Source organism: Vulpes vulpes, chromosome 8, assembly GCF_048418805.1.
Source record: "Vulpes vulpes isolate BD-2025 chromosome 8, VulVul3, whole genome shotgun sequence".
Classification (NCBI taxonomy): Eukaryota; Metazoa; Chordata; class Mammalia; order Carnivora; family Canidae; genus Vulpes; species Vulpes vulpes.
In genome coordinates this window covers 40,002,534-40,073,932 of record NC_132787.1, presented here as the reverse complement: position 1 = coordinate 40,073,932, position 71,399 = coordinate 40,002,534, and the positions used below count along the sequence as shown (strand labels likewise).

Sequence of the window (71,399 nt, the reverse complement as noted above, 5' to 3'; positions counted from 1 at the left end):
ACTGTTTTGGTTATTCAGGATTCCTTGAGATTCCATATGAACTTTAGGATGGGTTTTTCTAGTTTCATCAATATATATATGTAGATCTATATCTATAGATCTATAGACATCTATATCTATCTATATCTAAATCTATCTATCTATCTATCTATCTATCTATCTATCTAGTCATTGGGGTTTTGTTAGTATTGTCATCTTAACAATATTAAATCTCCCAATCTGTAAGCATAGGATGTCTCTCTATTTATTTGTCTTCAATTTCTTTCAGCTAAGTTTTGTAGTTTTTCATGTACATTTTTTTGCCTCCTTGATTAAATCTATTTTGATTAAATCTATTTGTCTTTTTGATTCTATGGCAAATACAATTTTTCCTTAATTCCCTTTACAGATTGTTCAATAATATATAGGAACAAAACTGATTTTTGTGTGTTAATTTTATATCCTGTAACTTTACTAAATTTTTTTGCTTAACAGTTTTTGGTGGAATATTTATGGTTTTTTACATATAATATCATGTCACCTGTGAACAGAGATCAGTTCACTGCTTAATTTCTAATATGGTTCAATCCTAGAAGCTACAGGAAAACAATGACAGGAATCTTTGGCTGGCAGCACCCTGACCTATCAACAACATTCTTAGGGTTGTTCCTTCTCACAGCTGGGTCTCTCTACTCTGCCTGTCTCTGTCTTGCTGTCCTACTCTCTGCCCCAGCATCAGCCCCAGAAGATACAAAGGAAGAGCAAGGTGTACACAAGGTGAAAAAGCCTTGAGAGGGCATGAGGTGAGTTGCCACTGAAGTTCAGGGAAAGGTAAGGGGGGAGGACTTGGATTCTAGTTCCATCTCTCTCTTTAGCTAGTTCATGGTCCTAGAAAGATCACTTTACTGTTCTCGATTTCAGTTTTCTCATCTGAAAAGAGGGGAACTTATTAGTTAAGAGAGTGCTGGCTATTATAGCCGTGAGAGCCCCAAATCTCAGTGGCTTAAGACAAGAGAAGCTTCTGTTTCGCTTAAAGTCCACCTGATAATAGGGTGGGGTGCTACTCCACAATATCATTTAAGGACACAGGCTAAGAGAGGCTCTGCCATCTTCAACATGACATTCAAAGATGCCTGGCTATCAACATGCAGCTGCCAGACAGGGGAAGAGAAAGGTGAAATGAGGATTTCATGGGAGGTATCTATGGAGCAGGTCTGTAAATGGCATACATCATTTTGCATACATTCAATGCAGACATAGGTAGACTAGGAAATAGATGAGCCATGTTCTTAGGAGACACAAGAAGCAGACAAAGACCCTGCACTGATAAGGCTCACTTTCTAGGACCTTGCTGCTTAAGGTGTAGTCCATGGACTGCCAGCATCAGCATTTCCTGGGAATGAATCAGAAATGCAGAATCTCAGATCCTACCCTGATGCACTTGATCAGAACCCGCATTTTAATAAAAGCCATAGGTTGGGCACCTGAATGGCTCAATTGGTTAAGTGTCTGACTCTTGCTTTTGGCTCAGGTCATGATCTCAGAGTTGTATGGTTGAACTCTGTATTGGGCTCCATGCCCAGTGCAGAGCTTCCTTAAGATTCTCTTCCCTCTCCTTCTGTCCCTCTCCCCCTTCTAAAAAATATACATAAATAATAAGAGCCTTAGGTAGTTTGTGTGCACATTTCAGGTTTGAGGAAAGTACCTTAGTGAGGGGAAATGAAGACGCTGATCCAGTTTCCTGGTTATTTGGTTAACAAGGGCTGTGAGTCTTATGAGCCTGACTGAATCCTGTCTGACATAATCTTGGGCAAGTCACTTTAATCAAATTTTAGTTCCCCCAATGGTAGTAATAATGGTACTTACCTTACAGGGTCATTGGGATTATCAAGTGAGACACCCCATGTAAAATCCTCATCAGAGCCTGCAATATAATTTGTGCTCAGTAGAGGTTAACTATTATTAATCTTATTATGGCTGATACTTTTCCTAGAGTTGATCCCTTCAACTTCCCTAAACCAACTCCAGCACAAGTTTAATAAATACATGGCATGTATCTCACTACTTTGTTCTCCAGTGTCCAAGACAGACTTGCTAGTCATTCAAGACACTATTTCTCCCAGAGCCCACCCTGGTCTGAGAATCTGCCTCACACAAGGCTCAGGTAGCTGTTACTATTTCATTGAAGTAAGTATGAAAGATAAAAACTATTTGCTATCTGTGGTTGACTTGGGCATTCGCACTGACCATATCTCCCCTTTACTCTCAACTGTATCAGTATTCTTATTAATTTCCTGGCAAGGAAAGGGAGGAGGCCAAAGGCAAGCAGAGAATGTCCAGCCTGAGAGACTATGAGAATGATGAGGTCATTGCAAATGAGGGGATAGGAGAGGGAGTTGTTCTGAGGAAGGTGCTCAATGGGAGGCAGGTCATATTTGAGGTTTTTAAAACATCTACATGGAAATATCAGAAGGTATGAAAACACAAGACTGGATTTAGAAGAAACTTCTGGGTTGAAGACAAAGATTTGGTCACACCAGTGGCAGACACTGTTTATTATCCAACAATCATTTCCCCCGTCTTAGCTAACTGTGCCGTACTTTTGTTCACATGTAGAGTGGTCATTTTCCAGAGGATATTAGACCCCAACCCAGCCTCAGACCCTAGTACTGTGGGTGAATCTTGATTAGCCCAAAATAGTCACAGATAACTCCTTTCCTCTTACCATTGTTTGAACTTGGGTATGTCATACATTTCTCAATAATAAAAAATGTCTGCTAAGAGGATTCTAAACATTTCTAGGATTCATCTCTTTTTTTTTTTAAATGATGAAAAGAGAATCTTCCTTTTGTCTGCCTCTAGATGTGACTCTATGAGATGGACTGCCTGAAGCTACAGAAGCCACTTTGTGACCAGGAGGGGACAGGGCTGAGGGCAAAAACCAACATGCTAAGGATGGCAGAGCAGAAAGATGGAAAGAAATGAACTCTGGTGATACCATCAATCTACCAAACTATCCAATTCCAGAAATGACCTCAGGCTTCCTTGCTAGGTGATAATAAATGTACTTTTTTATTTAAGCCAGCAGTCAAGGTCTCTATTGCTTGCTGCCAAAAGAATTTCAACCAATATACCACCTCTGTAGAGAAATACCTATATGATAGAAGTGACCATGAAAGTCATGAGAGTGTTTGTAAAAATTACCAGAGTGTGCAGGGAGGAAGAAAGCAATGGGTGAAGGCCATTGATGTAATGAACGAAGGAAAAGAAAGAGCAAAGGAGGCAGAGAAGGAGCACCACTAGCAGCAGGAAGATAATTAGAACACCTTATGTCATACAAGTTAATGTAATGAGAGGTTCGAGAAAAAATAGAGACACAGTGGTACAGAAGCCAATGGGAAGGGAGAAAAGAATTATTTGTTGGTTGACTACCTGTATGTTTGATTGCTTGCTCTACAGCTTTGCTCCCTGCCTCACCAGCTACTTTGTGGTGGCTGGGATGACCCCAGTGGCTAGGACTTGGAAGCTCTGCCCATTTGGGTGAGAAAGAAGCATCCTTCTGCAGATATGAAAGCCACATGCCCGGGGCTTCCGGGACAGTGGGGCTTACAGAATGCTGCCCATTGTCAGACCATGAGTCCTGACACCTGATCCTGACCCTATCTTCTGTAGACAGAACATGAAACACAGAGTTTTGTTTATCAATTGTAACTTGAGGGAAATCACTTTGTTGCATTCTTGTTACCAGTACAGTGAACAGCTCCAGCTTCCTGATACTCTCCTCCCTCCTTCTTCCTTCCTCCTTGTTCCGTTAGCATACTCCGTGCTTCCTGCCTTTGATCATAGGGTTCCCTCTGCCATGAATATCCTTCTTCCTCATCCCATCTCTACTTGTTAAAGTCTCTTCCTGCCCTACAAGACTGACACCTCCTTCATGAAGCCCTCCCCATTCACCCACATGGAAATCATCTCTGGCACTTAAGTGATCCCATTCCACTTGGCTTGAGCCTCAGTCTCCCTAAGCACCAAGGAGCAGGGGGTAGGGAGGAGGTTTGGGGTACATGTGGTTTCCTAGGAGATAAGAAAGACACAGAAAGAAATTCACCTATACAAATAATGCAAGGTCTGCACAAAAAGTGTGCAGAGAGTGGGCAGAGGGGAAATAGAGGAGTGACTGGAATCTCTCCTCCCCCCTACAAAATAGTCCTTCTTCTCTTCCCTTCTCCAGATGACCTCTGGAGCAGAAAAACCTTGGCAAAGCAGGCTGGGTAAGTCCGCAGTCATCGGGAGGGCTGCTCCCAGGTCACCCTGTGCACTGCTGGCCTTCCCCACCATTCAGAGGATAAGTGGCCTCACAGGTCCCCAGATAAATGTCCACTTCCTCTTGGGCTAGCCTCACTCTGTGGGCCTCCCCTCTGCTTGGCCCTTCTCCACCTCTGCAGTCTTTTCTCCTGGGCTCCAAGCCCAATGTCTAGCCACTCTCTCCTTATCTCTCTCTCTTTTTTATCTGGCATTGTTTCTTTCTCTGTCTGCCCATCTCTCCCAGACACTGTCCTTGTCCTTCCTCACCTATTTTCTTCATGCCCTAGTCCTCCTGACTGAAATAAATATCCTCCAAAGAAAACAAATAGGCTTCTTGGGAACCAGGAGACATTGATCCGGGGAACTGGAAACCGATCCAAAGGAGGTGACACTTTTGGAGTGTCTGGTACCTGGCAGCAGAGAAACATACACATGTTATGCAGACTTGGTTGGACCTTGGAGTAAAGTCATGAATCATGGGAGGGGTTTGGTGGCTCAGTCAGTTAGACATCTGACTTTTGTCTCAGGTCATGATCTCAGGGTCCTGGGACTGAGCGCCGCACTGGGCTCTGTGCTCAGTGGGGAATCTGCTTGAGATTTTCTCTCTTCTTCTCCTTCAACCCCTCCTCCTGCTTGCTCTCTCCTCTCTCTCTCTGTCAAATAAATAAATAAATCTTAAAAAAAAAAAAATCCTAGGTCAGGATGCAGAAGGCATGAGTTAGAAATGCAACCCAGTCCCTTACCAGTATCTTAAACTGGCAGCCTAAACTTGTTTGATTATATGCCCCTATCAGTTTTTAAAAATATATTTTTTAATCCCTCAATATATGCACATCTATTTTTTAAGTCATAAGTGAAATAAAATTATCAATTGTGGCAAAGAATGCCAGCTGCCACCTATTATCCCTTTTCCTTTCTTCTACAGGATTAAACATGGCCATCCAAAATGAACCTACACTTCCCATTCCTGGAGCAGCTGGGTATAGCCATCTGGATCAAGTTCTGGCCAATGGGATTTTAGGGAAAGCAATGTGTAAATTCTGGAACCTGCCCCTTCCCTTCATCTCCCCCATGCTGCCCTCTAGAGCATGGGCTTGGTAGCAAACCATTGTGGACTCTATGGGTTAGGTTAAGATCTAGCAATGATGAGGAAAAAGAAGAGAAGGAGCCTGGGTCTCTGGACAGCCTGATAAAGAAGAGACTTCACCCCAACATTGGGGCCACCGGCCTCCAGATGCTTTTATGTAGTTGAGTCCCAGGATCCTGCAGCTGAACCTATGTTTTAACTAGGTTAAAATGGAAACATTGTGAATATCATAAAACATACATAAAATATGGACCATTTTACATGTAACTTTTTAAAAATAAACTTTTTTATTTGAGAAAAAGTTTAGATTTATAGAGAATTTGTAAAGATAGTTCAGAGAGCTCACCATATATACCCCATACCCAGTTTCCCCTATTATTAAGTCTTAATTTAGTATGGTAGATTTGTCCCACTTAATGAACCAATGCTGATACGTTATTACTGAAAATCCCTGCTTTATAATGGTATTTTTAAAACAAACATAAGTCTCCCATTTTCTTCCCACATATCATGCACACACTGCCAAATATGTGTACCCAGGAGGACACCATACTTATATCAGTTCCCTTGCTAGTCACATAGCACAGAATGAGACCAGTCAGGTGATGCCAAGTGAAAGAATGCTGAGTGTGAGTACTGAATAGGTACCGAGAAATCGGGTGAGTGGTACCACTGAGGATCAGTTCAGGAAACTTCTTGAAAGTCGGGTTTTGCTGGGAGATACAGGGATGGACAGAAAGGTCTGGCACTTCCAAGGGTGGTGACTAGGCCATGTGCAGACCCCAGGAGTGGGAAGGAGCAAAGGCAAAAAGGGAGTAGCAGTGAGGTAGAATTTGGTTTGCACGAGGAGTGAGGCCTGGGAAGCAGCAAACAGCCAGGCTGAGCCAGGGAGGCTGGGTGGGATTCTATCCTGGGTCTTGGGTACTTTCCTTATTACAGAGCCTGTCTGCATTTTTTTGAAGCCCAGGCACTGTCTGTTCTGCTGGTGTCTGTGTGTCCTGGCTCCTCATTAAAGCAGTGGGATTTTCCTTGACCCTTGGGAGTCCATGTATCTGGAAGGCAGCCATAATCTTCAAGAAAAATCACAGCAAGACTTCTCTTTTCAGGCCAAGCCAGGGGATAAGAGCTATAGGGGAATCAAGGCCTTCCCTGGCATGTGTATGGAATGCACTTGTATGCTGTAACCCCCTTACTGACAGTTTCTGTTCAAATTCTGATTCCCAGTGAGGAGCAAGAAGGTTCTTTGTGGCTGTGCAGGGAAGATGCTTATGGATTGAAGGAATTCAGAGAGTTAAGTCTCTGGAGTCGGGGATCCCTGGGTGGCTCAGCGGTTTAGCGCCTGCCTTTGGCCCAGGGCATGATCCTGCAGTCCCAGGATCGAGTCCCGTGTCGGGCTCCCAGCAGGGAGCCTGCTTCTCCCTCTGCCTGTGTCTCTGCCTCTCTCTCTCTATCATAAAATAAATAAGTAAATAAATCTTAAAAAAAAAAAAAAAATCTCTGGAGTCTTCTTCATTTTCTCTCACTTGGAGAGAAGAGAGCCCAGGGAGTTGTACCTGGTGGCCCAGCAACCTGGCCATCACGTAGGTTTGGTTTGTAGAAACAGAGGTACAGAACAAGGGGTCATGGCAGGCATAGGTGGAAGGAACCTAAGGACACTTATGACATTGTTTTGAAACAACCTATCTATCTGTCTACACCGTGGGCATCCCTGAGGATGGGAACTGGGTCTTGTTACTTTTGTATTTCCATGTTTCGCCAATACCTGGCATGCAGTTTGTGCTGAATACATGTCTGTGGAATGAATTCTCCATCTAAACATACTTACATCATTAGTGGCAGAACCAATAGGAGCCTGGGAATCCTGACCAGGAGTGTTGGATCCTGCTGTTCTTTTCACTACATTGAACTACTGATTCTGGGCCTTAGTCTGGCAGAGAAGAAATTGAGGGTACTTTCTGGTTCTGCCAGCCATCTTGCTCCTCCACTCCAAGAATATCTATGCCTGCCCCCAACTGGGCTCTTTAGAGCATGGGGCTAATGAAGACAGTTGTAGCCACAAGGTCATTGCTCACCTGGGCTGGTCAGCTTTGACCAGGCTGAGCTCCTGGCTCTAGGCAGTCTTCTTGTAGATTGGAAGGTATGAACAAGTGCAGACGGTTTCATTCAAATCCATGACACTCAGTGGGTCTATACGGCCCAGAGAATAAAATTCAAAATCTATATGGTGAAAGTAGGATCCTCCATACTTTGGCTGGGGTCTCCTTGCATCTCCAACAACATTTTCATACTCTCAGTTGGACCCTACCTCTAATCACCCACTCTCCTAAACCTCTGTGGTTTGGTTAAAAGTGCCATTCCTTACACACAATATTTCCTATATTCATCTCTTTGCTCAAATATTTCTATGCCTGGGAGTGCCATCCTCCATCTCTCTTTACCAAAATCCTACTGCCCTCTGAATTCTGAATCAAATTCTCTTCTGACCTTTCCTGATTCCTCTGGCCACCTGTTGGAAAGATGTGTGAAAATCCCCCCAACCTCTATATTCCAGGAGCCACATTTACTCCCCAGTATTATTGCTAGTTTTACAACTGTGTCTGACAAGAGAATATGAGCTATGGGGAGCATGGACACTTGCCCCTTTGTTTTCTGTCTTGCTTATCCTCATCTCCAGCCCTAAACCCAGAAAAGACTCCTAATACATCCTACACTGAGGGTGGGGGGCACTGGTCAGTAGCATCTTCTCTATGTTAGAAAAGTAGAGCTTTCTTCTTTGTCCACATTCTGGATCAGAGCATCCCAAATGGACTTTCCCTTAAGCTAGGTGAAGCCACTACTGTGTGAGGAGGTGTTATTAGATCTTGGCAACCACATGTTAAGCAAGGATCATATGAATTAGCCTGTTCAATGGCAGGAGCATCTAACCTCAGGAAGAGTCTGAGCTGGGAGAAACTGTCTGACCCTGTCGTTGGGAAAGGTTACCCAGCTCCCCAAATGGACAAAAGGACTGTGTTATGGAATCCCAGGAGGCTCCGTAGACCCAAAAGAGGCAAGGGAGCAAGTCCAACCATGGCCATGAACTCACCCAGGCCCTCTTCCTGCTCACTCCTCCCATTACCCATTGCTCTGCCTTCCCTAAGAGGAAGAAGGCACAGAAGCAGGAGAGACCGGGGGCATACACATGTTTCCTTTTGGGAATCTTTAACATCTTTGTAAAGATGGACTCCAAATTTACCACTCAAAATTTTATTTTTAATCCAGGACAAAACACATAAATTAGTATTCTTTGTGAACCATCTCCACCTGGCACAAATGAATGATTTTTTAAACTAATGTTTAAAACTATTTCCTCTATGGAAGGATCACCTGCAGCAGGCCATGAAGACTCTTGTTGCCTCAGCCATCCTGTTAGGTGGTGTTAGGGGCACAGGCCACGGTCATCACCTCCCACTTGTTTATCTCTTCCACCCTTAGAAGTCACTGCATCCAGAGCTTCAGCAGAGCTGGTTCCTACAGCAGCCTCTTCCCAGCAGCCTCTGGGCCACCCCTTCCCCCATGTCCTCTGCGCTTTTTCCCTCCAAGTGCTGCTGCGATCCTTCGATGGAAGGCACTTGGCAGCTCCATGGGTTTCCCAGGCAGCTGCTACTCCCCTAGACTCTGAGTACTGGTAACCTTTGCCCTGATGCAGCCATAGTTGGGCTTGGAACCAAATCATTAAATTCATCTCCCTCTTACTCTCCAAAGGGGGTGGGCTGGGCTGGCTTCTGGGAAGCAACCAGACTCCCCACCACCGTGTGTGATGCTCAACTTGTGATTCCAGGCAAGAGAGAGAAAACAGCCTGGGATTAAGCTCTCTACGCTTCTCTGAGAAAGGCCCACTCACCTGCCAATGAAACACACAGGCTTTTCTTCTATCACCTGTCAGACTACCCACATCTCTCAGATAAAAGTAGTGGATTATCCACACTGTCATAAAGAATTGGCTCAGATAATGCAAAATCACAAGGAACCTCAAACCAGTTCCGTTTGGCTTTGGAGAACTTCATGGGTTTTATTTCCCTTTCCTGCAGCCGACTTTCCAGACTATTGAATATTAAAATTCATGCAATTCCTGGACAAGGATGAAGGAAAGCTGATTCCTGATGAGATCTGGCCACAGACAAGTCTCAAAACAGACAACTGCAGAGAAATGTCTGAAAGGCTGTTCTCTGAGAAGTTTTTAAAAAGTCGCAGAAATTGCAGAGTCTAAGTGCTATCTGTATCTGTTTAATATTTCCCCAGCTTTGAAAACAAAACCAGAATCATAAAGTATCAATGGTGGAAGGGGACTTTGAGACCATTAAATCCAACCCCTCACTTTGTGCAGATGGAGAACCCAGAACCCATATGGTAGGTAGGCTGTGGCTTAACATGACAGCACATCTCTTTCTCTTCATCAGAATTTTGAGTCATATTCCCTTTTACCCAGAAACCATCCTACCTTCACACAATAGCTCCTCAACACAGAGATTTCTGCCCAGTTGCTATTTTATGCACCTGCCGGGCATGTCCTTTTTTATGTGTCATTATGTACATTTTAATGACTTATTTCCCCTATGAACCTATAAGCTAGAAAAAAAAGAGTCCTATGGGTTTCTTCTTGTAAACTCCATGCTAATGACTCATTACTTAATGACTTCTCACTAACTGCCTCCTGGCAGCCATCTAGGTCTTGTCCAGCAACTACCCAGAGCCCAAGTCCTGATGCTGCTACTTGCCACCCATGTGATCTTGGGCTAATGGCTTAACTTCCCTCTGGAGGTGGCACCAAGGGAAGCTTTAGTTCATATAACTGATAGCCGCCCCCCAGACATACAATGTGTAAAGTAAAAACAAGGCACAGGAAACCCAGCTTCCCAATGACTCCCCTGACACCCCCCACAACCTGATTATGACCTCCCTCCCTCTCAACTCGCTCATCTGGAAAAGGAGGGGAAATGATAACTTTGTGAGTTATAGGAAAGTTAAGTAAGGTAGTCCATGTAAAGTACTAAGTGTTTTGAAAAACTGTTCAATTCCTGTTAGCCCTGGCACTGGGGACTCGGGTGAGGGGTAGATGACAACTTATGCCTCATCCCACCCTGAAGTGCTCACAGGTCCCTAGAGGAGGCAGATCGGCCATTCCGTGGTGACTGCATGATAGGGTAGACTAACAGGAGGATGAAAAGTCAGTGTTCTCCAGAGGAAGGGACAACTTTCGGGAGATCTGGGAAGATTTCACAAAGGATGAAACTCTTGAGCAAGAATCTGACGCATGAATAGGAGTTCATGGGCAGACAATGTGGGTCTCGCACTAGCCAGAGGGAGCACCCTGTAGAAAAAAATCCAGAGGCTTCAAATGTAGCTCCTCCAAGGTGCAGGGATAATTAGGTGAAGGGAAGTGAGAAGTGGTGGGAATGAGGCAGGAGAAAGAGGGTGGAGGGGAGGAAAGGCACAAGCTTTGCGGTCACTAAGAATGGGTTCCCATCACTAGCTGCAGGAGCAAGTTTCTTTACCTCTCCACACTCAGTTTGCTCATCTGTAAAAAAAAAGCAGGCCAACAGGATGCGTACTACCAATAATCAACACTCGTTATTAGTAGACTGCATGTAAACAGTAGCCTGATGCAGGTCCCGTAGGCTTCAGCAGGCAGCCTAGGCTTCGTCTGTCTGTAAGGTGGTGGGGTTTCAGGCTGGGGGGACGTCGGTCTCAGAAGAACCAATAGGGTGGACATGGCAGCTGTGGAGAGGGGCACCCTTAGGCCGTTGCCATACTCTAGGAAAGCCGGGGTCCAGAGATTCAGGGGACTTGGAGGCAGGACTACCACTTTGGTAAAACTTTAAGGAGGTGAATGATACAGAACAGGAATTGAGAATGAAACCTTTACCAACTAAAATTTTACATTTTTTGGTGTGGATTAAAAGAAAAAAAGTGAAGGACACATGGTATCCTATATGTCATATAGCAGCCTACACATTATAACTAGTAATGTTAGCATAATCATTCCTCTTGTTATCACTGAGCTGTCCTTCTGGAGGGAAGCCTGACCCATTCTCCTCCTATCCAGGATGAAAATGCTGAGGCCCAGAGAAGCAAAGTCACTTTCCCAAGACCAGCAGTGGGGGTGGGGGTGGGGATGAAACAAATACTGGGACCAGTGACACCAGTGACATTGGTTCACTTGCCACATGTAGAAGTAACCATGCATTTTACTTTTTAAAACTGTTACATGCTGTTTAAGTGGGTCTTAAAATGTCATGTCCTGTAGAAGAGGACATGGACTCTTACGCAAGGCCAGTTCATGTCAGGGGCCAGGCTATAAAAACTGATACCTGCTGTCGTGAAGGACAACCAGTGCACAGAGTAACAGCAGTCACACCTCAGGCAGACTTTCCTCTCGATTCCATGTCACTGGCCATGAGCTGTGAGCCATCCTGCTCGGCTAGGTGGCCAGACAGAAGGGAGAATGGAGACATGGCGAACACACACGTGTTCCCATGGGAGCAAACAGGGATGTCACCTCCATTTGGGTGTCCTCCTGAGGGTGTAACTGTATGTGTGTATGTGTGTGTGTGAAGTGGGGAGTAGTATGTGTATGTGTGTTGGCAAAGAGGGGGGGATCCAGAGGGGAGGCATAGAAGGGTCTTTGTACACCAGGACTGACAAGTGAGCCCATGGTCTTTCACATGATTCTAGGCAAGCAAGAAGTCTCCTCTGGTGTAGGAAAAGCCAGACAGGGCCTGCCAGGCAGGACCCAATCCTCTTTCTGGTTTCGATGGGCAGTGTGCACCGTATGCCCTGCCTGCTGGCCCCAGATCTCTCCAGCATCCCACACACAGGCTCCCTGAGCCTCACCCTGCCCTCCCCCCCGAACCCTGGGCTCAGAGCCCCCATGCTTTGCCTCTGCTGTGAGCAGGCAGTGGTTGGCCTAGCCCGGGCTGGCAGGAGAAGGGCTCCCGCTGCCTCCAGCTTTCTACCCTACAGCTGTCACTCCACTCCTTGCCCACCATTTGGCAGAGTGAAGCCCCCACCACCGTCCCAGTCTGGTCCAGCAGGCACAGCTTAAGTTTCCAAAGAAACTCTGACTTTCCTGGGGTTTGGATCAGGCTGGGCAAGGAGGGAGGGGGGTGGTTCGGCCAGCCACAGTTCCAACTACTGCTGGCTTCTCTCCTCCCACAGCTCACAGCAGGGCATGGCCACTGCCACTACAGAGGCTTGGCAAATTCTGACAGAAGGGGTGGAGTGGCCTATCGTGGGTTCCTATTTCTCTGCTTCCTGAAATGCAGCAAACAAGAATCACTTAAATGTCCCTTCCCAAATTGTATTTCACTTGATCCTCATGGTTTCCCAAGCAGGATAACTCAGATTAACCCCTTTGGGCCAGAGGAGAAATAGAGACCAGAGAGAGAAAAATGACTGGTCCAAGGTTCCATTGCTAGTTAGCTGGCCTGGAACCCGTAGAACCTTCCCCATGCCACACCGTCACCACCACACCTTCTCTAAGGGGCACATCACACTCCCTGAGGTCACTATGAAAATGTCTTTGCTCCTTTCGTAGATTCCTCTCCCATAAAAGAGTCTAGAGGTGTCCCATTTAGGGGGCACATGGGGCTGCGGAGGGAAAGCAGTTCACTCTCAGGCAGCCTCACCACGCCTGGACTCTGGAACCTGCCCCCATCTCCCTGCAAGAACAAAGCCCTCCTAAGTTGGTTGGAGACATGTGATTTGTGATCAACTTTGTGTCCTGGGCAAATCTTTTTCTTTATCAACATGAATATCCCAGAAGGAAAGATGCTTTGTCTGTGTTTTTCAACGGGGGTAATAGGAAGCTTCAAAGTCTACAGGAAATTAGAAAAGATTGAGAAGTATGAGGGCACAAGAGGAAGAGGTGTGTACCATGTATGGCTGGAGACAGGAGTTTCTGGGCTTTCCCCCATTGGTGTCCACCTCCTGTCAGTTTCTTGCATGAACTTACCGATTTGGTCCCCTCCAGCTTGGGAAGAGAATGCCTCCTAAGGCAACCCATGACTACTCATTCCTGAATCCCCAGGACCAATACCATGGAGTTCACGTCCCTGTCCCTGTGCCAACTCATCCCTAAACTCCCCCAGATGATGAGTTTGAACCTAATCTTAGAGACTGCTGGAGAAGGAAATGCCTTGACGATCAACACCTGGGTCTCTAGGCTCACGTGGCTTTCATGTTCTTTGGTCTAGCCTAAATCCTTCTGGCCGCATTTTGAAAAGACCTCTTTGGATCTCTGTGGAGGAGAGTGGGCACCAGGCCAACAGGCAGGAAATGCAATCATGATGCTGGTCATTTGCCTCTTTTCTTTCCTCTCCTCCCCTCCCCTTTCATTCCCCCCATCATCCTCCGCCCCCACTCTTGGGACTGCTTGTCAGATGTTTTCACGGCGATGAGCAATGCCTGTATGTACAGTGCCTTTATGTGTTATAGATTTTTGCCATAAGCCTTCAGGCTTCTCCTCGCAGCCCTGACAAGGGAAATCCCATAATGAAGGATTTCACGGAGCTCCACGGGCTGGGAGAGGCTTTTCTTTTCCATCTGTCATTTTACTTCAAGCTAGACCTTTCTGTTCCCATGTAAAAAGCAGCACCAGGAAGAAACTTGGATTGGGGAGCAAATACATCTGAGCTGGGACCGTGGACTGGGCTGCGAGCAAACCAAAACAAGTATCCTTGGGTCTGGAGAGCCCTAAAATGGGGAATTGAGGAAGACACTTCAGAGGGTGTGGATGGGAAATGGGGATGGGGGTAAGAAGAATCTAAAAGATGGAAGAATTTTAGAATTTTTCAGTTTAGAATGAAGTCCCGAATATAAGTAGGGCAGCAGAACACTCTGGAAGACCCCCATCCAGTCATCCCTGGCCAGGCACACAGATATGTCATTTTTCTCAAAGAAAGGAAAGGCTTTGGAGTCCCAAAAATCTGGGTTCAAATACTAATTCTACCTCTCACTGGTGATGACCTTGGGCCAAGTGCTTAACTTCCTCAAGCCTCTGAGTCCACTTCTAAAAGTTAGGGGTGATACATCCAGACTCCATAGGATTGCTTTGCAGATGGAATAGGATAATGTCCAGTGCTCAGCCCAGCACCTGCAGATAGGTAGCTCGTAATCAAGAGTGGCTACCAAAAAATAAATAAATAAATAAATAAATAAATAAATAAATAAATAAGGTGGCTACCAGTACAGATCTTCCTCAACTTACAGTGGGGCTACATCCCAGTTCCCCAACGTCATAAGTTGAAAACATAAAAGTTGAAAATGCATTTAATACATCTGACCTCCCAAAGATCACGGCTTAGCCTAACCTACCTTAAATGTGCTCAGAACACTAACATTAGCTTACAGTTGAGCAAGGTCATCTAACACAAAGCCTTTTTAAACTCAAGTAATTGATTGAGAAATTGATTATCTCATGTAATTGATTGAAAGTGAAAATTAGAATAGCTGTCTGAATACAGAGTTGGTTGTAACTGTATCGGTTGTTGACACTAGGATCACATGGCTGCCTGGGAGCTGCTGCCCACTGTCACTGCCCAGCATCAGAGCCTTATGCTGCATATCTTGAGCCTGGGAAAAGATCATAATTCAAAATCTGAAGTACAGTTTCTACCAAATGGGTATGGCTTTCCATAATCATAAAGCTGAAAAATTGTTAAGTTGAACCATAGTTAAACTGGGGACAGTCTGTACCTTCAGATGAGGCTAGAGCCACAGCAGCACCTGGAAGATAACAGAAACCAGAAAAGCCCTGCCTTGCTCTCCTTGCTGACCACACTCCCTGAAGCCTCACTTGGAGACAAACAGCCGATGGGAAAGCAAGTTTGGGCTTTAAGGCCGGTGAAGGGCCATCTTCTGACTGACTTTCCCATGTCAGGTCGATGGGGAGACTGAAAAGAAAAAAATCCCAGTCTCCAAGACTCCACCACCAAATACCCGCCTGGCACTGCTCTGAAAGGGCAAAGCTTTTGAGATGCACAAGGATTGTGATTGTTTGAAATGTTGGTAACATTTCATCTTCCCAGAGACCTTGTTCATTTATCAGGGTTCTTAAAACCCTTTTGTTCATAAGCTTGTGGTGAGCACAGGAAACATTCTATCTAATATCAGAGCACAGCTGTTCTGCGACAGAGAGACTTAAGGAGAAAGCCCTTAAATAAAGGAAGGGGGGGGGGGTGGAATCCCACCAGAGATACAAACATGGGAAAAGCAACCGGGGGCAGAGAGTCGGCCCTGCAAGCTACAGCTGCCTAACAAGAATATGCTGTTTGTGGAAGTGTGAGAAAAAGAATCCCCACCCTGACAGCAGGCCTCTGGAGCTCTCAGTAAATACTGTGACCAAGGCAAGGCCCAAAGCTGGGCTCCTCCTCTCTGTAGGGTTCCTGGCAATCATGCAGGAGGCCCCAGCCAGGGCCCCTAAAAATGTTTGAAGTAGGTGTGGAACCTTGACTAACATCTTCTTAAGGGCCAGTGTGGCTGGAAAAAAAAAAAAAAAAGCCTAGTGGAAAACTCTGTCCACCCGAGGCCACAGAAGCCCAGGAAATATTTTCTAAAAAGGGCTTTGATTGCTCCTGAAAGCACAAGACAGAGTGAGCAGGGCCAGGCCAAGGCGGGGACTGTGTGTCGCTAGCCATTGGCTGTGCGAGGTTGGGGCAGACAGGTCCGGAGCCTAGGATTTATTTTCAGTTCTTAATTATTTAGTCAGGAGTCATGTAGTGCTTCAGATAAAGGAAAATCACATCCACATTTATTTAATGTCTGAAAAGCAGATATTGTTTTGAACGTAATTTTATTTCCTAATCAAGGCCAAATTAGGAAAGGGAAGAAAGATGAAGTCAATAGGTTAATTTTCAACACTGAAAACTACAGTTGCCTTGCAACGCAATACTGGTATGTTACAGAAATTCTGAGCTTGAGCTCTGGAATCGGAAAGACCTGGGTGGAAATGACGGTGCTGGGTGACCTTGAGAAAATGTTTCAGCCCCTCTGTGCCTGGGATTCTTCATCTGCAGAATGAGAATAAAGGTGCCTATTTCCTAAGGTTGCTGGGAAGGTTAATGAGCATCTATGGTTATAATGTTACTTTGCTGCAGTGAGAAGAGCCTAGTCAGGCAACTTGGGTGGTCTCGGCTTGATCATTAATTGGATCCTGTACAAACCCCTGGCCTCAGTTTCCTCTGTCTGAGACAAGTAATACCTGTCTACCCTATCTGACAAGAATGCCCTGGCTCAAAGCAGTTTATGAAGTGTAAAGGCATATAGAAATGTGATCCATGATTATTACAAAGTATTCTTAATGTGTGATTTATTTCCCCTTGTTTGCAAACATTCCAATGCAGGAGTTTTGAATGATCAGCTGATCATTTCACCTGATACCTGAAACCTGATTTCCAGCTTTTTTTGGATCCTGATTCTAACAAGGCAATTGAAAAAGAGAAACACACACAGAGAAAAGTGAACAGACAACTGCAGGATTTATCATTAATTTTTGTTATTTGCAATAATTGTACTGTAGATACAGACATAGGTATATGTATGAGACGGTTCTTACAGTTACACGTGGGGGTATTTATAGATTATATTACATGATGCTCAGATTTGCTTTAAAATCATCTGTGCGGGAAAGGGAACTGGGGATAGGTATAGATAAAAGAAGATCGATCAGGGACACCTGGGTGGCTCAGCGGTTGAGCGCCTGCCTTCAGCCCAGGGCGTGATCCTGTGGTCCCAGGATTGAGTCCCACATCGGGCTCCCTATAGGGAGCCTGTTTCTCCCTCTGTCTGTGTGTCCGCCTCTCTCTCTGTGTCTCTCATGAATAAATAAATAAAATCTTAAAAAAAAAAAAAGATCGATCATATGTTAATACTTGTAGAAGCTGAGTGAGGGTCACATGGGAGTTATATAATATTCTCTATTTTATCTTTGAAAATTTTCAATAATAAAAGGGAAAAATATACAAAAGACAAATCAATGAATGATAAAGCATCCATGACAGCCACTGAGGGCCAAATAGTTCTAACCAGGGACTCCCAGATATTTTGGATACAAAAAAGATGCATAGCAATGGGAAAAAACTTGAAATTGGACAGCCTGCCACAGACTGGGCCGAAGGCAAATGCTTAACTGCTGAGCCATCCAGGGATCCCCTTTTTTGCCCTTTCAAAGACAAATTTTAATAGCCAGGTTCTTTACACTTCTATGGTGACCAAAACCTTTCTTTCTTTCTTTCTTTTTTTTTTTTTTTTTTTTGCACATGATGCATTTTACCATATACGAAATAAGTGAATCCACTAGGCTAGGTATCACTTTTCTCATTTTACATCAAGGAAAGTGATTTATGAAATGTCAACTTATCAGAATGTGAGTTACTTCACCAGATTTTCTGAATGTAATATATGTCTCGGTTGCAAGGGAGTGAAACCATTTAAAATGTACCAGAAGCGCTATCAATTTTAAAAAGTACCAAGATAAAGTGTGAAGGTAAGCAACAAATCTTTTGGTAAAGTGTAAACCCTTTTCCCCAATTTATTTGTGGCTTCTGATTTGCTTGGTACAGCAAAAGGCCAATTGACCAAAGCACTCAGCATTTGGAGAAGTTCTTCCAAACATCATTATTATGAGCTGGATGTTAACTTGAAAAAAATTCTTTATGTTTCAATTCTTCTTACAAAACATTTCTTAAAACCAAGAGGCTAATTTCCTATCTTAGCAAGCACAGAGAATGAATGCAACCTTCTTGGTGATCGCAGTTAGGGGCTTCTTCTGACATGAGATACGGGCAGGATTCCCATACAGACAGATGGGGCAGAGATCAAGTCTACACTGATGCCTTAGCATCTTCTGGAAGGTGCATTTTCAACATCAATCCTGGTATGAGCCAGTTTTTCTGTATAGTCTCCTACAAGTGGAAGACTGAGGGAAGAGCAGTTAATAACGTGACTTTGATTTGCTGAAATGCAGTCATCTCCCTGTACCCCTCATTCTCAACTGCTTTTCCCTTTTCTGTTTGCTACTATGAACTGTGCTTGTTCACAACCCTTCTGACCCAAAATGTGGGGGCTTTCCCCCAAAACCAACCAATTCTCCTACTAACTGGATGCCCTAAATTTCAATTCCTGCAGTTAGCACAGACCCTATAGATTAAGGGCTCAACCCCATGTCTGGTGGCAGTCACAAGTTCCTGTACTCCTGATTGACCAGCTCTAAATTCGAGGGTTCCCATAAGACACTTCTCAGGTTTGATCATTTGCTAGAATGTCTCACAGAACTCAGCAACAGTTTGCTTTCTATTACCAGTTGATTATAGAGGATATTATAAAGGATGCAAATAAACAGGCAGTTGAAGAGGCACACAGGGTGAGGTCTGAAGAATCCTGAGCACAGAAGCTGCCTGTAGAGCTGGAGTGTCCCCTCTCCTAGGCACAACTGATTAAATCACTGGCTCTTGGTGACTGACTGAGTCTCCAGCCCCTCTCCCCTCCCGGGATGCTGGGGAAGGGGCTTAAAGTTCCAACCTTCTAGTCATGCCTGGGTCTTCTTGGTGACAGGCTCCCATCCTGAAGCTATGTAGGGACTACCAAGAGTAGTCTTACTAGAATAAAGAATGCTCCTATCACTTCTCTCACCCAGGAAATTCCAAGGGATTTAGGAGCTCTGTGTCAGGAACCAGGGACAAAGACCAAATATCTGTTTTTATTATATTACAGCTACCCTAATGACTTCGAACAAAATCATCGAGGACACTGCCTACAAATCTCTTACTGCTTTATGAAGTACCTGAGTTTGTCAAGCAAGGATTTGACACTATTTTGTCCTCTCAAAAGTACTTTCATTCACTGATCGTGGAAAAAGCAGACTATAAATGTATTTGTACAGTCAATCAGCCAACATTTACTGAACAACCACTATGTACCGGTACTTGCTAGGAGCTCTAAGAGATATGCAAAGGTATAGGAAGGTCCCTGGCTTCTTTTTGTTGGGACAAGTCAGAAACATATCCCAGACTTTGATGCCCAAGGTTTCAACATTGTGTTTGAGTCCCAGCTTGCTCCTTAGCCGCTGAGGACTTAGGTCTCTGTCTCCTCTGCAACGTACTGTGATTAAAACATTGGCTCAGTGCTGTTGGGGGTGAGGATTAAATGAGATCACTTCTGGAAAGCCATTACAGTCATGCTGAACACATGGTAAGTGCTCAGTAAGTATGCTATGAGTGTCTGAGAAATGCATGTAGGCAAGAAGCTGCTAATGCCAGGAGACACCATACCAGAAAGGTGACAGTCATCTACCACCCAAGGCCAAATGAACAGCAGAGAGGGCATATTGACTGTAAGAATGGGGTTACTGGGAGGAGAGTTCCCAGGGCTGACTGGGCTGAATTCCAGAGTGTCTGAGGCATCAATCACCTGAATGATTGGTCTCAGCCCCCTGGGGACCCCTGCCCCGAATGAACATGGACTGGCCTAGATGTCAGAGTACCCAGGTTTTCTGTCCCCTGAATGAAACTAAGCTCTGCAGGTGTGTGGGGAATGGTCAGTCAGGGAGGGCTTCGTGGAGGAGGTGGCAGTGAAGTCAAATCTCCAAAGATGGATAGGGTTTCAGAATGTAAGGGGCAGAGATAATGCAGAGGTCAGCTTAAGGGTGGCCCATTGCCTCTCTCTACAGGCCCCTCCTCTGGGCACAGTCTTCATGGCCTATCGGGGATGTGTCCCTCTTTCTCCCTCAAACCTCCTGCTGCCACCTCAACAGAAGCATATTTTTCTTGCCTAGCTCTTGGGAGAGCTGCTATCTACATCCCCTATCCCACAGAACAGCCCTTCTTAGACCTGAATGCTGAGGCCATGCCAACCCTTCCCTCAGATTTTCTCTTCTCCCAAAGACCATGTTCTGCTGGTCTCCTGGAAGCCACGACTCATCCCTGTGCACCGCCCAGCATGGGGATGCCAGCCCACGAGTCAGCTTAGCGGTCTTCCTTGGCAGGGCCCTCAGCTTGTGGTTGCCGTCTCTGCCACCCCCTTCCAAGAGCTGCAGGGATGCAGCCATCACTGGCACCCCCTCCCAGTCCAGCTCGGAGACTATTCTCAGCACCCTGGCATCCCGGTCCAAGCTATCACGGGAGAGCTCAAGTGGAAAGCAAAACAAAAACTGAGGAATGTCTTCCTATTTTATCACAAAATGTAAGCAGTCACATATAATCCCAGCTCTGGCACTTCTCAGCTGGGTGAGCTTGGGCAAGTGACAAAACCTTTCTGTGCCTCTGTCTGCCATTTATCAATAGTAGTCCCTATCATAGTGTTGTGAGGACTGTATTCATTACTATAAGAGAAGTACTTGAAACAGTGCCTAAGCACTACTTTCTTTTAAGATTTTATTTATTTATTTGACAGAGAGCAAGAGAGCATGTGCGAGGAGAGGGGCAGAGGGGCAGAGAGAAGCTGACTCCCCACGGGGCAGGCAGCCTGATGCAGGACTCGATCTCAGGAACCTGGAATCATGACCTGAGCCAAAGGTAGATGCTTCACTGACTGAGCGCCCCCAGGGAGGCACTATTACTACTGTGTTGTTGTTGGTTCAGAGAGCAGGGTACCGAATCAGGCAGACGTTGGAGACATCACTTAACGTCTCTGAGGGTTGGTTTCTTCATCTTCTGAGAATTGGACTAATGATAGTACCCACTTCATTCTACACTAATGGCTTTGTGTGGATGATTTAGCATCATATTTGGCATACAGTTTGCCAGGAAAAGATGTACACCATAAAGGGGAAAAAAATCTTTGAAGAAAGAAACAGATAAGCAAATGCAGACAGATCCTGGCTAGGAAAGTAATGACAAACTCAATGGAGATAGAAGAATCCCCGCAGCTCTGCCTCCCAGTGCAGGTGCCTGCCACAGGGCCTGCACCCTGCAGCCCCTCCAAAGGGCTGCCACATCAGGACGTCCTCGCCCTCCCTCCCTGAGCCTAGCCTGGGGTCTTGCACAGCTCAGTCGTGGAGGTAAAAGTAGTGTGGAATGAACAGCATGCTTATATACCTACCCAACCCCTGGAAACCAGGAGAGTAAAAAGAATCTTTTTTAGTTAGAATTTTTTTTTTTCTTGCTTGCCCAACACTCAGAGCTCCACTATCTGGAAGGGTAGCTGCTGTGGGTGGCACAGATCACACGGGCCAGCCACATGGCTTTGAGAGCAGTGGTCAGAAGTCCAGGCCCATGGCTTTTAGAAGACTGTGGTTCGAGTCCCAAGTCTGCCAGTTACTAACAGATTCGGGTAAATTTTTAATTCTCCCTTCTTTCCTAAAATAGGAAAGGTGAAAATGACCTCACTATGGAGTTGTGAGAATTAGACGAGTTATATGTAAGATGCTTTAGCACTGTGCCCGGTAGATGTGACTGCTTTATACATTTTGGTGATGGTTATCAACTCTGGATTTCTAAAACCCAGAAGAGGGTATTAGGACCCTCTTCTGTGCAGGAAGCAGTTTCAGGGAAAATCTGCGCCTTCTTCATTTTTCTGATGGGGGGGCGGGTGTCAGCAAAACAAGGGTGTGGCCATGGCCTGAGCCTCTGAGGCAGAATGCATCTGCCCCGTGGCCCGGCATTACCAACATGTGCTCATCCTGCTTCACATTGTTGTCCTCCTCGGGCTGCAATCGCCATTCTCGCCACCATCAACACCCCTCCTTCTGCAGAGATGTGAACACTCTGGCATTGTTTCTTCCAGCCAATGGCTTCTCTCTGGCCTGCGATTGGTACCTCTGAGATTCCATCGCAATCCAGGCATCCCAGCTATGTCAGCGTGACTCAAGTTGTATGTGTCTGACATCCACATGGCCCCGTAGAAGGCTGGCTCCAGCAAAAGGTTATTTGGAATGCGGCTGAATGTTTGAGGGCTGTCAAGTTATCTTTTTGGGGTTAGGCCATTAAAGTTGCATCTGATGTTTTATGGAACAAATGAGATAAACTGCGTTTTGAAATCTATGGGGCACAGAGAGGATTTTTATGGATGTGGACACAGTGGCAGCTAAAAGTATGTAGGGTTGGGTTGTTTTTTTTTTTTTCTAAAACTTTGCAGTTTTTCTTCCACATAGCTATTTCACTTAAATGCAAAGCAGACACAGCCCCCAAAAGTAAAGCATAAAGACTGTCATAGTAACAGATTCAGTAAAACCTGGAGCTGCTGGATTACTTGGAACAACATGGATCCATGTACCTGCCTCCTATCATCCCAATCAGAGAGCTGTCTGCTTTGTCCTTAAATTCTCTACCCAACGTTCATCACACACCCTGCAGAAAAATTTCTTCCAGGCAAACCTAACTCTCTTGGGTGCTTTTTAGTCTATGCCTTTGATGCCTTTTTAGTCTATGCCTCCATCCTCTCACTCCCCCGAGGTGACCAATGCTCCAGATGCTCTAGCCACACCAGACTGCTCTTGAGCACACCATCCACTTCTCCACTTTTGTTTCTGAGCTTTGCCTCCTTTTCTCCAGAGCATCCATCTCTGCCACTATTCATCCAGCCAAATGGTCTAACAAAGAGTCCAGACAAATAACAGGCACAGTGCCAGGCAATGTTAAGAAGATAAGCAGACCAAACATCAGAGCCTTCTCATCTTCCAAACCCAGACTCAAGTGCCACCTCTGCCAGGCAGCCTTGTCATTCATCGGCTCAGCTGAACCCCTCACTCTCTCTCTTCTTACACTCCCATAACATTGAGGTGACTTCCTCTCCCTTATATTAATGTGAAAACTATGTGTGATGGGGCACGTGGGTGGCTCAGTCTGTTAAGTGTCTGACCCACTTAGGTCATGATCCCGGGGTCCTGGGATGAAGCCTTGGGTCACGCTGTCAGGGCTCCCTGCTCAGGGGAGAATCTGCTCATCTCTCTCTGGCCTCTGCCCCTCCCCCTGCTTGTGCTCCTTCTGTCTCTCCCCCAAATAAATAAATAATATCTTTTTAAAAATCCTTTAGATTGTAAGGTTGCTGAAGGTAGGAACTTAAAGATGTTCACTTTCTATCTCAGACCACTTAATTTATAGAATTAAGACCCCAAGATTCTTCTCCTCCCATGGACACCCAAATGTCCAAAGAAGCAAAGTACAATGATGCTGGATGGAACACTTTTTTTAAAGTAAAAAAACTGATGAAGGACAGTGCTGAAATGCCTATTAATTATAAGAAGTAGTTACATTGGAACACCTGGGTGGTTCAGTGGTTAAGCACCTGCCTTCGGCTCAGGGCATAATCCTGGGGTCCTGGGATCAAGTCCTGCATTTGGCTCCCCATTGGGAGCCTGCTTCTTCCTCTGCCTGTGTCTCTGCCCCTCCCTCTGTGTCTTTCATGAATAAATAAAATCTTAAAAAAAAGAAGTAGTTACATTATGATATAATCTTACTATTGAAAACCATTCTGCATTTACAACAAAGGAAGTAGATCTATATGTACTGACATAGAAAGACTCCAAGAGATTATTGTTACTTGTAAAAAAAAAAAAAAGATCAAGTTACTAAACAGTATGTTTGGCATGATCCTATATAGGTTTTTTAATTCTTTTATTTTTAAAAAAGATTTAATTTATTTATTCATATATATATATATATTATATTATTATCAATAGATAATAATTCTTACTTTTTTTTTTTTTGAAGTGACTTAACCAGGGTCTCAGAAGTTGCTTAGTGACCAAGAAAATGTGAGCATCCATGTCTCTTTATACCCAGTGTAGTTTCTTTCATTACTCTTAGCTTTTTTTCTTCTATGGCAAAATTGAGATGAAGGATGCCAAATCCCACTGAAAGGTGGGGGAAGAAAGAAAAGTTATTTAGCTGTTCACTCTCACAGAGCCAGCAACCTTTCTTAGTATCCAAAGTGGAGAAAACAGTCATAGAAGGAAAATGTTGGAACATGCACTAGATGAGGAGTTTGGAAATTAAGATTATGGATATTGGTCTGCCACTGATCAGTTCAATGATCTAACCAGCTTGGGATCCCATTTACTCACCTATAAAATTAGAGGTTTGGAAAAAATAATCTTAGTTTCCTTCCAACTTTGAAATTCTATGAAAGTGGTTTCCACTCTAAACACTGCAATAACTTTCTTTATTAGAGAACATAATCAAATTCTTTATTAGAGAACATAGTAAAATATATATTTTTATAACACATATATAAAACCATATATATATATATCTCCTCTATATCATATATATACATATATGATGTATATACATCATATACATACCCTATGTATGTATATGTATGTATATATGATATATGTATCATATATATGTATGTATATATGTATGTATATATGATATATATGTATGTATATATGATAAAGGTCACATTACAAAATTTTTAAAAACTTTTTTTTTTTAAGATTTTATTTATTTATTCATGAGAGACACATAGAGAGAGTGGCAGAGACACAGGCAGAGGGAGAAGCAGGTGCCATGCAGGGACTCCAGGATCACACCCAGAGCCAAAGACAGATGCTCAACCACTGAGCCACCCAGGTGTCCCCCATATCACAAAATTAAAAGTGAGAAAAGACATGAGAGTTGGTCTCAAATATCTGAAAAACTCTCAAGTCACACAGGGATTAGATTTACTTTGTGCTCTAGAGGGCAGAAATAAAACTGAGGAGTAAAACCAATGGGGACAGGTTTCTGCTTAATACAAAACAGATTTTTTTCCATGTATTTTGGGGGCTCTTATATTAGGTACATATATATTTATAATTGTTAGGTCTTTGAATGATTTTTTATCATTATAGATTTTTCTGTTTTTTTTTAATCTATAATGACAATTTTTGTCTTAAAGTCTATTTTGTCAGGTATTAGTATAACCACTTCAGTTCTCTGTTGGTTAGTATTTGCTATATATTTTTTCATCTTTTTACTTTAAACTTATTTGTATCTTCACAGCTTAAGTTGGTTCTCATAGAGAGCATAGGGTTGGATCAGGTTTTTTATTCTGCCAATCATTCCCTTTTGATTGGAGTGTTTAGTACATTTACATTTAATGTAATTACTGATAAGGTAATTACATTTTATGGATTTACATCAGTAATTTTGCTATTGTTTTTTATATATATTATGTCTTTTTTGTTCTATTTTTCCACTTACACCTTGTTCTATGTAAAATTGTATTATCTAGTGTGGTATTTAAATTCTCGTTTCTTTTTTTTTTCATTTCCTTTTTTAAAAAATTCTTTTCTTAGTGTGTATCTTAGGGATTAAAATTAACATTTTACTTTAAGACAATATGGTTTGGATTATTATCAACTTAATTTCAATAGGACACCAAAATTTTACTCCAATATAGTACTGTTTCCTTTTGCTCCTTTGTGCTATTATTATCATACAAATTACATCTTTATACATTATAAGCCTATCAGCACACTTTTATAATTATTACTTTATGCAATTAGCTTTTAAATTAGGTAGAAGAAAGTTGTTACCAAAAACAAGAAAAACAAACTACATCTATATCATCTTTTATATTTACCTATGTGGTTATATTTTTACTGGTGCTTTTTATTTGTGGGATTTGAGTTGCTGTCTAGTGTCCTTTCATTTAAACCACAAGAATGCCCTTCAGTATTTCTTGCACAGAAGGTCTGCTAGGAACAAACTTTCTCAGTTTTTGTTTATCTGAAAATGTCTTCACTGTTCCTTTATTTTTGAAGGATAATTTTGCCAGATATAGAATTCTAGGTTACCAATCTTTCTCTTAGCATTTTGAAGATGTTATCCCACTGTCTCTGGCCTTCATGATTTCTGATAAGAAGTCAGCTGTTAAAATTATTGAGGATCCCTTGTATATGATGAGTTGCTTTTTTCTTGCTGTTTTCAAGATTCTGTCTTTTGAAAATGTGACTCTGATGTGTACAGGTGTGACTATCCTTAAGTTTATTCTATTTAGAATTTGTTGAGCTTCTTGGCTGTGTAGATTGTTTTAAAACAAATTTGAGAAGTGTTCAGTCACTATTTCTTCAAGTATTTTTTCTGTCCCTTTCCTCTCTTCTGGGACTCCCATTATATGTATGTTGGTATATTTAGTGGTACCCCACAAGTCTTTGAGACTGCTCATTTTTCTTCATTCCTTTTTTTTCCTGTGTCTCAGACTGGGTGATCTCAATTGACTTATCTTCAAGGTCACTGATTACATCTTCTGTTAATTCAAATCTGTTGTTGAAGCCACCTAGTGAATGTTTCAATTTAGTTATTATAAATAACTAATAAGCCTAATTTAGTTTTAACTCCAGAATTTATATTTCATTCTTTTTAATAATTTTTCTCTTTATTGATATTTTCTATTTTTTATACTTTAACTCTTTATAGATGTTTTCCTTTAGTGCTTTCAACATATTTATAAATAACTGATGTAATATCTTTGTCTGATAAATGTAATATCTGGGCTGCCTCAGGAGTGGTTTCTATTGATTATTTTTTTACCCTGTGTATTGGCCATATTTTCCTGTTTTTCTGTGTGTCTCACAATTTTTTACTGAAAACTAGACATTTCAAGTAATATAAAGTAGCAACTCTGCAAATCAGATCCCACTACCACCACTCTCACACACACACTACTAGGTTTATTGTCTTTGTTGCTGTTTACTTAGTGGCTTTCCCAGACTAATTCTGTAAAATCTGTATTCTTGGTCATGCCCAACCACGGAAGTCTCTGTTTAGCTTGCTTCATAGTCAAACAATGATTAGACAGAGATTTCCTTAAATTTCTTGAACCAATATGTCTCCTAGACTTTACCAAGGGACTTTAGTGTATGTGTGGGCATACCTTCAACAATCTGGCAGGCAGTTTAAAAATCTACTTAAACCTTCAGTTTCTGTTTGCACAGAGGCTCAAGATCAGCTAGTGGCAGCTAGTAGTCAGAACTTTCTCAGGTTTTTCCTGGCACATGCAGAGCCATGCACATGAATATAGCCTTCTAGGTACCCAAGAACATGTCAGAGCTTTTCAAAATCCCTATGGGCAGCACATGCTCCAGTGTTCCTTTAATTTTTTTAGTCAGCCTCTTATTAACCCCAATGGATATTGCCACCTCAGGTGGTTGGAATGTTAAACAACTGCCATTGATTGTTTTGGACAAACATGTTGGGAATAAGGCCGTTCATGAAGAGCAAGGCAGGTCAATTAATGACAAAGCCTGAGACTGGAGCTTTTCCAGAGAACTGCTAAATAAATCAAATAATGATATTTCTCTGCCTTTGAAAAGGCAGAGAAGTTTGAAAAAGTGACAGGACAAAAGAAAAACCTATTTGAAGAGGCAAAAGTCACAGGCAGTTATAGTCTGGTAAGAAGCAAGGCACCCAGTCCAACATTTTAAAGTAGGGAAAAATCTTTAAAATTAAAATAAGCAGTAAGATCTAAGGCCAGTCAGAGAACAGAATAAATTTGGAAAAAAATAAAATACTCACAGAAAAAAACAAGAAAATTAAGAAAAGTGTAATGATATAGTTTAAATGAAAAGATCCATGCAAAGTCTTAATTTTAGTTTTTAAAGTGAGGGGTGCTAGTGTGACCTTAGTCCTAGCACTGTCACTAATATGCTGTATGGGTGTAACTAAACTGCCAGCCCTTAGTTTTCTAAGGAAGAATTGGAGTTTGGAGTTTGTTTCCCAAATTTTAATTTTTGTCTACAACCTTCCTGATTTTTAGCCTCCCATATCTATATATCACTTTGTCAACTTAATGTTTTAAATGCTCATTAAAGGGATGCCTGGGTGGCTCAGCAGTTGAGTGTCTGCCTTTGGCTCAGGTCCTGATCCCGGGTCTGGGGATCAAGTCCTGCATCAGGCTCCCTGCAAGGAACCCATTTCTCCCTCTGCCTATGTCTCTGCTTCTCTCTGTGTGTCTTTCATGAATAAATAAATAAAATCTTTTAAAAAATGCTCATTAAAAGAAACCACAAACCATTAAAATAGAAATGCTCCTCCATGTACCAACTACCTCACTTTGGTAGAAAATGGACTTGATGTGTAAGGTTCTTTCCACTTCTGTGATTACGTGGATGGTTTTTCCTCTGTTCTTTCTATTCAGGTTGGAAGATTACCTGTTAGTAGTGTGTCTCTCAGAGGACAAGGTAAATTCGGAGTTTAGGATGGACCAGTTTGTGATTAAACCGTGTTGGCAGCAGCCACTGAGTAACTAATCAATGGTGGTGGTAAAAAGTGGGTTGAGACACCCCAGAGCTGACATCTGGTACAGAGCTGTTTATGATTTCATAGAGTATTTGAAATACATTAATAATTCCATGTACTAGAGCTGAACCAATTCTGAGAGAACCCTACACAATAATAATAAACCTCACTTAGCTTGATCTCAGCACTTACTGTATGCCAGGGTCCAGTGCTAAGCATACTGCCTTTACTCTTCACAACCACTCTGCTAGGTACATATTATTATCCCCGTATTACAGCTGAGGAAACCGAGGTTCAGAGCAAATTAGTGACTCATCAATCCTCTTGTAATAGCCCTATAGGTCCTTTATTTAATCACTGGAGGTAACCCTTGCCATGCTAGAATGGATTCCAGAGAAAGCTCTCTATATGAGCAGAAATCTTCCTCTTTCCACTGTTTTGTCAGAGACACTACTTTTGTTCCCTGAGGCCACAAAACATAAGACCACCTAAAGTTTAATTCACCCAATTTATAGTTGAGAAAATGGTGTGTAATTTTGGCTTTCATTAATAATATCCGCCTCTCGAAGATGGGATAACCATTTTCTCTTTCCTGTCTAGTCTAGTTGACCTCAATAGCACTGGGGATGCCAGAAAAAGAGGGTGAGGGGAGGCAAGTGGTGGTCCATAGCCCTAGTGTGTTTTATTGTAACCGCTTTAATGGTCTGCAGGTTTCTGAAGCTGCTCCACGTTCCTCTTTCTCATTAGCCACATGTTAAGAAAGATACCACACTGGGGCACTTGGGTGGCTCAGTGGTTGAGCGTCCGCCTTGGGCTCAGGTCATGATCCTGGGGTCCTGGCACCAAGTCCCACATTGGGCTCCCCACAGAGAGCCTACGTCTCCCTCTGCTTATGTCTCTGCCTCTCTCTCTGTTGTCAATAATGAATAAATAAATAAATACAATCATTAAAAAAAAAGAAACAGGGATCCCTGGGTGGCGCAGCGGTTTGGCGCCTGCCTTTGGCCCAGAGCGCGATCCTGGAGACCCGAGATCGAGTCCCATATCAGGCTCCCTGTATGGAGCCTGCTTCTCCCTCTGCCTGTGTCTCTGCCTCTCTCTCTCTCTCTCTCTCTCTCTCTCTCTCTCTCTCTGTGACTATCATGAATAAATAAGATCCTTAGAAAAAAAACAAAACAAAAAAAGAAAGATACCACACTTTAAGACGGGTATCAGTAAAATAGTGAGATCCAAAGGAGGACAGCTTGCTAATGAGGGGCTAGCTCCAACTGAATAGTTGAAGAGAAAGGGTAGTCTAGCCTGGGGGGGCGGGGTGGAGAATGGATAAAGGGACAATATCCTCAAATATCTGATCAACTGTCAGCATAAATGAGGGAGATGGCCAATGCACAAACATATAATAAACAGTAAGGATACCGTATAGGACATGTGGTTCTCATCAGCAGAAATGTTTGATCAAAGGCATCATCTTTATCTGTCAGGGACACTAAACAGGTTCTTCTGTGATAGATGGGAGACCCACAGAGTTCCCTTCCAACCCTAAAATGTTGTTACTCCATATAAATCTTGCCCCAAGTTACACAGTTTGTGGCACAGTGAGGACTAGAAACCACCTCTACCATCCTTAAGTCCAGAGCTCTCTTCATGACATCATATATCATACATTAACAAAATAATGTGAAACACTGTCTAGAAACTATTCTAAGTGTAGCTGTTTATTCATTACAAGTTTCTCTTTCTCAGTAGCCACATTTTAAGAGGGAGATATGTCTATAAACACATGATTTTATGAAGCAAATAATTTAAATCTAAGCAGATTTCATCGGAGTGCAAAGAATCCCAATGAATGAAGTTTCTCACATGTTCCAAGCAATGAAAAGTGATGAAGAGAAGTGGAACAGAGCAGAAAGCTTTATTTTCTTATTTCTAGTTTATCAGGACATGCCAGGAAGCAATGAGGGATGTCCTGTGTAATGATGGCCACTCTAAAAACTTGCAGTACTTCCTTTTCACCAAAGTAGGTACCTGATGCACATAAGTTCCATGTAGTTTAGAATATGCTTCATTTAAAGATGCCCATAAGGTTCCAAGCTGTCATTTAGTCACCCAAAGAACATACAAGTTAGGGCCCATTCAAAACTATGTTTATATGTGCTGTAATGGGGGCTGTGTTTGAGTTGTAGGAATAAAGCATTTAGTTAATTTAACCCATATGCTGGAATTTCTTTAAGCATTCTAAAACAGGTATATATTCCATATTTTACATTCCCCATATATTTTTATATCACATACACACACACGCACATAGGTGTGTATTTAAAGGTGGCTCCACACCCAATGTGCAGCCCAATGTGGGGCTTGAACTCATGACCCTGAAATCAAGACCTGAGCTTAGATCAAGGGTCAACTGCTTGCCCCAACTGAGTCACCCAAGCGACCCTACATTCCATATATTTTCTGAAGACTGTCATGCTAGTCTATCAATTTAGGATTAGGAAAAACAGCATTCTCTATCAGCTGACAGCATTCACTGAAGTACCCATCTCATCTATATAAGGAACTGAATTCAAAAGGGTCCAATTTGGGATGAGTTAGCATCTCTCAGATATTTAGGGAATGAGACTATGCCTCAATTCACAATTTAAGAATTGTTTTGTAAAACGTAAAATATATAAAAGATGCTATAAAGAAAATTCCTGTTGATGATGGTGATGATGGTGATGATGATGATGATGATAAAGCCATGGGGACATAACAAACATTTAAAGCTGAAAGGCGGGCAGCCCAGGTGGCTCAGTGGTTTAGTGCTGCCTTCGGCCCAGGGTGCGATCTTGGAGACCTGGGATCCGGTCCCATGTTGGGCTCCCTGCATGGAGCCCGCTTCTCCCTCTACCTGTGTCTCTGCCTCTCTATCTCTCTGTGTCTCATGAATAAATAAATAAAATCTTAAAAAAAAAAAAGCTGAAAGGGAACTTAATGATCATTTACTACAGCTAGTTAAGTTTCTAGATGAGGACTGTCAGAAATAGAAACATTTAAGGCATCTGCAGGTCACACTGCTGCTTGGCTGCAAAGCAGAAACCAGAGTGCAAATATTCTAAATTCTAGCCTAGTGCAATTTCGCCAACATGATGCTGTGACAAGGACAATATTTTGGGCATCAATTTTAGAAGGCATCCAGGCTATTAATTAGAGGTCTATATTCTGCTCTGTTAACGTCCAGGGGACTTGAGACAAGTAAATGATCTACTCGGACCTCCACTTCCCAACCAAAGGAGTGAAACACTAATCAATACCCTGTCGGATTCAGCAAGGATCCATTCAGACGAGAAACAGATGCTCTGGGAAATACAGCTACTCAAAGAAAGGAATGCTTTCAGAATGATGGACCAAGAAAGCAGCTCTATCTTTGGCAACTTTAAAAGGACTAACCAAATCCTAAACATGTAATCCAGACATTCAACCAACTAGTCCCAACAAAGTATAAACAAATTAAGAACATAATTTGAGAATAGTTTAAGAACATTGTAAAAAACACTGTGTAATTCAAGTAATAACTACTTAACTAGACTGAGTTTTAAAGAGAAGATAAATTTCCATGTCCCTGGCTCAAGGTAGGTTGTGTAAGATGGATCAAACATGGCATCTCATTCTGTGCCTTTTGTTCTATAGTTTTACTAGGTTTAAAGCACTCATTTCTCATGCTTAATCACTAGAAAATGTGCTTTTTCAAGGTTGGGGACTGTATTCTTCGACTCTTTTTCCCTCCTGCCTGCCTTCGGAAACATTCATTAAGTGCCTAACTATATGCCCACTACATTCCCAATGCCTGGCACACTGTTTGGCCATGGTAAGGACTCGGTTTTTATTTTTAAAAATGAAGGAATAAATCACAAAAGCTTAAGGCATTCTCCAAAGCACGGAAATCTCAGCATATTTGACTCCTCCATTTAAACCATTAAAATTCTACCCTCTGAATCTGAAGCATGCCCCCGACATGCTCTGATGTATCCATGCACAGATCTTGATGTTATCAGTTTAACACATATGTGACTGCTCAGCATGAATACTATATAGAATTTCAATTGCAGACTCCTGTATGCAGAGGCATATTCTGTGACTGGACAAAATGTCATGAGGTCCTATAGCACATTCTCCTTGTTTCCAAGCAAGACTGCATCTAATCTATAGTAGAGAACGAGGCTTTCCTAAATCTGAATGGTTTCCACTGGTGAAACATATAGGCAGCCTACGTAAAGTCTTAAGCATCTAAATGGAAGGCGAGACTTTGATTTTTTGAGGTATGATTTTCATCCCAAATGTAGCCAATTTCACCAAGTGCCATTACTGATTTACTTAAATCATCTGCTAGATGACAAAAAAATTGCTGGTAATTAGACTACAAAGAGTATTTATATGAACTTTTCTTGTGCAAAGGCAAGTAAATTGGAGCCTTATTCAGTGTTTTGATAGGGAAATTTTAAATTAGATATACCATTTTATTAAAAAAGAGAAGGATTAGAGGAATAAAAATTCAGAAGTAGGGAGTAGAAAAACCTACTACTCACCCAGTTTTTTAGAATCACACAATAGAGATCTCGTGCACTGCTTCTTGATATAACTAAATTTCCTGAGTTTAAATGATTTCAGAAAGACCTTGATGCAAAATGGCCTGTATAAGTCTAGACTCCCTTCTCTCAAAATATTTTTTTAAAATGTTTCATGAGCCTGAAATAATTGATGGCCAGATGCGAGACATTTCATCTGAAACCTTATGTAAACTAAGCCAAACCATTTGCTTCAGGACATCTCTTCCTTGACACCAGGAAGGAGTTTTGGTTCTGGGTCTCTGCATCTGCCTGAAGGACTGACTGGCTGCTCTCAAAAATGGAAACATATGTGGGCACGATGAAGGAAAGGACTTGGAAGTTAGGCAAAGTAATTTTCTTGTTCCTTTTTAATCTAGTGTATTTTTCTCTTCCCCTAAGCAATAGGTAGAATAAATTTTGGTGACTTTTTATTTTCAAAAGTGCAAAATTGAATGCTTTTGGTGTTTTTTTCCCAGGACAAAAACTTAACGTAGTATTTGTAATTTTTTTCTTACAATTTGATGACCATTTTTAAAGAAAAATAATGTGAAATTTTGCACACACTCACTGAAAGGAGACAGAGGATTATCATCATCACCATCATTACTAAATAGGGCTTGAAAGAACCCACCTCTATACATCACAAAGAAAGAAGTATTTGGTTTATAGTTAATGAGACCACAAGGAAAGTGTGATCTGAGATGGCTAACAGCAGAAATAAATTAGGATTTTCTGCTCTAATTTCACCTTCCACATAAACCCCTCTGCTCTGGATTTGTGCTTTTCTAAGTTGTTTACATAATGCATAGGCACAGACTTTGTTTCAAGTTCATGTAAAAGCAGATGCCCTCACTTAAGGCTGAACAAAGAGGAAATGCATTCCTCCTAAGAGTCTAAATCCAACCTAGCTTGGATTGTCTAGCACACTTATACAAACTGCTTGCTTTCAGGTCAACCCTAAAACAGAAAGAATATATCCCTCCAGAGGTACACATTTGGAAGATTACAAAATTTTAAGAACAACCTGTTTCACATTTTAAAACTCATTCCTTTTACGCCAACAAAAGGACCACCAAGAAAATAATTTTAGAAAAATTTTCAATCTGTCTACTGAAATTTGCCACCAGCAAAAAAACCAAAAAGCCTCAACAAGACAACTATTTCTCCGGTTTTTATTAATGAGTTTATAAAAATTTGGAGAATATGAATTCAGCATGTTGTAGAATTATGTTATAAACTGCACTAACAGATGCTAGCAATCCTTGTGTTTAAAGATTGCAAAGTAAATTATGAAATAAGGAATATTTATTAGAAATATTTTATATCACTTCAATTTGGTTGTAACTGATACACTGCTGAATAATGCCATGAAATCCAAAGAATATTCAATCTTCCACCGGAAAGTGGACATTTTAAAGGGGGACGAATAAACTTAGACAAAACTGAAGTGTTTAGAAAACAAACAAAAATGACTATTGCTCAAAAAAAATTTCTGGTGGGGGTAGTTTTGACATTTTACTAAGAATTTAGATTTACAAAGTGTTTAACCTGACCTCCCACAACTCAGGTGTCTGAAATTAGGCAGGAGCAAAATTTAAAGGACATTCATCTTTTAAGCTTTAAAACACTTCATTTGGTTCTTCCCTTTTTTTTTTCAATAATTTATTCTATTTTTTTAAACCTTTGTATACACAAAGCAAGTGTCTATCAAACCAGGCACCAAGAAGCAAGCTCTCTTAAATACAGCTCACTCGGACTGAGCTTCAACAGAAAGTATTGACCTTAACATTAATTTTAACTCTTCCTTTTTTTCAAAAGAAACAAAACAGAGTGTCCTGGGTCAGATCAGCAACCATTAAACGAAAAAGAAATAAATATTAAGTTAAAAATAAAGGAAATGTACTAAAACGAATGAAGAAAGTAATACTCAAAATCAAACTCTGTCGTCTTAAAAAAGAAACACTTCCACACTTGATATCTGATTGGAGCACAAAGCTTCTCCTTTACATTTGAAACAAATGATTCCACTTCAAATCCATATTTTTAAAGAAGCCTCTAGCTTTCTGCATCTGATTCCTGCAACAGTCTCTCTACCTCATTGAGGAAAATGCCAGTTCACGTTTCCTCTTTCTCTCTCAAACATTCCCACGACAGGTCCTTGGAAAATTGAGCATAAAATCAGAATTGTCACTGTGGGTTCAGAAGATGACATATTTTAGAGATCATCCCCCAGACTGAAAGACTAAAGAGACTTTGTCCAAACTGAGGGGAAACTGAAGGTGCATGGGCTGTGTGTGCGGCTGCAGGTTGCAGCCCCTGCAGTCTAGAAGGTTCTTCACCAGCGCGGGCACCACACGGGGACCCCGCGAGTGGGGGGGAACCGCCCTGCCCTCTGCCCTCTGCCCGTCTATTCGTGGAACTCTTTTTGACAAGCATATTTCTAGGCGGATTTTTCTCCTCGCACAGTAAAATTCATCCAATATCGCTCGTTTCCATCTTCGGGAGAAGGTCTCACATGTCAGCATTAGAGCATGAACCACCCCCGCCGGTGTTCGCAGAGTGGACGGGGCGGGTGGCGGGGAGGAGTATGTCGCGCGTGGAAAACTCCTGGTGTCAAAGCAGCCGCGGAACTCGTGACTCGAGCGGAAAAACACGGCCCCGTCCCCCTCGCTGGAGACAGGGGCAATCACGATGCTCGGGCTGAGGTCGATATGGGTCGGAACCGGGCCGGGACCCCCGCGACCCAGCGGCTCCGGATCGCAGAGGGGCGGGGGGGGGGCGGCCGCGTGGGGACGGGGCCGGCGGCAGGAGGGTCGGCGCCCCGGGCCGCAGGCAGCCCCCGCACCCCCCGCCCCGGCCCGCAGGCCGCCCCCGCGCCCCCCGCGCGCGCGCGCGCCCCCCGCGCGCCCCTCGCCCGCAGCGCCCGCCGCCGCCGCCCCGCGCCGCGCCCCCGCCCGCCGGCCCCCTCCCCCGCCGCTTCCTCTCGCTCTCCCAGCCCCTTCCCCCCACGTGTGGGTGACGTCAAAATTCCGCGAAAAAGCCGCGTGGTGGCTCCCCGAGCAGAGGCGCGAGTCCGCCGCCCAGCGGCCCCCGCCCGGGCGCGCCGGGGGAGGGCGAGGCCCCGGGGCGGCCGGTCCTTTCCTCCGGGGAGGCCGGGCCCCGCCGACGCCGCGGGCCAGGCGCCCCCCGCCCCAAATCTCCCTGGAAAATTCACTTTTATAAAGCTCCTGCGTTTCCAGGGCTATTTTCGGCCTCGCGAGGCGTGTCCTGCAGCTGAATCAGACAGGAAGAGGGGGAAGTTTGGGTCTTTTATTTTTTATTTTTCTTCTCCAGGGGAGGGGAGCGCGAGGCTAGGTGGGTGAGCGCACGGCGGGCGCCGGCCTCCCCGCCTCCCCGCGCCGCGCCACCGCCTCCCCGCGCCACCGCCTCCGCCTCCGCCGCCCCGCACAGCCCCGGCCCGGCTCAGGCGCGCCCTTGGCGGTCCGCACGCGCAGGCCGGGCCGCCGCGGCCCCCGCGGGACCCCGGGCGCCCCAGGGCGGCGACGGGCCCTCGGAGGCCTGTTCACACCTGGCGTCGCGGCCCGGGCGGCGGGAAGCCTTCCTTTGGCCCGGCCCCACCTGCCCTCCGTGCCTCGTGCCCTCCATCCCGACCTGCCCTTTTCCCCTCGCTCCCTTCTCGGGACCCCGCCGCCCTCCCCCAGTTTCTCCTTCTGTACCGTCTCTAGTTCTTTTCTGGGGTCCCGGGAGCCAGGGGCTGAGACCGGGACACTTGCCATCTACTTTTAAGTAACCGTCGGGGTTTTGCTTTGCACCGTCTGGCCACCCCTCAATAGAGAAACACAGACACAGCGCTAGTCCTCGGAGAACTTAGGGAGAGGGCGGTGGTCCCGATTCCCAAGCCTGAACTCCCCCCCCTCCCCTCCCCTCCCCCCACCCGTCCCGGGCGCCCCTGCGCGGAGGCAGCCGGGCTCGAACTCGCGCGGCTTTGAAGCTTTGGGCCGACAGCGTGATCACCTGGCCTGCCGGCGTCTGCCAGGTGAGCTTGGGAGCATGTGTGCTTAGCGTTTGCAGGCTCCTGCAGAAATGTGCTATAAACACCCAACACCAGGCTGCACCCTACACCTACAGGGTTTTGTACACTTTCCAACCGAAACTCCAAAACCCGAGGAAAGGGGGGTGGGGAGCCGGCACGGGAGGGAATAAAAGTCCAATAAAACTTATGTTCACTAAAGTTTATCACTGATCCTATAAAGGGCAGGCTTTTTTTTCCCTTGAGGGATAAGGAGAAACCAACATTATTTTACCCCCTTTATTCCCACAATGACCAGTTTTGACTTAAAATTAAGAGCACAGGAGCTTGAGGGTTTTTTTTTCTCTTAACCTGAGTCTATACTCAAAGAAAATGTGCACGTTTGCCCAGAAGGCAACGTGCCTTTTCCCGCGTGCTAGGCGCAGTGCTTTTTAACAAGCAAAATTACGGTTTTAACACATGGTCGGAGCGGCGACCGAAAGGGAAAACTCAGTTTCCAGTCCAAGCCTCCGGAGACATTCCTGCCAACCTCCGCACCCTCTCACGCCCCACCCCGCGCGTTGGAGACTGAAACCCGACTGGGGGACGGCTCCGATGCGAGGTTAATGTTCGGGAACAGTCCGTAATAGGAAGGGGAAGTGAATGGGGGAACTTGAAGAGGCGAGCCTGCCACGCGGGAAGCGTCCGTACTCGCGGGTCTGGGTGAATGGAGTGGCCACCGGGAGAGGGGGCGTCCGCCCGCGCCCCTCCCCTTTGCAGCTCCAGCTCCCCCAGCCCCGCGCCCCGCCGGAATTTCCCCGGGAGGCCAGTCCCGGGCAGGGGCGGGGGGCACAGGGGAGGGCAGGGGCGAGCGGGCCCTCGGCTCGCCTCTGTGATTTGAGCCGTCGCCACCCAGGCTCTCTCCCCGGGGTGGGCCAGGCCGGGAGGACCACCACCCGCCTTGCCCCTCCCCCCTCCTCCCCACTTGGGAGCCCCAGGGCTGGGGATGCTTTCCCTGCAGAGAGGTGGAGAAAAGACCGTGCTGAATTAGTTATCAAGTGATGTAAAGAGGCTGGAAGCCTTCGCCGACTTCTGTCCTTGCCTGTCGGGCTAGATTTATATTTTAAAATACCTCTCACCCCCCCCCCGCGCCCCCCCCACCTCCCCAGCAGCTTTCTTTGAACCGCTCATAGGTGGCTGAGGTAAAGTTTGAGTAATTCCTTTATGGGGTCTTAAAACGTAAGTTAATGTATTTATCCGGAGTGACTCAAGCATGAGTCGGAAAGTCCAAGTTGACTAAAATCAATAGGTAATTGTTAGGGACCGACTCTATCCCGAGGGGCACTGCACTCAGCCGGAGTGTCATCCGCTGCGCAGGACTGTTTCACTTTGAGTTGCAACTTAGGTTTCTCGGGGAGCTTTTTTCTTCCCGAAAGCTAATGGCTTCCACAGCAATTAGACTTTTTCTTCGCCGCCCCCTTCCCTCCCCTTTCTTTACCTACGGTAGATTGGATCCTAATTCCCTCGGCCATTGATAAGGTCGCAGGCGCCCCGGCCTCTCCCCAGCCCTCGCCCGCCCCGGTCCCCGCGCTCCCTCCGCCCTCCCTTGGCTTCCTTTTGATGTAGCGGGGAACGCGTCCTACTAAAAAAAAAAAAAAAAAAAAAAAAAAAAAAAAAAAAAGAAAAAAAAAAAAAGAAAAAAGTAATCTGCCCGGTAACAATCAGCGCGCAGTAGCAGGAGCCCCAGAGCTATTGGCTATGCAAATAGAGGGAGGGGAGACGGCGCCCCAAACTCTTACTCACCCTTTTAAAGCGATATCCCCCCCTTCCCCCCACCCCTTCCGCCCCACCCTCGTTTAAAGGGGCTGGCCTCGGGGCCTGAGTTAATCGCTAGCACCTCTGGTTTATTCACTCCCCGCCTTCTCTACTCCACTCCCCCCCCCCCCCCCGCTCCTTTCAGGGAACCGAGTGTGCAGCTCACCCAGCCCCCGCTCCCCGCTAGCTCTCCACACCCCGGTTCGGGCCCCCGGCCTCCGCGAAGGAGGCGCTCGGTTGACCACGGTGTGTCCCGAGCCCTGCCCCACGCCATGCTCCCTGCACGTGCCAGCCCCGCCAACTTGCCGGGGGCGCTGGGCTCTCTCCCCTTCCCCCCCAAGTGAAATTACCCTGAAACCCGCGGGGGGGGGGGGCGGGGGGGAGGAAGAAGGTGGGGAAACGCCACCATATCCCCTGTAAAAGCAGCCTTGACCCAGGGATGCGTTAGAGCACATGTCAGAGCCGACTGCGCTGGCAGCGTCCCCACCGCAACCCGGCTCCCGGGGAGAGAGCCCTGGCTGGCGGGTGAGGCATGAACCCGGAGGGGTCGGCGAGGATGCCAGCGAAGGACACAGGATGGAAGTCTCGGGCCTCCGAGGAAAGGAAGGGGTGGTGTTGTTTGCGCAGGGGGAGAGAGGGGGAGCCAAACCTAATCCCTCCCTCGCCCCCTCTCCTCCCCTCCCCCTCCCGGGCTATTTCCTAGAAAGCTGTATCAGTGTGGCCACGCTCGGCGCAGACACCTCGGGCGGCTTGTCAGCAGATGCAGGGGCGAGGAAGCGGGTTTTTCCTGCGTGGCCGCGGGCCGCGGAAGAACCGATGGTAGCCCTGCCCCCCCCCCCCAGCCTGCGGCAGCCCAGACCTCTTCTCTCCTGCTCCCCATGGCGCCTGTAGCGCCCCCAAGAAGGGGAGGGTTTCTGCTTCAGGGTCACATTCTATCACGTCGGAGAAGCCGCCCCCTCCCTCCTAACACCCACCCCTTCCTCTCCTTCCTCTTCGCACACACAGGCGGGGTGGGGTGGGGGGGCGTTGTTCTGGCCCCTTTAATCGGGCTTTTGAAACAGCCCGAAGTGATCCAGGAGCTCAAACGTCCGGGACAGAATCTTTATCTCTGGATATCCGAGGTTGCTATTTTCTAAAATCGCCCTCCTTATTCTTCACTTAAGGGATCTGCTTCTAAATTGCAGGAGCCCACCCCATCTTCAAGTGATCCACTCGTCATTCTCGGATCTTACATGCATGGGCAGGAATGGAAAGGTCAATTTTGAAAAAGCCAAAGTTGGAGGGTCGTATTTTGGCACGATACGCCCACAGAATGTGCGAAATTAGAGGAAATAAGTAGGATTCGGTGGGGTTTTTTTTGTGGGTTCCCCTATTCGGGGCCCCTGGCATGCAGGGCTGGATAGAGGGAAAGGGCCTCGGAGAGCTAAGGAGAGGGGTGGGGGGGGGCGGGGGACCGCGTTTGAAGTTAGGTCGGGCCAGCTGCTGTTCTCCTAAATAACAAGAGGGGAAAGGGAGGGAGGGACGGAGAGATTGAAAGGAGGAGGGGAGGGACGAGAGGGGAGGGAAGGGGAGGAGGAACCGGAGAGGGGAGCGAGGCGAGAGGGAGGAGAACTAACTGCCCAGCCAGTTTGCGTCACTGCCTCGCAGAGCAGAGAAGAGCGAGCAGGGGAGAGCGAGACAAGTTTGAAGGGGAGGGCAGGCAGAGTTAGCAGCCCCCGAGGCTCTCCTCTCCCACCGCCCTTCCCTCTCCTCTCTTCTCCCCAGCCTCTGTCTCTCTCTGCCCCATAACTTTTCTCTCGAAAACCCCCTATTTAGCCAAAGGAAGGAGGTAAGGGGAACCCTCTCCCCTCCCCCCTTCAAAACCCCCCAACTCTTCCAGTCCGGAGAAAGCAGGGGAGCGAGCGGGTACCCGACTGGCCATGGAGCTGCTGTGCTGCGAGGTGGACCCGGTCCGCAGGGCCGTGCCGGACGCCAACCTGCTCTACGACGACCGCGTTTTGCAGAACTTGCTCACCATCGAGGAGCGCTACCTTCCCCAGTGCTCCTACTTCAAATGCGTGCAGAAGGACATCCAGCCCTACATGCGCAGGATGGTGGCCACCTGGATGCTGGAGGTAGGTCTGCAGACGGACTCCGTCTGTCCCCATCCGGATAGACGCCCACACTCCCCACCCCCGCCCCCAGCGCAGGGACCCTAAAACTGGGAGATGGCAGGATCCGCGCTCGCCTCCGCACTCCCGCGCGCGAGGTTACCCCGCGCCCTTTGGCGAGACGCGTGGCTTCATTTCTGTTCCCTGCAGGATGCTAGAAGAGCTGGGGGAGGGGAGGGGAGGGGGGAGGAGGAAAATCTGGGAGAAACGAGACTGTCCTGGGGCGGGGGTGGGGGAGCATCCCGCGCGCGTGTGCCTGCATGTGGCTGCCTCTTCTTCCCACCCCCATCCTGATCTGTCTTTTGCGAAGCTGCGGCTGCTTTCGGTGTAGTGAAGATGGGAGTGGGAGCGTGGAATCGGGGCCCCAAAGTAAAAAAGAGCAGCCCCCCAAAGGCCAGAGCAAAATCGTCCTAGCCTCAGGTCCCCGCATGTGGTTGCGACTCCGCGTTGGCACTTGGGGGGGGGGGGGGAGGGTGGGGGAGGAGAGAGGAGGAGAGAAACGGAGAATTCAGGAGCCCCGGAAGTCGCAATGAAGAAACGTGTGTTTTAGGGGAACCCAAAAGAACCACTTCTTTACCCTTGCTCCAAATCTTTGCCGAGCGAGCCGTGTGCCCACGTATGCACGGCTCTGGACCTGCCGTGGTTTCGCCATGTTGCTTTGCAAACTCCGGCTGGAAAGGCTGGAAAGCGTTGCCCGCTCGCCCCCCGCACCCCGCTAGCCCGGCCCCCCCACTTGCAATAGTACCCTCTCCCCCAGCCCCCACCTCACGAAGGTTACTTACAGTTTGGCTTTCCAGTTTTCTCGGTGCGGAGATTTGGGTGGGGTAGGAAGGGGGGAGGAGGTGTGTGCAGGGGGGATGTCGGGGCGCCCCTAACGGAGAGGTCAGAGCCCCCGGTGCTCTCCGGCGGCGCCCCGCTCCTCGCCTTTCCCCCGGCTCCTCACCGCGGTCCCCGGTTTCTGCCCTTGCGGGCCGCAGCCGGACGGACACTCCCGCCGCGGCGCTCACCCCTCCAACTTTCCCCTCGGGATCCAGAGCCCCAGGGGTTGAGATACAGACCTTTCCGGCACCCGAAATCTCCGTTTCGGGAAGCCTGGCTCCTCTGTGGGGTTTTCACGCCAAAAGGGCTTTTCTAGGATATTTCCTCGATTTTTAATTATTTTTTGAAACCGTCTCCCCAGGCTCCGAGTCCGCCGCCGAGGCTGCGGCTCTTCCTCTTCTCCTCCCTCCCCCTCTCTTCCCCACCTCTCCCCACCCACCCCCCCAATAGCGGCGCCTGGGCCGCAAGGACGCCCCCGGACATTTTTTTCAATTGTCGGGAATGATAGAGCAGGGTCCGGGGCTCCGAATGAGACCAAGAAGAAGACCCCCGGAGCCTCCAGAATATTTTTATTGATTTTTTGAAAAGATGACGAAATCCAAAAAAGAGAGTGTGAGTGAGTTAGAGGGAGCAAAGAAGTCAGTAGCCAAAGGGAGCGTCGCCGAGCCTGGCGGCTACTGCGCATTTGTTTGCCTCCTCGGTTCGGATCTTCAGTTCACCTCTTTCTTACGTTCCTGGGGAGTACCCCAGCACCGACCATTTAGATTTACCCCGTTTTCCTCATCTTTATTCTTATCACATAGTCTACTCCCCTCCCCCTCCCCGCTGAAAAATTAAATATTTTTGCTTCTTTCCATAGGTTATGCCTTTTCATTTCTTTTTTTGTGTATGTGTGTTTTCCTGATATTCTTCCCTCCAACCACCCCCACCCAACCCATTCCCGCTCCCATCTTAGGTCTGTGAGGAACAGAAGTGCGAAGAGGAGGTCTTCCCTTTGGCCATGAATTACCTGGATCGCTTCTTGGCGGGGGTCCCAACTCCTAAGACCCATCTGCAGCTGCTGGGTGCTGTCTGCATGTTCCTGGCCTCCAAACTTAAAGAGACTATCCCTCTGACCGCAGAGAAGTTGTGCATTTACACTGACAACTCCATCAAGCCTCAGGAGCTGCTGGTAATGACAATCTCCTTTCTATTCCTCCTTCCTTTGCTCTCTCCAGGCCTGGCGAGCTTCTACCTCCTGCTCCCCAAACAAATCCTTTGGATCCCAAATTACCGCACTGCTGGAATTTTCACACTTTCCGGAAATAACGCTTTAAATACGAATTTTTTTGTGTTCCTACTGTGTGCGAGGCACTATACTAAGCACTGAGGCTACATCCAGGAATAAGATACCCAGATACCCCAAGACATTTGTTGTGTCCGTGAAATTCAATTACAGTTGTGCCTGCGTGTGTGTGTGTGTGTGTGTGTGTGTGTGTGTGTGTTTGTGTATGTGTGTGTAGGGGAAACCTGGAACACAGTGATAACATTTTAGTTAAATTCAAATTTTCATCCACTGAATTCTAAGAAAATAGCTCGACTTCTCACATGGTAGGAATGTGCCCACATGATAGAAGTGTGTTGTCCTGTGTGTCCTAAGAATCTACAGTTCAAAGGTAACATCAATGGATAAACTCTCAAGATACCTGTACGTAATAGCTGTTAACTAAATATCAGCTCATTGACTTTGGAGCCAAGTCAAAATTTGGCCTTTTTATTGGAGGAATCTGAAGCCTGGGTTCCTAGCTCCAGCGGGGCTGGGACCTCTTTGCCATGACAAGGGTCCTGTCTTGACTGGTTTTCTGGCAACAAACCTTTTTCCCACCCAGTCTGACTCTTTTTCCCTGCAGCTTCGCACTTAAAGGCGTGTCCATGTTGCGGCAGTGTGGTTTGGGAGAGTGGCACCCAGGCCCACCAGGAGTGGTGTGCGCACCTTTCTCTGCGCTCTTTGGAAAGGGGCCCCCCTCTAGCTGCCCCTCCCCCTCCGGGCAGCCTGCCCGAAGTGAAGTCCGCAGGGCCAGGGCTGGCTGCTAGAACGGAGCTCTTTGTGAGGGGCCTTCCTTTCTGGGGCTGGGCTGCCATCTAGTGGCAGACATGTGCAAGGTTGGGGGAGGAATTGCAGGGAATGCAGAGGGGCCTGAATGACTTCACCTTTGAACCGCTGCCAGATTTCAGCTGCTTCTGGTTTGGTCCGGGAGGCCCAGAAAGGTGCTTTCTTCTGGGAGATCTGCTTCCTTTAATAATAGTACAAGACGAGTGGTTTACACTCGTATTCCCCTGCAAGAAGAAAGGGCTGGAATTTCAAGCCATCTTAGAAGACACTGGTGGTTTAGTCATTTTATCTTTTTTTTTTTTCCCTCCACCCCAACGTCCTGTAAAAAGCCAAAGCCAACATTATAAAGCATGTAAAGGAAAGTTTGTTAGAATTCGTTGCCAGTTTGCTTTTCCTCATGGGAGACCAGGAGAATGAGTCTTCCATGTGGTTCATTTGTTTCAGTGTGACGGTGGGCCACGGTGTTCTTCAGGACACCCCAATTTTTCCAGGACCAGCCAAGCTAACTAATACTAGGTTCCTCCAAAACGCTGCCTTCCAACCCCCCCCCCCCACCTCCCCGCCCATTCCCCATCTATTTATCCCCAAAGCTGGGATCTGGAGGAGTCCTCATATATGCCCAGTGAGGGGAAAGGAGGCACCCCAAATCACACAGCCACTTAGTGCTGCAAGAGGGGGGCTGGGGCTCTGGTTGCTGGCTTAGCAAATGGGAGATAGCCTGGGGGCTCTTAGGGCAAATGGGGGAGCAGGGTGCACAGGCAGGCAGGTCTCCACCTCTCATTCTTATGAAGGCATGAATGGATAGGCCCATTTTCCCTCTGATTGCGCACATTTTTAGGGTTTCCTTTTTGGCTTGGTTTACCTTGAGCACAATTCTCCAAATGCATCCCAGTAAGGGAGAAAAGAGGTTTCTCACGAGGTGGGCTGGTGATGAGAAGCCCTTGAGAGATGGGGGTTGCACCGGCCACCCTCAGCTTTGAACGGAGGGATTCCGTGACCTAGTACAAACACTTTCACTTTGCCCCATCACCTCTAGCTGCAACATGGGGTTGCTAGTGACCCTCTGGTGGGTCCTTTAGTCATGATGACAAAGGCCTATGAAGCTTTTAGGTGAAAGGGCATTCTGTGGCTGCGTGTCCTTTTCCCAAGACTTCTGCATTATTTGTAGAGGGGAAAGTTTTAAAGCAGAGAGAAGTGGCGCTTTCTGGCACCAGCTACAAGTAAGCTAATTGGTTGCCAAGGAGTTGGGCCCAGGAACCTTATTTTGAGCTTTATCTGTGTGCATCATTTTTGCCCCAAGGATTAAAAAGACTATTAATCCAGCGGTAGAGACACAGACAATAAATTACTACCTAAGGGCCACAATGACCTTGGCAGTATCTTATTGTAGGTTCAGCCTTCCGGGTGGGCAGGCAACAGTACTGTTTGGAGGTGGGGATTGGCTGGGAGCGGGGAGCCGGACAGGAAAAGAAATGGCAGAAAGCAGAATCTTGGCAACAGCCACCTGGGCTCTCATTATTGCCCAGGGAGCCTGACACTGGAAGCCTAAGAAGAGATGTCAACAACTTCCAAGCTTTGGGGGTGGGGGAGGTACTGGGACAAATGGGCCCACCTCACCATCCCACAGCGTCCAAATGAGTGTCTTTAAAACTGGTCTGGATCCCCAATCCCAGTCCTGGGACAACAGGTCAGCCTCTGGGTTTTATACTTTTCTCTTCCTCCCTCCCTCATCAGGAGTGGGAGCTGGTGGTGTTGGGGAAATTGAAGTGGAACCTGGCTGCCGTGACCCCTCATGACTTCATCGAGCACATCCTTCGGAAGCTGCCGCAGCCGAGTGAGAAATTGTCTCTGATCCGCAAGCACGCGCAGACCTTCATTGCTCTGTGTGCCACCGGTAGGAGCAGGCCACAGTAGGGGGTGGGGGGTTTGGGGGGGGGGTGGTCGGGGGTCCTGGGGGAGTGGAAGCAGGTGCACACCCAGGCTGAAGAGTCCTTTTGGAGGGGGTGGTCAAGGGAAGGCACCTGGGGTACTACCTGGCATGGGCTTAAGAGGTTTAGGAGATAGGTGGTCCTACTAACCTAGACTACCAGGTTTCATGCCTGGGCTGTTTTATTTACTTTATCTCAGCCTGGTACATTCTTTTTCTCTGCTCAACTTATAAATGGTTTATGAGGACGGGTGTGGTAAGGGAAAAAAAAATAATGCCTGTTAAAATATTCTTTATGATGTCTAAAGTGCTCTTTGAAGATTATATATACTGCTCTCTGGTTGTGTTTAAATCTTTAATCTTTTGAGGAAAAGGATGGTTTGGAGATAAGCCCAAGAGGAACTTTGGGGGGTGGGGGCAAATATAGGTTAAAAGAACACTGTCAAGATAAATTCGCTCCCTGCCCTGATAAGCAATAAAGGGAAGGCCGGAGGAGTTCTTTCTACTGTGGGGCACATACATGTAGCTGTTCCCTCTGCTGGATGGGGGAGTAAACCTGGCTGGCTCTCAGCAAGGACTCACGTTCTGAGCACTGAGTTTTGATGCACTCCTTCAAGTGCTGGTGTTTTGATTTTGGTTGCAACCTTTCACACAATAGTCACAACTGGCTTTTTCTTATGAAGAACTTTCCACCCACCATGTTGGTCCTACAATTGATACATAGTTCTCACTGGCCCATATGCTTTGCATTTCTCTAATGAACTAAAGGCCAGAGGGTTGACAGGTCTCCTTAAACTGAACTGGGCCAGTTTCTACCTTTTTTTTTTTTTTTTTTGGTAGTGGCCATGGGAGAGACCCTGGAGCCTTAATCATCCAGGGGAGAAACGTCATAGAACCGACCATCTGGGCAGATCATTTGTTTGTGGATGGGGGGGTGGGGGAGGAGTGGCGAGGGGTGGGGTGCAGAGGGTTCAGCCCAAGGTTGCCAAGAGTTGTTGAATTTTATAGTTGGGACTCTGAGGCTAACTTTTTTCCAATACCTTGTTACATGTTACTCTAGAGTAAATACAGATGGATCACACAGTAGGCAAGAGTGTATACGCTCTGTTTTCGGTCAAAAGGTCAGACTTTGCTACTTCTCACTGGATGACTTTGGACAGGCTGCTTCACCTTTGTGAACCTCAGCTTCCCTCTGCAAAACCCACCTGTGGATGCACGATCTTAGGGCCTTTTCAGGGTGGGGGAAAACGAAACTCAGAAAGAGATGATGTGCAAGGAGGCACTTTGTGAACCGAGGTGGTACCGATTGTGCACGTCTCCATCTCCCACTTTTAACTATTCCCGTTGCCTTCATCCGCTGCCGGCAGAACCCCTTGCTCTGCCTTGACTGGCTTTGAATGTAGGATCTCCAGACATCCACAATTGATTCTGGGGCACAGGTTTTGTTCTACTGGTTTGCTGTAGTCCTGCTCTTCCCAATCCAGGCGGTCCCATGGCATGTGTATGCATCCTGTGCCCCTTTGTGGGAGGGTAAACTGCCCTTCCTGCAGCCCTGAGGGGGCCATTCTTCAGAGCCCCCGTGGATACCTTGCTGCCTTTTAGACAGTCACCATTCTTTTGCTTCCTCTCTTCTCCTGCTGTCTGGCCTGGGGCCCTAGAGGTCAGTCCCTCATTGACTTGTCATTTTGTCTCCCAGGCCCTGCTGTCCCTTCCTCTCCATTGTAATGATTCACTGTGGGGGAGGGGTCAACCAGTCCTTTTTTGCCTCTGGCCCTAGGACAGCTGACCCCCTGACCCTTAGCTCTCCCATTGCCCAGCTGTTAGCCAGAGTTCTGCTTTGACCTTGTCTCTTGACTGACAGATCTTTTGGGGTCTGTCCACCCATCCCTCCATTCTGATCTCTGTTTGGGATAGAGATGGTGAGTGGAATTACCCAGGCGTGGGCAGATCCCCAGATTCTGTAAAGGCCCATTCTCTCAAATTGGGGATCCCATCCCCCACTCTGGCCTTCTTTCCTAGATCCTTGACGTGGCTGCCAACTCCAAGGCCAGAGTAAGGAGCACGGAACTCAGGCACTGAAGACAAGTCTAAGGGGTGGCATGGGAAGTCACAAAGACTGCCTTCTGGGAGACCGGAGCTAACTTTGGATAGGAAATGAGGAAAGATAGAAGGAACAACTCCAATCTAATGAAAACCATAAGTCAAGTACTAAGCCTTAGGTGTGGACTGGTCAGGGTGAGAGAGGGGTTCTCACAAGTTTTCAGAATCTGGGAAGGATGGCTGTGTCTCACAAGGCTTTTCTTTCTCGATGGGTGCTTGAGTCTGAATGACTGAATTACATAGCATCCTTACTGTGTGGAGTTTTATAGCAGTTGTCCTGACAGTATAAAAGCCAAGGGCTGTTTTTCTTGGAGGACACATCTTCCAGTTAGATGCTACCTTTTGGGGGCCCGGGTGTGACAAATGGTTGAGTGCCTGAGACCATCTGGCAAGTAGTGGGTGCAAAGGGACTGAGAACCAAAGGTAGGTGGTGATGGATGCAGAGACCGTCCTTTCTGCTCCTTGTGTCTCACACCATTGTCCTGGTCCCCTAGTCCTCAATATTCTGCCTTGAAGCCCAGCAGACACCTGTAGCTGGGGTCCTGCAGGCCTACAGCGGGTCCTGAGGACATGGTAGCCGACCCTTAAGGCTGTGTGGCTAGTTTATGGGAAAAGTTGGTTGTGAAAGAGCTGGCAGTGGTTCCCTAGTCTGTGCGGGGAGTGCATGTGTGTGTGTGAAAGGGGAAGAGAGAGCAGGAGAGCAGAGAGGGGCCGTGAGAAGGGGAGCGGAGCTGCAGTTTTCCTTTCTGGCCAGAGGGTAAGATGGTGGCAAGGCGGCGAGGTGCCCTCCTTCCCCCTCCCTCCTCGGCTCAAAATGGCTTCTAGGGGGAAAGACTGCCTCAGACTGTGCACAGTGTCCCTCTCGGGGCCAGTCGTGGTCAGCGGAGGCATTGGGGTGAGAAGGAGACCTTCATAACTGTCAGCCCCTGGCATTCCCCTTCCCGGGGCTTTGGATCCTGGGGAAGCAGAACTGAGCCTTCGTGTCTTCCTGGTTGCCGCCCTGATGGTAGAGCCCCCCAGGTCTGCGAACAAGGAAAGAAGGACCATGTAAGATGACTCAGGATCGCGCTCTGGCACTGGAAGATTCTTGATGCATGATATCATGCTCAACAGATGATTCCAGTTAGTCTAGAAAAGACAATGACATTGAGTTTCAACGTGGTGGGGGTAGGGTGGAGGTGCATTGCCTCCTGACCCGAGGCCCCACATCTCCCTCTTTTTGCCTGCCCCCCCCCCCAAGGAGCTTTGCTTAGGCTCTTTGCACCATGTCACCACCCCAAGGCCCGAGCACCAATGAAGATAACCCTTGTGCCTTGTGTTGCCAGTCTTCCTGGTTTTCCCTACCTAAGGGTGCTTCATGACCTTCCATCATGAGGTATTGTAATGATAGCTGGGACCCAGACAGGGTAGGTGACTCGGCCCCTTATACAAAAAGGAAGGTTTGCCCTGGTGGTTGCTAGGTGGGAAGAATTTACAGCACCTTCCCCTCTCTTCTGAGCTTCTGCACTGCCTCCACAGCTGACAGGGCCCAGAGCTAGGGGGGGAAGGGGCGTGTTCAACTGGCAGTGCAAGTGCACCCTGTGGGGACAGGCAGCGTGACAGGGTTATCTCACTTCCCATCTGGCTGTAAAATGAATGACTAACAGGCTGCTTGCTATTCTCCAGCCATCTCCCACTCCTTCCCCTCCCACCTAGGCCTTTGGAGTCACATGGGCATTAGCTTGGCTTGGCAGACCCATCCCGTGTGCTAAACCTATCTCGGGGGTGGTAGGTGAGGTGTGTGCTGCCCACATCATCATTTGGCCAACAGGCGTCTGGGATTCTGGCCTTTTAAACTTCCACCTTGCTGCAGGTTGGAGGAGGGGGGAGGGATGGGGGAAATGAGAGACACTGCCCCCCCCTCCCTGTTTTCTCTTAAGCCTCATGGCAAGTATCTCTCACCCCCTAGTGGTGATCAAGAGCAAAGCGGTCACTCTTGGACTTGAAGGTCTCCCTCACCGTAGCCAAAACAATCGGCCCTAAACTCATGTGCAGGGCCATCTAATCTGTGCTTTCAGACCAGCTTAGCTCAGAAGTCTTTCTACAGTGAGATCTTACCAGGGCATGCAGATACCAAGTTGATGAATATGGAGCCCTCGCTGTCCTTGCCCAGATTAAGGAGTCCAGTGTGGCCCCCAAGAGTGCCTGTGGTGGGCTTGGGAAGTTAAGTGGGCTGTGCAGGTCACAAAGTTTGCTGGTGCCATGGCTACAACCCATTTCTTGGACTCCTGAGCCGGGGCTTGCTTTTTAGGGCTTTTCTTGCACTTCTGATAGGAAGATCACACTGTATTCCTTAGTGGGATGTGGGAGGTAGCCTTGAGGAGCTATTCACATTCTGGTAAGTTATAAAGAGCATGAAGTCCACAGTCCAAAAGTCTTGACCTTAACCCTAGACCCAGGATTGAGCATTGGACAAGTCCAGAATTCATTGATTTGGGGTGTCTGGGTGGCTCAGTGGGTTAAGCATCTGACTCTTGATTTTGGCTCAGGTCAGATCTCTGAGTTGTGAAATCGAGCCCCAAATCTGGCTCTGTGCTGGGTGTAGAGCCTTGCTTAAGATTCTCTTTCTCTGTACCCTCCTGTTCACACCCCCCACCCCCGCTTTTGCATGATTATGCTTTCTCTCTACTCCTCCTCCCAAAAAAGAAAAAAGGAAAAGAATTCATTGATTCACCTGTAAAAGAAGTGTTTTGAAACAGATGAGTTTTACGTTTTTTGTTAATAAATACCTCACTACTACTACTTGGATGATGAGTAAGCAACCAATAGAGCTGGGATTCCCCTAAGGTGTCCCCCTTGCCTCCACCACTTCCCCAGGAGGTCATTTCAGAGGCTTCTAATATGTGGGCATTGTTCCTCAGCTCTGGGTGAACCACACCTGAGTGAATATGGGGGGGCACCTGAAAGGGAGTTGCCAGCCTCTGTCTTCCATTCATCATATGGGGGCCCTCGGTTTCTCCCACTCCCAACAAACCAGCACGAGGCTTTGGAAAACTCGATGAGGTCATTTCTGGGACACAGAACACAAGTGATAGCAAAAGATTCTCCAGGCAGCACAGAGCCCTCATTCTTCCCAGCAGTCTCGGCACGGTTGGCCTGCTGTCAGCATCCGCCTGTGTCCCAGGGATGCAGCGCAACCTTCCTCCTTGTGCCTGCTGATGCTGAACAGCATCTCCCAACAGTCAGGATCACTCCTCACAGTCCCATAGAAGGTTCCTGGGGCCAAAACCGTGGTGGTATGACACTGATTGCTCACCATGAGCTGGGCACTGTGCTTTTACATGGATTATTTTAGTCCTGTCCTCAGAACAACCGTATGAGGTGTAGGTATAATTATTCTCCTGATTTGCTGGTGAGAAGATGGAGGCTCAGCGAGGTCAGGTGACTTGCCTATCTTCACACAGCTGATAGGTGGTAGGACATTGGCCTCCCCATACTCCACTCTCCAGTTCTTGGAGCTGATTGGCTCAAATCCTTCCCATGTCCTTAGAGAGTCTCCCTGAGTATCTTTCAGCTGCTGTTGCCTCGAGCACTCCCTTGCTTTTGAGAAGTTTCTTTACTAGCTACCCATGTAGTAGGCACCTAGGCATTTAGAATGCACAGTTCTGTATTCGATTACTATGTTTACATCTGGTGAGGGGGGGTGGGGATTAATCCATGCTCCCTGGAACAGTGGCGACTTTGTAATGACTCTGTTGTAATGGCTCACTGGTCAATTAATTGCCTCTCACTCTGCCATGGAGGAAAGAGGGGTCTCGGGAAGTCACCTCTTAACCATTCCGGTGGGCAGCGGAGGGTAGAGATAGATAGATCCTCGCCTTCTGCACCAAGATATATATAGTTTGTTGGTATTTTTTGACCAAGACAGGTAGAGATTTCTGAGAGATTTTTACTTGGCATTTTATTTTTGCTGAAATAAAATAGCATTAAGAGAAGAACTTACAAAATCATTTACATTTCGTTCGTCTAACAGTGAGAAAGTTTACATACATTTTCTGGGACTCCTCCTACTTCAACTATCTACATATATGTATTTTTATTCATATGTTCCTGGAAGGTGGTAGTCTTGGTCATAGCACGCAGACATGGCATTTGATGTTTCTGCCCACTCCCCCTGCCCCAGTGGGTATGTTTGAATACTTTTCAGTAAAGTTACATAGCCAAAGTTGAAGGCTTCCAGGAGTGGCTGCATGGGTTGGGTGAAACTTTCCACGGGTGAGTGCAGAGGTTAGGTAACTAGAGCTAGTGCAAGGACACGACCCTTCAGCTGTTTTATTCTGGTGTTTTTCTCTGTGCTGTTTCCCCTACCAACAGAGAGGGGGTGTCCCTGAGCGTGGTCCTGGGGCAGCCCCAGAGGCCATGCAGAACTAGCGCTGCTCTGTGGACAGAGATGCCTTGTGACTTTGATGCTGGCGGGTGGAAGCCATGCTCCATTCTGTTGATACTTCTTTTCTTGGGAGTGGTTCTTATTCTAGATCCTCAAGGAAGAACAAAATAGAGCTGGAAGGCACCTGGGAGATTAGCAAGACTAAGGTCTTCTAACCTTTTGACCCAAACCATGAAGAAAGAAATACATTTTATAGCACAGCTCAGGATATAGATAAATGTCCATCAAACTGATACAATAGTTTCTCAAGACAATATTTACTCTTACTACATGATTACTTGCTGATACTTTCTATCCTATTCTGTTCAGTTAAACAGCAACAAAAACAAACTGCAAATGGATTTTGGGACCCAACAGTGAGTGCAACTGGAAGTTAGAAAAACACGGATCCAACCCCACCCATTATTTATTTATTTTAAAGATTTTACTTATTTATTCATGAGAGACACAAAGAGAGGCAGAGACATAGGCAGAGGGAGAAGCAGGCTCCATGAAAGGAGCCCGATGTGGGACTTGATCTCGATCTCGGGACTCTGGGATCACGCCCTGAGCAGGGGGCAGACGCCCAGCCACTGAGCCAGCTACCCAGGTGTCCCTCAACCCCACCCTTTATCAGACAAATGGAATCTGGGTTTAGTGCTAATGTCACTTCCTTCTGATTTCCTCAGAGGAGAGCCTAGCAGGTGCTCAGGAATCTAGAGGAAGACCCTGGTTTGCTACTGGGGTGGGTGCAGAAGAGCTGCGCAGCAGCTGGCCTGGCTTCCAGCAGCTTTTCCCTGGCAGGGGCAGCTCTACCTGGTCTGAGCCGCCGAGGGGCAGCTAGGCTCTTGTACACTGTGACCCCACTTCTGGGAGGCAGGGGACAGTATCCCCAGTATCCTCAGCATTTTCCTAGTGAAATAAGAAAGGAGGCATAGTCTTTCTCGCCACTTTGGCACCTGCCATATCCCGGGGCCACCCATATACATCCCCTGGCTTCCAGAAGTTAATTAGTTTGCTAAAATTAGGAGTCTGTTTTGTGTGCAATTGGACAACAAAAGATAGGCACGTTATGAGGTGTTCTCTCTGGTCTGAGGCCTGGGACAGAGGAAAAGGATGGCCAGGGATATCCTCCTGTTCTTCCCTGCCAGATGCTCCCACCCAGGGCCTCTGTGGGCCCAAGGCCATGGGCTGGCTGCCTCGTCTGTATTATGAATGTCACAGGGGGAAGCTAACGAGGTTATTGGGCAGAGAAACAGTCCTGTGAGCCCATGTGGAGGAGACCTACAGCAGAGCAGGAGGCAGGGAGGCCGCCGTTGGCACCATCCAGGGGGGAGAGAAGACACGGGAGGAGTCGGTGGCAGCAGGCTTTGGGCAGAACGCAGCGATATGTGTCCCTCAAGAAGTAGAAATGGTGAGCGGCCTAAGGAAAGAAAGCCAAGGAGACCGACAGACTGACAGGCGGCCAGGCTTGCTCCGTGCATGGGATTCGGCCAAGATGGGAGGTGTGTGCATGGTTCAGTGATCAGTAGTGTTGCTCAGCACACCACTAACGTGACGCTGGACAGTGGGGTCATCTATAAAAGGGCTTTAATGGGATATGTTGCTTAATAGGGCAGTGGACAGGAAGAAGGGAAGGCATTAGGTTCATCTGTTTTTATAGTTTCAACCTGATGTGCCTGCTAGAATTTGAAGTGTGACCCAGGTCCTCCCTCTGTACGTCCCTCTCACTATCCCCACCCACCTCCGCCCTTGCCCAGCTGTATACGGGCAACTGCAGTAGTGCTAGAACCAGAGGTGACGCACTGGAGGATTTGCTCCACTCCAGGACTGACTAAAGTGAGTGACAGTAACCTCTCTAACATATCAGAACAAGGCACAGGTAAGGGCAGTGTGTCAGCTCAGGGGTTTGCCCTTCCTCATCCACCATACGAGCACCTTCTCTGGTGGGAGTGTGGGTGAACTGGCATGTTACACCGATGGGACTGTATACGTGGGGCATTAGCGGGCATTAGGAACAGCAGCAGGAGTCAGGTGTGGGTGCCCTTATCTCTTCCTGATAACTGGGCAGTAGGTGATCTTGGTCACCCAGCCTCTTTGCGGGAACATTCAGGAAACTGAGGTGTTTGGTCTCCCACGCTGAGCCCTCACCAGTGCACAGGAACATAGGAACATACCCTCTGTTTGCTTTTGGAGAAAAGAAAGTGGATGAGGGTTTGAGCTCCTTCAACTTATTCTCACTTTGTACTTCTCTTAGCAAACTGCTGTTTCTTTTTCCCCCAGCAAGAAAATGGGACCTTTGGGCCCAAGAGCCATACAACCTAAACAAAGCCATCCATGTGGTTAGGGTGCAGTGGCTAATACTGGGTGCTGGCCTTCTCTCCTTATGTTCTGAGGGTCTTGGGCTGGAAGTTGGGAATTGTACGAAACTTGGCCCTCATGCCCTCCATCCATTACTGCTTCTCTCCCCCACCCCCCCTTTTTTTTTAAAATAAAATAAAATCATCTTTTGTTTTGGGCCATCTGTCTGTTGACCGTCCACAAATAATAGGGGCAAGATTACATCAGGATTATCATTCTTCATATCATTTTACCTGCTTATACTTTCCCCACCTTCCACCATCTAGATCCCTTGGTCTGTCTCACTTGTATGGCGCCTAGGTTACCTTTTCTGGTCTCACCTCAGCCCTCCCAGCTCTGCTCGCTGTGACTGCAGAGGACACTGCATTTCAATTACCTTCCTGCCCCTTACACATGCCAACCCCAGACAGGCTCATGGGGGTGAGGGGTTGGGGACAGGAGTCCCCTCTCTGAAAATTACTCTGTGTATTCAGATAAGCTGTCCACCTTCCCTGCCTCAGTCTCTCCATTGGAGCTCTGGACCTGCCACAGTAATGGTAAATAAATAAAGGATGTCTTGTGAAGGGAGACTCAGGAGAGGATGTGTCTGTAGGGTGAGGAGTCACCTGTGCAGCTGACCTTTCACCATCCTATTTCTGAGGATCTTCAGGCCAGGGAGCCCCCAGATCCGAATTCTTCCTGTGCCTTGACCTTCTGCCTCTCATTCTCGCAGACTTTAAGTTCGCCATGTATCCACCATCGATGATTGCAACTGGAAGCGTGGGAGCCGCCATCTGTGGGCTGCAGCAGGATGAGGACGTGAGCTCCCTCACCGGCGATGCCCTGGTGGATCTGCTGGCCAAGATCACCAACACGGATGTGGTAGGTGGACGCCATCTTCTTGGTTAAAACCAGATGTCTCTTTTCTCAGTTCAGGAAGAGACAGTCGGCTGGATGATGATGTGTTGGGAGGTATATTTTTTTCTTTTTTGGCGGTGGTGGCTTCTATTTTCCAAGATCAACATCCAAGGTAGTAGTACGAAATTCAGTAGGTGAGGCTTCCTTGTAAGGGTTTGAAAGCCTCTGTGCCAGAAAATAGAGAAGAGAACCTAGCAAGCAGACACAAGGTGGGAGGAGGGCTGTTTACTAATTTTCCTTCGTGGTGTGGGCTTCCCCAGGAGTCTGAATTGTCGTTTCATGTCCATTTATGTACATGTCCTCAGGCTGCCTCTCCCCCACAGTGTCTGCTCTGCTTACACCCACTCGGGCGGAGACACAGTGGAGAAGGGACTAGAGCCGGCTGCTGCCCTGGGGGCGGGGGCGGTGGGGATCCAAGAGGTGCCCCACCTCTAGACCGTGTCTGGCCTTGACACACCTCTCAGCCTCACCCGCCTCTCACTTCCCCTTTTGTTTAATGTGGTAATGGATTAAAAAGTACTTGTACAAGAATAAAGAGCCATCCTAATTTAAGGAACTATTATTAGCTATAGATTTTTCCACCCCTGTGCCCCATGGACTGCCCAGAGGATGTAGTTCTGCTTGCCAGAATTTGAAGCTCCTTAGAAGAAAGGTCTTGAGAGACCAGGGTCAAGTGAGGCTCTGATTCTGCTGGTAGGAGACTGCAGTCCTTTAAAGGTCTAAGCTAGGGTGGCTGTGAGAGGTCAGAGGGGCGGGTAGAGGCTTTCCATGAGAGGTGCAGAGGACTGGGGCACAGGGGTAGGGTGGGGGCAGTAGTAGAGCTGGGACAGAACCTGGAAGCTCCGACTCCCCGTCTTGGAACGTTGTACTCCACCCTTGTTGTAGCTTCTGAAGCTTTTTGTTCAAGAAAGTCCTCTGCTTTTTAAAGGCAGTTGGAGAGGCTTGTCAGCAGGGAGGCCCTCATGTGGCACCACGGAGAGAATCAAGGTGCAGGGAAACATCACGAAGCGCCCCTCTGGATGTTCCAGGTAGCTCCTGAATGCCCTGCTATGGGAATATATTGAGTTAGGAGATAACGTGGCTTACCGGCCTATGGCTGATGCTGCATCCCGGATGCTGAGCAGAAGGTTGACAACTCAGAGTGAGGACCACAGCTTGCTGGCTCTCTCACCTTCCCACCCGCAGTTTGCCTTGGTCTTTATTACTGTCTTGAGGAAGTAGTGCACGGAAGTGTTGAAGGGCCTCATGGAACCAAACCCAGGGTTCTTATATGCTTTTAAAATTCTAGGCCCTAAACATGGGCTTAAAAAAAAAAAAAGGCTCGTACGACTATGTACCACCACCTGGTATCTAAAACACAAATCGGAGAGACCCCTCCAGTGTGCTTCACGTGAAGAATGCTTTTCTAATCCTCCAGAGGCAAATCTTGGGACAGAACTTAATATTTATAGAAATGATAAGCTTTCTTCCTTTTCTGAACATCTCCTATTAAGGCTGCCTTACAAAAAGGACTCCCAACCAGCAACCAGCTTAAGACAAGCTCTTGCTCGACCCCCAGAGACAAAAATGTCAGTGACAAGAGTCTGACCCCCAGGCACTGTAACCTCTTTCAGATATTTATAGACCTGCTCTGATTGGCGGGTTGCCCCATGAGTCTCTGGCCTTATCGCCCCTTACTAGTTTCAGATGGACAGAGGTCACTACTGAGGTGCCACTGAGTCTCTTCCGTTGCCTTTCCAGACTGCAAACCAGTTTCTCATCTTATGCTGGAGAAACTGCTTGCCCCTTTCAGATACAATGTAGCCAGTCCATCCAAGTTAGCTGTCAGACTGGGTTCAATGGATACAAAACCGATTGGCTGGCTAGAGGGCCTATAGATCCCAGCTGTTGAACTGGAAATGCATGTGTGCCTCACTCCTCCTAGTGGGCCTCCGGTTAAACATTTTAATATTAAAAGCTAAGCATGAACAGAAGAGAATATAAACTCCATAGCATTTTTTCAGATAGGAGTTCCAAACTTTCCTCTGGGCCCTAGAGGCTTGCTCACTCTCCCCCTAGGAATGTTCTTAGTAAAAAGGCTTGAGCAGCATTGGGCTAGGCTGGCTTTCAAGTGCTATAGGTCTCCTCCCATCCATCAGGCTGTGTTCCCTGAAGAACTGAAGCTCAGAGTGAAGGAAAAGGAAAGGACTGGAATTCAGAAAGCATTAGTATTGGAGAGAGGCACATTTTACTTCCTGAGCTCATTTGCCATTTCATGAGTCAAGAAGTGGTGTGTCTCAAGCACTTACTCTCCATTCATTTCTGGAAGCATTTATTAAAGGCTCACTGTTGAAGACTTGCATGATGAGCAAGGCCTGGATGGAACCAAGATAGAAACTGGGGCGGGTGGGTCTTGTATGGAAAATAGAGGAGATGATGTTCCTGACTTCAAGGAGCTTGGCGACTGTATGGCAAATCAAAAGTAAAGCATGCAAAATCCTAGCACGTGAAGATCATCAAAAAATGAATGCTGAAGTATTATGATGAATGCAGTATAGGGAAGCAACCTGGGGGAGAGAGCTCACCAGGCCTAATGTGAAATGCAAGCCTCCTGGCATTAGCGATAGAAAATGCCCTTGGAATGGAGAAACAAAACGTGGTATGTATGTGCCACGGAGTGTCAGTCTGCCTTAAAAGAAGTGGAATTCTGACACACGCCACAGCATGGACGAGCCTTGAAAACATGCTGAGTGAAAGAAGCTGGACATAGAGAGACAAATGTATGATTCCACTTACAGGAGATACTTCTAGGAGATGGTCGCGTCCATAGAGACAGAAAGTCAAACGGGTTAGTTACCAGGGCCCAGGGGGTGGGAGGAGCGGGGAGTTATTTAACGGGTATGGAGTCACTTAGGGATGGCCTGAAAGTTCTGGAGATGCATGGTGGATATGGTTGCATCACAAAGTGAACATCCTTAATGCCACGGTATACCTAAAAATGATTACGGTGGTCACTGTTATGTTCGGTTTATTTTGCCACAATTAAGACACGCACGCGTGCATGCACACACAACGCTGTCAGACCCATGCTGTGAAATGCCCACAGGTTTGCGTTGGGCTCTCCCATGGAGAGGCCAGGTACACAGGACCACATTGTGCCGCATCGGCTCTCGTGGAACGGGACTAGGGAACCTGAGCACTGACAGGGTGCCCTGGAACCCCCGCAGTTCTGTGCGCACCCCGCGCGCCTTGTTATTTGTGACCTCTTCGAGCTTATGGTGTTTTCTCTCCATGCATCAACGGGATCAGACTGGTGAAAGAGGGTCCCCTCGATTCCTTTGAGTAGGCACACAAGTTTCTCTGGCTCACTGGCCGGCAGCAGATAGCTTTGATAGGAGGGACCCATGCCGCTCTGAGAAAGTTGGTCTTTGTTACTCCCTCTGGTTGCCAAAATAAACCGGAATGCTTCATTCCAAAGAGAAAGCTGAGTGAGAAGCCTGACAGTTTTACAGGGAATAAAAGTCTCAGAGGGTGGTATATTTTAAGTACTTTTTCCTTCCAGTCATAAGTGTTGCTAAAAACAGACGCCAGCCAGCGAGGCAGTGCTGGCTTTGGGGGAACTTCTACCGGGGTTTCCGTTGCCAAGGGTGAGTTTGAGAGGAGGGACCGGGCGTCCTGGTTCCCCGGTGAACCTTTCCCTGCTTCGCCAGGCAGAGTCGGGGTTCCTCTTCCGTCCCCTCGGCACTCGGCTGGTGCTTTGTGCCAGCGTTTATCTCACTGTTCACTTGTCTATAGAGCCTCTTGAACGGGAACCAACTTTTACTGCGCTCTTTATCCAGAGCCCCTGGCAGAGTCTTGGGAATGATGCTGAAGAGCGGGAGGGAAGCAGGAAGGAAGGAACGGAAGACACAAAGGCCAGGCAGATGGGCTTAGTGTGTTGCTCATTCTTTGGTCTCCCCAGGTCTTTGAGAAAGCCCTGAGATTTCTTAGCGTTAATTACATGCCAGGGTCCTGAGCAAAACATGTCACCTTCACACGACACAGTTTTACAAACTAATAAGAAAGCAAAGGTCAGGCTCATGGGCTGCGATGATGCTGTGAGGCTGTTGGGAGATACTCAGTGGGAGCAGAGCTGGTCACCTGGTCACCGGATTCATCCTTTTCTACCTGGGTCACATCGGAACCCTGTCCCATTGTTGAATACTGCCCAGAGAAGATTCCAGAACACCCCTTCCTTAGGGGCACTCTGTTGTGTTAGGATCTTGGTTGTCAGCGGGTTGTTAATATCCCATCCGCTGAGCCGTGGAGGAAGTCTTGATTTTGACTCCCTGCTCTTGTCTGGGTCCTGGGCACCGTGTCTTTGTTTCCCCTCGGTGAGTAGCACAGACACGCTCCTGGCACACCTTCTCCGAAGGGCCCTTGTAGGTCTGGGGTTGTCCTTAGGGGACTTGACGGGGCCTGTGGTGGGGGACCTTGTGAAGAGCGGCTGGAGGGGAGGCCGGGGACAGAGAGGGGGACGGGATCGAATCACAAGCTCAGGCTTCCCTGTCCTGCCTTATTTCTTCTGCGGGCTTCATTTGGTATGCAAGGAAATAAGCCAAACAGCCTGTGAAGAAAGGAAGAATGAGATAGTTTCCTAAGTTGTCTCTGCCTGAGTTGGCCGCGGGTCTGGGGCTCATTCAGCCTTTGTCCCCCTGTTGAGTGCAGTGCGTGTGTGGTGACAATGGCGTGATGCAGTTACACTGAGGGCTAACGGTAGGAGTTCCGTCGGCCCATTCATGGGAGCCGAGGAGGGTGCAGGGCGCAGAGCCCGAGCCAGCGCGCAGAGGAAGTCGGAGACCCGTGTCACGAGCTGGAGATCACAAACACTGCTGTCAGGGCTCTGGGGCTGGCGGGCCAGGGCTGGGGAGGGGGCCTATCATCATCGGAGTTGGAGGTTTGCCCGACCTCCAGCACTGTGGAGTGCCACCTGTCCAGGCTGACAGACGAGCATTATGGCTTTCCTTTTAATCAGCTTAATTTGGGGCATCTAAACACAATGACTGGTGCTTTCGGAGGCTGCAGGAAAGCAGAGGTCCCAGAGCCACAGCACTTTGCATGCACGTAGCATCTTTTCACTGGATGAGCTGTCGGTGCCCCCCACCCCACCCCAGCCACTTGGGCTACATCTCCCTTCCTTGGAGATTCTCTGCCATATATGTCTGTCCTTAGAGCTGGGAAGAAGCAGAGGGTCTTAGGGGAAGGAGTTCTGAGGCTGGAGGCTTGCCCATTTAAAGCCAAGTTTAGCTTTTAACCCGATGTAACCAGGGGACAAGAGAGCTTCAATTCCATTCTCGAGCTGTACAGTGAGGGCATGCGGCTATTTGGGCTCCAAAAGCCCCTCGGACCCCCAGATACCCCGCTTCTGTCATTGCCTCTGCATGTCGTCTTGTGATTGTGTCCTTTGGAAGTACTATAATTCTCTTCTTCTCTGGCTTTGCCTCCTTTTCTTTTCAGGCCTTTTAACTTGGCGCCCCCTGCGCCTTTATTCCCTTCTCTCAGCTTGACCTTCCAGCATGAGCAACCCTGCTGGGGTTGAGGCAGGTTCCTCGTCCCTCCAGGTCACCGCTTCCTGCACCCCTGTCCCATGCACTGTCCTGCCCTGCTGCTCGGGAGAGTTGGCAGGTACGGGCTGTGTGGGGCTGGCGTGTCTGGTTGCAGGTAATAGCACCACCACACATTTTCCTCTTCCTCACTTAACATCAGCTCATAGGAAATTCTCATGCTTTCTGCAAGTCCAAGAATGGTTCCTGACGATGCTGAAGGAGAGTATTAAAATACAGGGAGTGAGTGCAGTCTCAAGGAAGGGAGGTTGCTGAGTTAGTTCTGTCTCCACCATCACAGAGTGGACTGTCTGACACTGTTCATACAAGACAGGGCCTACGCTTAGGTTTTTTTTATCGAGTTAAGAATGGGCAATCTGTGGTTAAAACTCAAACTGACACTAGCCAAGCTGTGAAGGAGGGGAGCCCGAAGGAGGGTTAGGCACAGGCCCCAGAGAGCTTTCCAGGAGTGGGGGATATGATTGACCCCAGAGAGTTTTAGCTTCTTAGCTCTGTCCCAGATGAATCTAGAAGAGAGCAAGGGAATGGGGTCCAGGGTCCCTCATTTCTTGAGTAACTGCTGTAGTCACTTATCTCTTTAAGTAAGAGATATCTAAGATCAAGAGCTGGGCTTTGTCACTTACAATTTAGATCGAAGAATGTGTTCTACGTGAAACCTTCATTTTATTTGGGAAAACCAGTACATGTGTTCTTGGCTGGAGTGTACATAAATGTGACCTTCGAGGCATGTTATCTTCAGTCCCATGGCTCTGAAAGTCCAGTAGAGGTGACTGCCCAATGCCCCAGCCTTCCCTGTAGGATTTTATCCAGAACTGTTCTTTGAGGTTTCAGGCTTCTGGAAGGGAAGACTGAATGCCAGAAACAGAATTATTGGCGACCCCAAAATGGAAAACTCTGTATGGCCCCAGATCAGGTTGGTTCTTTTGCTTTGTCTCCTCATTTGGAGGACCATCTTTCTCAGGGATGCTGGTGTGGCTAATGTGGGGATGATCATGGAGTTGGTCATATTTTGGGAGTGGAAGGTGGACTGACCCTGATGACCTCCCCATGGCACTGAAATAGAGCCTCTGAGGAAGGAAAACTGGACAGGATTGGCCAGGAGGTGCTGTGTTTCTTGTTGGGGACGAAGGTCTTCTACACGACTTTCCCGTCAGGAAGTCTTCACCAAATGGCTGTGTCATATGAAGCTCTCTTGTTAAAGAGGCCTCATTGCTGACACCTGGCTGGCATCTCTTTTTGATTTTAGTGGTTCAGACATATTGTGTGTGTGTTCCCTCCCCCACGCCGGCCACACACACACAGTCTCTTGATCAGTGGAGAATCCTGCCATCCTCTTTAAATAACAAAAGCTCTTTATGGCACACCTGAAACTAATATTACGCTGTATGTTAATGATACTTGAGGTTAAAAAAAAAAGCTCTTTATGCCACGTGCTTGGATAGGATTGGTCTTCCACGGAGGCAAGCATGCAGCTACCATCCCTATGTGTGGAGGGGTTCTGACTCATTCCCCTTGCCTCCTAGAAAAAAGTTTTATTTTTTTTTTTTTAATTTTTATTTATTTATGATAGTCACAGAGAGAGAGAGAGAGAGAGAGAGAGAGAGGCAGAGACACAAGCAGGCTCCATGTACCAGGAGCCTGATGTGGGATTCGATCCCAGGTCTCCAGGATCGTGCCCTGGGCCAAAGGCAGGGCCAAACAGCTGCGCCACCCAGAGATCCCGAGAAAACCTTTTAAACATGACCTCCAGTAGCTCCTGAAGGACCTCTGTAGTGGAGGGGCATCCCATAACAACGGGCTGGATTCAACTCATTATTCTCCACGAGAAAAAAGAGGAAAATAATATTTAAATTCTGCACCTCCACATTTCTCAGTGAGGAGTGCAGGGGGGCCAGGGAGGGTGGAGGGCACTTGAGACCTGAGATAGGGTGTTTGAGGATGGTGTTAAGCCACCAACATGGCCTCTCGGAACAAGTCCCCTTCTTCAGATGGTGCTTAAATGGAGAACAAGCCAACTATTCCAGCTGTGGAAGGAAAACTGACAGTGGGCCCCACTGTCCATCTCTGATGCAGGACCTTCCCAAGGAACAGCCAAGAGTCATTTGCTTATAGTCATTTGTTCCCCTTGTTTACCCCCACACCAGCTTTGACTTTATTTAAGATCAATTTTCTTTAGACTGTAAGGTTTCAGGTTTCTGGAATCCTCTACTGAAATGGAAGTGCCCTTAGAAACATTATGCCTTTAGCCTTTACCCCCCGGGCTTGTTGGGCAAGTGGTGAGTGACCTGGGGACACAGCCCCTGGGGACTGGGCTTTGGAGGAGGAGCCCAGGGAAGGTTTCCAGTCAATAGTCAGGGGGTTAGACAGGTTGGGGGGCGGGGGGCGGTGACCAGGACATGCTACAGAAGTTTGAGAGATGATGCTGGGCCCTTGGTTGCCAGTGCCGGACTCCTCAGCTTGCTCAGGGTGGCAAAGAGATCTCTGGGTTCTGTCTGTCTTCCACACTCCCCCGCTGACGCCAGACACACAGTGCCCCTTCACCAATCTGGAGCAAATGCTTATCCATACCTTATCTTCAAGAAATCTAAAGAATTCTTTTCGACTCCAGGACGAATTTGTTGTTATTCACAATAAATGGTGTTCATTTATTGAATTTAGCACCTTATATATATTATCTCTGTTGGCCTTTACCCTATGAGTGTTTTATTTTACAAGTTGGGGAACGGATCCAAGAAGTGAAATGACCTAGGTGCTGCCTGCCAAGTGTGGTGGGTGCGTCGCAAATACTACTCTTCCCTCTTTGTTCATCTTACATTCTGGGTGATATTTCACCTCTGCCCTTAGCAATTGGGCAGCTGCTGTTTCTGCTCTTAATTTTTATAAAAAGCTGTAGTTTGAAATGTGGAATGGACAAGGTAGGAATGGAAAATTTGGGGGTACGGAAACTGTGTCGCTGAGTAGTTAAGTCCAACTTTATTTTAGATTGTGGGAAAATAAAGATAATGCTTTTATGCTTGGCAAACCGTAGCCTCCAGGCAGTGAAAATTGCACAGTGAAATAAACAAAAGGGAAGCAAAGGTTAAGGTGAGGAAAGAGCCAAGCAGAGTCCATATAACATATTTTCCATATGTATATGCTGCTTCAGTGCAGAAAGGTAGCCTTCCAGAGGAGAGGAGGGAGCATAATGCTAAGAACGATATTCTTTAGTTCACACCCCACATCGTGGCAGGACCCAGCCCCTCCCAGTGACACCCATGAGTTGCCACATGCTCCTTGGCACCCCACTAACAGAAGCTCCTGCCTGGGGCCGACTTACTCTGAAATGTCCCTACCAAATACAGACTAATATCAAACAATGCTGCAAATTCTTACTAATTCCCAAAGTGGACAGCTCAAATGTCCTGAGTTTTGTCAACATTTTGGGTTGGGTTTTTATGAGAATTGAGGGTGGTGAGTAAGCAGAAAGAAAAAAAAGTTTTTCTTTTTAAGAGCTTATGTGGTTTCTGTGAGTACAGTTCAGTCCATTCTCTTCGTATCCATCCCTCAGGTGCTACAGATCTGTGGCTAGATCTGTGGCTCTGTCTGCGTAGTGCTGGCCTTTTCTCCGTCACCTCCCAGTGCCCGCAAACAGAAAACACCCGGGTGGGGCTTTGATTATCAGGTGCTGCACATCCACAGACAGCCCAGCACCTGGGCCAGATTGTCAGGTGCAGGCTGAGATTCGGCCATTTTTCAGCAAGCTCCGAAGTGGTGCTGACGCTGTTGGTTGTGGGCCCCACCTGGAGCAGTGTGGTCCTGCGGCCCTGCTCGAGCACCTCTCCTTTACTTTGTGCTTCTTTCTACGGGGAGACTAGCGTGTGGTGTGCGAGGCTTAAATTGTGTCTTGTTTTCTTGGTGAATGCTCTGCACACTATTGATCTTCCTAACCGCTCTGGTCTGACCCATTCTCCTTCTAGGACTGCCTCAAAGCCTGCCAGGAGCAGATTGAGGTGGTGCTGCTCAACAGCCTGCAGCAGTTCCGCCAGGACCAGGGGGATGGGTCCAAGTCCGAGGATGAACTGGACCAGGCCAGCACCCCTACAGACGTGCGGGATATTGACCTGTGAGGATGCAGTCGGGCCGAATGGGAGAGACGTATTCCCATCTGCTCTCTCCTTCTCTCTGGTTGTGTTTTGTTCTTTATGTTTTAGGATGAAACTTAAAAAAAAAAAAAAAAATTCAGCCCCCACCTAGAGCATATTGAAAGATCTTTTAGAAGTGAGAGAAAAAGGTCCTATAAAAACAGAATAACAAAAAAGCGTTTGGTGCCTATTTGAAGTACAACAGAAGGGAATCCCTTGTATATGCGAACAGTTATTGTTTGATTATGTTAAAAGTAATAGTAAAATGCTTACAGGAAAACCTGCAGAGTAGCTAGAGAAAATGTACGCCTGCAAATATGGGAACAAATTAGAGGAGGCTTTTTTTTTTTTCATGTTATGAACTAGCATGTACACACCCCTTGTAGGATAATTTCAAGGAACTGCGTGTGCCATTTATGGCATTATTAGATTGCAAAGCAATGAACTCAAGAAAGAATTAGAAATAAGGGACACGATAGGGAGGGGAGTACAAAACAATCTCTCAACCTGATTGAACCATTTTGGAGGTAGAAGCACCTTTGCTCTCGACCACCTGTTTATTACTAAGTCAGGAGCATAGCTGAATCTCTAGTACGAACTCTTGCTGTCTACAGTAGCTGCTACCTAAAAAAATATGTTTTATTTTGCCAGTTGGACACAGGTGGTTGGATTCTGGGTTTCATGTGTTTTTGACATCTTGCTTCTTCTTCCAAACGTGTTCGTGGCGGACACCACCATATTTTTATCAAACGGGGCAATCTAGCTTTGGGCCATAACCAAAACTCCTATGAAATGGAGGCAGATGGGGGGAGCAAGGGTGGGATCTGGAATGGAATCTTTTCTCTATGGAATCTTTTAATGTATTCAAGAGGGTAATGTGACCTTGGCATCCTTTATTAAAAAACTGATTTTTGGTGCTGATTGGCATGTCTGGTCCACAGTTTAGCATTGTTATAAACCATTCCATTCGAAAAGCACTTTGAAAAATTGTTCCCGAGAGATAGATGGGATGGTTTATGCAAGTCATGCTGAATAGACTCCTCCCTTCTTCTCCTGTGCTCCTCCCCTCCTGCCCCCAGTCGCATGACTATTCACTTCTGGTATCTGACATTCTCTGTACACAGTTCTGGTATCCCTACCAGGACCCAAGAGACACCCCTTTCCACTGACATTCCCATCACAACATTCCTCCAAAAAGCCTACAAAGATCTGTTATCATTTTGATGGCAAAGAAAGATCTTAATTCCCATCTATAGACTTCTCCTTTGGACATGGAAAGAAAAGTTCTTGCTGGTGCAGACAGACAGCTGAATATCAGAGTGTGGCATTTTGTTCCCTTTTCCGTTTTTCGTTAATTTCATTGCAAAGTTGTATTCAGCGTACTTGAATTTTTTTTCCTCTCCACTTCTTAGAGGCATTCATTTAGCAAAGAGGTTGGAGCAACAACTTTTTTTTTTTTTGCACAATTATGATTGACAGGTAATGAAGCTATTAAAATATTTTCCTTTTTAAGTTAGAAAGAAAAATCAGAACAGGGCTGCTTTGAAGAATTATTTTATACACAGATTCTGCCTTGTTTCGTAGTATGAGGGTTGAAGATGGAGAAAAATCTAAGGGTCTCTTATTTTTCATTTTATTGTGTTCAGTTTTTTATGATTATTTTTTTTTTTTGCGCTGCTAAGAAGCTAAGATCATTCATTCTTATTCACATTAACAGTACCTAGCTGTAATGTTTCACAGAGTGTGCTGCTATTTTATAAACATTTTTATAATATATTATTTTACTGCTTAAATTCCAAGTTCTGAAGTAGATGGTTGAGATAGGAGTTCTTCGTACTGGAAAAGCCCTTCCATAGTTTTTCTTCTGGTAGCGTATTCATGGTTTGGGTTTTTTTTTTGTTTGTTTGTTTGGTTTTATTTTTTTTTTTAATCCTTTTTGGTTCTCTCTCTTTCTCTCTCTCTCTCTCTCTCTCTCTCTCTCTCTCATATTCTTCAAAGACAGCATTCTTTACCTCAGGTTTACTGGACAAAGTCAATAGCTACAAAAGAAAATGATTCACATTTTTGTTTTCATAATACCTCACAACCACATAGTTTCTGCTTGGGAGCCGTTATAGTGCGGGGAAAGGAGAAGTTGGCGAGGGGTGCACAAGCCCCTCTCAGGTGGAGGGTCGGGTGGGTTTGGCCCTGGGGTCTGACACCCAGGGACCTCTTCAGTCATGAAGGTCATCAGGCTTCCATTTTGACTCCGGTATCCTCATCATGATGGAAAAAATACAATTGAACCATGGGATTTCCCCTCCCCCAACCCCCAGGGCAGATGTTTGTCACAAACCTTCATGCAGTGAACTAGGAAGTCATAATTAGCACTTAGGTACCAGGCATCAGGAGACAGGTTGAAAAGAGTTCTAGCAGGCTATTTGGAGATCATCTTGTGGCCCTTTCTTAAAACAGGGCTTTCATCTGCTTTTCTCTTTCCCCTCCCCTGATATGGCCATCCCCAGTTGGATCATCTCCGAGACTTTTATAGGCCTGAATCTGTGGGCATATGAATCGGCAGCATGTAGGATCACAAGGGTTCCTTCTCCCACCTGTCTCTAGACTGCAGCAGGCCAGCCCCTCTGCTAAGTGGCACTCAGTGGTGTTCAGGCTTTGCATTGCATCAAATTGGCATGATTGGGAAACTAGGTCAGATGAGTATTAGAATGGTGGTGGGAGGGAGGTGGAGAGGCTGCTCTACAGAGATGCCACAGACTTCAAGAGTCTGTGTCTCTTGAAGTATGTTTGGAAGGGTTCAGGATTTGGCGAGTTAGTACGACCCTAGAATTCTAGGGAGTTTCTGGTAGGACAGTGGGTGGTGAATTCTGAAGTTTCGGAGAGGACAGCTGAGCAGCCAGGGTTTTGTCAAGAGCTCACTTTGCATGGGACCCTCTTTCGGGCCCTGGAATGGAAAGGAGGTGCGGTCCCTAAAGTCCTTAGGAGTCTTGGAGCCTAAAGTAAGCAAGGTACCTAACAGTGACTGTCCCTACGCTCAAACAGAAGCGGCAAATGAGAGAAGCTGACTGATGAATGAGGAAGGGAACAGGCCTACAGACTCTCCCAGTCTGTTTTCCTGGAGCCTGGGTGCCATTGGGGCCTCCTGATCTTTTTCTCCTTCTTTTCTTCAGGGCCTAGTGATGGGACGCGTTGCTGATGGGGAAGGTGCTAGGTCTTTTGGGTTTTCTGCCCTACCCCCTCCTTAAACAAAAGAAGGAAGCTTGGATTTGTTACAGTAGCTGATGCCCTCTCCTTAGATCTTGGTCTCCTTGCTAGGAGTTTTTGCATGAGAGGAAAGTCAGCTCTCCCCCATGGATTTTTCTTCTCTTTTTCACCTCCCACAAATGGGGTTCCAGGCCTATTCTGGTCATCTGCTACTTTGTTGTCCTTTCATCTGTTCTTCCTCCTCTCTGGGCTTTTGGTTTTTGGTTTTGGGGTTGGTTTGTTTTTTGTTTTGTTTTGTTTTACTTTGTTTTTGGTCATTGTTGTTAACTGTTTTTCTCCATCAGTGGGGGCTAAATTGTTCCCCTAGCCTGCCAAATTTTATTCCTTCCCCTATTTTGGCCAAATCCCAGGGGGGGAAATCCTAGTATGCCAAAAATATATGCTAAGCATAATTCAATTCCATGCAGGTTCCCTAAGAGCCAAGAAGCCTGCAGGTGGAAGCAGGGGACAGGTCCCTCAGTAGAATGTCTTCCCGTGTTCAGCGGAGGGATCCTCAGAGAAAGGGGCTTGTCTTAAAGGAGGCTTTATTCTGGAACTGCCCCAGGACCCCACTGAAGAGCTCACCATGTCTTCTAGTCAGATCCCCTTTGGTCTACGTGCTCTGTACAAGAGGCTCTTGTTTTGCTTCTTTTCCCAGGCAGGTCAGGGCCATGCATGGCTCAGAGGAAGCAACCCTGACAGCGTTGCACTGCATCCCTTTGCCAGCAGGATAGGCTTCTCTTCAGAGGGAGTTGTAGCTTTCCTGTGGCCTGGCACCCTCTGGGCCTTTCCACACTGCCCCCGGGGGGAGCTCTAGGACTGCGGTGAAGAGCATTAGGCAGGATTGGATGACTTTCTCAAAGAGGGTGGGGGTATTTTCTCTCCATGGGCCACAGGGGGCAAGGCTGGGAGAAGAAATAGACTTGCACCTTATATCATGTAAATAATGATTTTCTAGTTCAAGAAGATAATATTGGTAGTGTGGTAATGGGTGGTAGGAATGGGGAGGAAGTCTGAGTAAGCCTGTTGGTTTCTAAGCCAAAAGGATTCCTCTTTGTTTATCTTTGAGACAGTCCAACCCTGAGAATAGCTTTAAAAGGGAAATTAGTGCTGAGACAGTAAAGTCCCCCTAAGCCGACAAACTGTAGCTATAGAATGAGTGCAGGCTTCTATTGGTGTGGGCTCGGAGCAGCTTGTAAGAGCCACTCATGCTGTCATCCACTTGTACAAAATAGGGCAGGAAGATTCAGGAGGATGTTTATGACTTTCTCATACCATGTGGCTTTTCATGATTCTGGATTCTAAACAACCCAGAACAGTCCTTTAAGCTGGAGCTATTCTCATACAGTTGTGTGTCTCTGCTTTTAGACTTGGCTGGACTATCAGACCCGATTCTTGGCTCAGGTTTCAAGAAGCCATCAGCAAATGTACACATGCACGCTGTAGTTGCAACGTTTATCCCTTTGCCTGCAGCCTACTTTGGGGAAAAAAGTGCCTTACTGACTGTAGCCATTATAGTATCCAATGTATTTTGACAGGTGCCTGTCCTTAAAAAAAAAAAGTTTTTGTTTTGTTTTTTTTTTTAATTGGTTTTTGTTTCTTACTGTTGGCCAACTCTTAAATCCCCAGCAAATCACTGGGCCATTGGATTTTTTCCATTATGTTCATTACCCTTGTACCGTGTACCTCAGATCTCTTTCTCTCTCAGTTACAGTTTCTCGTCTTGGACTTCTTTTATTATTATTATAATTTTTTTTTGCTTTAAAATGAGTGTGATGCCATATCGAGTCAATGTTATTCTCTCACAGTGTACTCTATAAGAGGTGTGGGTGTTTATTTGGTCGGGATGCTAGCAAGTGCTAAAGTAGCATGATCGGTATAAGCAAAAGGTTTTTAGGAAGTATGGAAAAATGTTTTATTGGTTATGATGGTGACATGGTATAGTCAGCTGCCTTTTAAGAGGTCCTGTCTGTTCAGTGTTAAGTGATTTTTAAAAATAATGGCCTGTTATTCTGACCAGCTTAAAGATGGATTTGCAAATGGTTTTGGATGCAATTAGGTTATGCTATTTGGACAATAAACTCACCTTGACCTAAATTCTCTGGCCACTTTGACTTATTTATAGACCAGCAGCCCTCAAAATAGAACACATTTTCTCATGTCAGAACTCAGATTGGCAACAATTGGTAGTGGCATAAAACATATCCTAACCTGGAGGGTAATCTACATATGTATATGTGTTATTAAAAATAATTGGCAACCCTTTTTTCTCCATTTTGGGTCCCCTGGGGAGCTGGGTCATAAACTAGAAGCTTCAGTCCACCTTCCTGAGGTGGGCAAATCCCTGCTATTACGACTGGGCTTAGTTCCTGATTATTGCCAGCTATTCACTCTTGTTATGAGTATTTCCTGCCTTGGGAGGTGCCAGAGGCACTGGGTGCCATCTCCAGATTCTGGGCAGTCTCTGGAGAACTCTACGTCTTTAGGTTTCTTGGCTCCAGTCTGCCACTCTTCACAGCTCCCACCTGATTCCTGATCTGGCCTTTAACTCTCCTGTGAGGACTGGGCCATAATTACTCTTGGGGGAGGAGTGGTGAGACAGAGCCTAGGAAGAGGGTAGGAGAGTCAACACTTAAATTAATTGCCAGGCCCCGGTCCTAGCTGCTTGTGGACCTCAGCTCCTCAGACCAGCCTTTTTTCACAAAAGTGATGAGTAATGCAAA

General features: G+C 46.8%; 1 protein-coding gene across 1 annotated transcript; it reads left to right on the top strand.

Moving 5' to 3' along the window:
* Positions 1 to 40,538: 40,538 nt before the first annotated feature.
* CCND2 (cyclin D2) lies at positions 40,539 to 70,773 on the top strand. The gene is made up of 5 exons (XM_025995388.2): positions 40,539 to 41,096; positions 42,907 to 43,122; positions 45,778 to 45,937; positions 55,549 to 55,697; positions 65,272 to 70,773. The coding sequence occupies exons 1-5, from the start codon at positions 40,902 to 40,904 to the stop codon at positions 65,419 to 65,421; spliced, it is 870 nt and encodes a 289-aa protein (XP_025851173.1). The 5' UTR covers positions 40,539 to 40,901; the 3' UTR covers positions 65,422 to 70,773.
* The last annotated feature ends 626 nt before the right edge of the window (positions 70,774 to 71,399 follow it).

What these genes read in the sequence shown, in the direction of transcription:
- CCND2 (XM_025995388.2), top strand. Translation starts at nt 40,902, where the DNA reads ATGGAGCTGCTGTGCTGCGAGGTGGACCCGGTCCGCAGGGCCGTGCCG. An exon ending in CATTGCTCTGTGTGCCACCG is followed by an intron (nt 45,938 to 55,548) that starts GTAGGAGCAGGC and finishes TCATTCTCGCAG; the next exon opens with ACTTTAAGTTCGCCATGTAT. An exon ending in AGATCACCAACACGGATGTG is followed by an intron (nt 55,698 to 65,271) that starts GTAGGTGGACGC and finishes TTCTCCTTCTAG; the next exon opens with GACTGCCTCAAAGCCTGCCA.